Below are 72,089 nucleotides of genomic sequence, written 5' to 3'. Positions count from 1 at the left end.
AGGGCCTATTTGTTGGAAGTCTACTGTTCAATCTTTTGTGGCACTATCTACAACTAAAGCTGAATACATGGCAGCGGCTGAAGCTGTAAAAGAAGCTTTATGGCTTACTGGTTTAGTGAAGGAGTTGGGTGTTCAACAAGGTTTAGTTCAGTTGCTTTGTGATAATCAAAGTGTTATTCACTTGGCTAAGAATCAGGTGTATCGTTCTAGAACTAAACATATTGATGTAAGGTTCCACAATATCAGAGAGTTGGTTGCATCTGGAGAGGTTTTGTTTCAGAAGGTACATACTGATGAGAATGCCGCTGATATGTTCACGAAGCCAGTTACGGCAGACAAGTTCAAGCATTGTTTGGACTTGTTGAATGTTTCGAGTTGTTAAAGAAGTAAGGTAACCGAACCCACATTGATGTTTCCAAGGGGAAGGATATTCGCCAAGGTGGAGATTTGATAGGTATGGCTCATAAATATACCAGTAAAGTGGACAGGGGATGGAGCGGAGTGAGCGAAGGGAACATCAACTATCCTTACAAAGAAAGTCTCGTAGTGGGGGTTACGCTTATGTGGGTTAGAGATGCGGGGGCTACGCCCCGCGGTACGGTACAAGGTTAATTTTGTAATTATGTACTAGGGTTTTCTATTATAAATAGAGATGTAACTTAAACCTATGAGATATTGAATAAAATTTCTAGCTCCGCCTAGGCGCCGAGGACGTAAGCACATTGTCGAACCTTCAAGTGGTAGATTGTTAAAAATCAAATGTCAAATTTGGTGGCTGCAAAATTCTTTGGTCAAAAAATGGAAAATGGGGAATGGCAAATGGGCGGCTAATTCTAGTCCAAAATGGCTGTAAATTTTATTGATTTTTTGTATGGGCAAATCACAAACTTTAGTCATTAGACTCTAGGGTATTTACAAGATTAGTCCTTAAGTTTCAACTATAAATACCCTAGCTCATTTAGCTTCAAAACCATCCCAAAGCATTCTAGCTTTCTTCCAATACTATAGAGAATTTAGAGAGTTTCTTGAGAGTTGTTTTCTCCTTTTTATCAAGAGAGAATTATCATTGTTTTCTCCTAGGTAGATTGAGAGAGGTTGTAATTCCAATTTTTCTCATAGTGAAATTCTTCTACCGTTTCCCGTGGTTTTTACCCTATATTATTTAGGGGGTTTCCACGTAAATTTTGTGTCTTCTTTATCTTCATTTTTATTTTCTCAAATTATCAGTTGCGATTTTGCTCTATTCGATAGCCGTCTTCGAAAACAATTGGTATCCGAGCTAGATTAGAGTGTGTAATATCTGCTTATTGTCTTTGTGGCTGCCACCAAAAGGTGGATCCTCCAACATAAGAAAGTAAGAAGTTATTACCCATTCTTTGAAGGTTCCAGAGAACTATTCACGATAGTGAAATAGTGGGAGCTATCCGTAAACGAAGCAATGACAACGAAATTTGATATTGAAAAGTTCAATGGGAGAAATTTCTCATTGTGGAAATTGAAGATGAAGGCCATCCTGAGGAAAGACGGTTGTCTAGCAGCTATCAGCGAAAGGCCAGTAGATTTCACAGACGACAACAAATGGATCGAAATGGACGGAAATGCTATGGCAAACTTTCATCTAGCATTAGCAGATGAAGTATTGTCAAGTATCGAGGAGAAGACAGTTAAGGAGATATTGGATCATCTCACCAAATTGTACGAGGCCACATCGATGCACAATAAAATTTTCCTTAAGAGAAAATTGTACACTCTCCGTATGCCAGAATCTACTTCAGTGACGGAGCACTTAAATACACTGAACACTTTATTTTCTCAGCTTACATCATTAAGCTGTAAAATAGGAGAACAATAACGTGTTGAACTTCTACTTCAAAGTCTATCGGATTCGTATGATCAACTCATCATCAACTTGACAAACAATAATGTCACCAGTCTAGTCTTCGATGACGTTGCAGTTGTTGTTCTACAAGAAGAAAATCGGCGCAAGAACAAGGAAGACAGACAAGTAAATCTGCAACAAGAAGAAGCGCTGACAACAATGACAACGATGAGAGGGAGATCAACAGAACGTGACCAAAGCAACAGTCACAAACATGGTATATCGAAGTCGAGAAGCAAGAAGAATTTAAAGTGTTACAACTATGGAAAGAAGGGTCACTTGAAGAAGGATTGTTGAAGTCTAAATAAAAACTCCAATCCACAAGGCAATACCGCAAACACTTCAGATGATGGAGATGCTCTATGCTGTGAAGCGTCAACCACCGTGGAATGAAGAAAATGATTTGCAGATATATGACTCATTGATTCGGGAGCAACATATCACATGACCTCAAGAAGAGAATGGTTCTATAATTATGAACCTATCTCAGGAGGATCTGTGTATAGTTGCAATGATCATGCCTTAGAGATCATAGGCATGGGAACCATCAAATTAAAGATGTATGATGGAACAATTAAAGTTGTTCGAGATGTGCGACACGTGAAAGGCCTGGAGAAAAATTTATTATCCTACGGATTGTTGGATAATAATGCAAGCAATATTGAAACACGAAAAGGAATCATGAAGGTGTTCCGTGGAGCGCTTGTGGTGCTGAAAGGCGAAAAGATAGCTGCAAACTTGTACATGCTGAAGGGAGAGACTTTGCTAGAAGTAGAAGCCTCTGTTGCCTCATGTAGTTCAAATTCTGCAATGTTATGGCATCAGAAACTTGGACACATGTCAGAACAAGGAATGAAAGTCCTTGTGGAGCAAAACCTACTTCCAGGCTTAACAAAGGTATCACTTACCTTGTGTGAGCATTGCATAACAAGCAAGCAGAACCGGTTGAAATTCAACACATCAAATTCTAGAGGCAAAAGTGTTCTAGAATTGGTTCACTCTGATGTATGGCAAGCACCGGCTACATCCCTTGGCGGAGCAAAATATTTTGTCTCATTTATTGATGACTACTCTAGGAGATGTTGGGTGTACCCTATTTAGAAGAAGTCAGATGTTTTTTAACTTTCAAAAACTTCAAAGCGCGGGTGGAACTTGATTCTGGAAATAAGATCAAGCGTTTCAGAATAGATAATGGAGGAGAATACACAAGCGAAGAATTTGATGACTTTTGCAAGAAAGAAGGCATCAAAAGACAGTTCACAGTGTCGAATACTCCTCAACAAAATGGAGTGGCAGAGCGGATGAACAGAACCTTGTTAGAAAGAACAAGAGCAATGTTGAGGGACGCAGGCCTAGAAAAATCATTTTGGGCAGAAGCAGTCAATACCGCCTGTTATTTGGTGAATCGAGCTCCATCAACTGCAATAGAACTGAAGACACCAATGGAGATGTGGACTGGTAAACCAGCTGATTATTTAAACCTCCATGTATTTGGAAGTATTGTGTACGTGATGTATAACGCCCAAGAAATTTCAAAGCTGGATCCAAAATCCAGGAAATGCAAATTCTTGGGGTATGCTGATGGTGTAAAGGGGTATCGTTTGTGGGATCCCACTGCCCGCAAAGTGATCATCAGCAGGGATGTTATATTTGTAGAGGATAAACTACAAAGAAAAGAAGACGATGATAGCGCTGAAAAGTCAGAGACTACACATATACATGTGGAAAATGAGGTTGAACAAGGAGATTCTTCTTAAACAGAACCAGTACATGATGAACAAGAACCAGAGAGTTCTGAAGCTCCAACAACTCGTCAATCAGATCGTGTGAGAAGACGTCCCAATTGGCACTTAGATTATATTATAGAAGGAAATGTTGCATACTGCCTTTTAACAGAGGAAGGTGAGCCATCAACATACCAGGAGGCAATAAACAACTCAGATGCTTCACTGTGGATGATGGCGATGCAAGAAGAAATTGAAGCCCTTCATAAAAATAATACATGGGACCTTGTGCCACTACCACAAGGAAGGAAGCCAATTGGTAACAAATGGGTCTTCAAAATCAAGCGAAATGGTGATGATCAAGTTGAGAGGTATCATGCAAGACTGGTGGTTAAAGGATATGCTCAAAAGAAAGGTATTGATTTCAATGAAATATTTTCTCATGTGGTTTGACTAACAACAGTTCGAGTAGTTTTGGCAATGTGTGCTACATTGAACTTACATCTAGAGCAACTAGATGTTAAAACAGCTTTTCTCATGGAAATCTTGAAGAAGAGATTTATATGCTCCAACCTGAAGGTTTTGAAGAAGACGAAAAGAAGAAGTTGGTTTGCAGGTTGAACAAATCTATGTACGGTCTAAAGCAGGCGCCGAGGTGTTGGTATAAGAGATTTGATTCCTTCATTATGTGCATTGGATACAACAGACTTAATGCAGACCCTTGTGCTTATTTCAAGAGGTCTGGTGATAACGATTTTGTTATATTGCTATTGTATGTGGATGACATGTTGGTTGCAGGACCCAACAAATATCATATTGAAGAATTGAAGGAACAACTGGCTAGGTAATTTGAAATGAAGGACTTGGGATCAGCAAACAAGATTCTAGGGATGCAAATTCACCGAGACAGAAGTAATAGGAAGATTTGGCTTTCACAAAAGAATTACTTGAAGAAAATCTTGTCACGATTTAGCATGCAAGATTGTAAGCCAATTTCTACCCCTCTTCCTATTAACTTCAAATTATCCTCCAGTATGACTCCTAGCAGTGAAGAAGAGAGGATGGAGATGTCTCGAGTACCGTATGCATTAACAGTGGGAAGTTTAATGTTCGCTATGATATGCACAAGACCAGACATTGCACAAGCAGTGGGAGTGGTTAGTCGATACATGGCGAATCCAGGAAAAGAGCATTGGAATACAGTAAAGAGGATCCTGAGATACATCAAAGGGACCTCAAATGTTGCATTATGTTATGGAGGATCAAACTTACTAATCAATGGGTATGTAGATTCTGACTATGCAGGGGATTTGGATAAAAGCAAATCTACTACAGGATATGTGTTCAAAGTTGCTGGTGGAGCTGTAAGCTGGGTTTCAAAATTACAGTCAATTGTGGCTACATCCACAACAGAGGCAGAATATGTCAGCTACACAAGCCAGTAAAGAAGCAATTTAGTTGAAGATGCTATTGGAGGAGCTTGGGCACAATCAAGAGTATGTCTCTCTGTTTTGTGGCAGTCAAAGCGCCTTGCATCTAGCAAGGAATCCAACATTTCATTCAAGGACAAAACACATACGAGTTCAGTAACATTTCATTCGTGAAAATGTGGAAGAAGGGATAGTAGATATGCAGAAGATCCATACCAAAGACAACATAGCAGATTTCATGACGAAGGCGATCAACGCTGATAAATTTACCTGGTGTCGATCCTCTTGTGGCCTGTCAGAGACGTAAGCAACATGAAGGTACATGGTAGAAAGAATGGTGTGAAGATATGATTGTTCCAATCAAATCTTCAAGTGGTAGATTGTTAAAAATCAAATGTCAAATTTGGTGGCTGCAAAATTCTTTGGTCAAAAAATGGCAAATGGGGAATGGCAAATGGGCGGCTAATTCTAGTCCAAAATGGCTGCAAATTTTATTGATTTTTTGTATGGGCAAATCACAAACTTTAGTCATTAGACTCTAGGGTATTTACAAGATTAGTCCTTAAGTTTCAACTATAAATACCCTAGCTCATTTAGCTTCAAAATCATCCCAAAGCATTCTAGCTTTCTTCCAATACTATAGAGAATTTAGAGAGTTTCTTGAGAGTTGTTTTCTCCTTTTTATCAAGAGAGAATTATCATTGTTTTCTCCTTGATAGATCGAGAGAGGTTGTAATTCCTATTTTTCTCATAGTGAAATTCTTCTACCGTTGCTCGTGGTTTTTACCCTATATTATTTAGGGGGTTTTCACGTAAATTTTGTGTCTTCTTTATCTTCATTTTTATTTTCTCAAATTATCAGTTGCGATTTTGCTCTATTCGATAGCCGTCTTCCGCAACAATACAAACAGAAAAATTCAAATTCTGAGCTAACAAAGAAATCCAAATAAGCATATTAACCTGTTATAAACTTTTATTTATTATTCATTAACTCTTTTAATCTTTATTCTATTGTCTAGGATTATCACACCAAATCCAAGTCCAAGGTATAAATATCTTAGGTAATCACATTAGTTTATTCATTACTCTAGGTCAAGTATCACATTAGCTTATTCTTTTAGTCAAGATTAATATCAGTCACATTCTTAGTGTAACATTCTATACCCGATCATGATGGACGACCCGAGTAATCTGAATATCACATTAGATTTTAAAATAAATAGAACACATGTGAATCATAATCATGCACACTAACAAACAACATAGTTATCACGCAACGAAATATATCATAAATCATGCTTAATCAATTACAATCGAAACATGCTTCTGGATTAGCTTAACTAACAAAATAAACTCATAGGAGCAAAACAGCAATTTCAAGTGTCCTATAAGTCTAACATATTATATAACAACTTTAGAATTTGTCTAAGTGATCAAGACACTTAATTAATGCACATTACACATTTTTATTACTTTTGGCATAATTGAATATCATGCACAACATATAATTAAACTTCAACATACTTCAAATAATTATTCAAATCATAAACTAAAAATGGTTTTCACATGTCTCAAGCAGAATCATAGTTCACATACACTTGAAATATCTCTTGCTTTAATCACCACTAAATGTTTTGCCTATCAATCAACAATTAATTATCCTAAAAATACTAACAACTGTGAACTACAAAATTCAATGAATGACAATCATTCAACACAAAATATATATATTAAGGCTATGGAAAACATTATAAGTATCATAAACCTCACTGTTTTTACCTCACTTGTTCATCACTCAATGTCATACCATAATGTACATATAATGAGTATAAATGTATCAAAAATCACAACGATAATCCATGCTTTATTTCTTACCCTTATGACTAAAAATTATCATATGTACACTTACTGTTATCTTGCATTTACCAAAGCAGTCCACAATTATATTTCAATTCAAGATTTTATTGACACTTTATTTGGAATACGACATATTTATTGGATAAACAGGCTCTATATGTTGTTTGTTTTGTTTTTGCATTGGCATGAACACTTTTTTTACTCTATGTAGGTTAGAGAGGTTTTTTAACGAGATTCATGTATATGCTCCTTGTAAGCTTTAATCTTTTTTAATCATATTATTACTTTTTTTAAAATGAACAATTTTTCAATTAATCTACATTTATCATTAGTAATTGATGTTTGATGCATAACATATGTTGTATGGCTTTTCAATACATAATTTTCAAATACATTACATTTGATTGTCATGATCAACCTTAATTGGATAACAAGTATCGTCTTACTCATTTTTTGATAGCGAGTATCACCTGATTCGTCCCACATTATTAAATTCACATGGTTCATAATAGTTTTTCAAATTATTATGCATTAAACTGACAACATCAATGCACATGTCATGTTATTCATGCTTACAATGACGGCATGCTTTTAATACATTATAACTAGATTAAACGCAATGCCCTTTTATTTTATATTGTCGTTTAAATTTTCGAAGATTAGTCCCAATGTTATGGAATAAAAAAGATATCATGTTTAATGTCATCTTAGATAATGATAAATTGTAAATTTGTTATTTTCGAGTGAAAAATAACATATTCGATTATTTAAAATGATCGAGAAAAAAATCGTTTTTGTTTCAAGGCTTTTTTTCTCATCTTTTTAAATAGTTCAATATCCTTTATCCTTTGAAAGGATTTAGTAATCTTTTAATTAATTTTATTTGAATAAGTATAGTGTTTATACATTCATTGTAATTATTCCTTTTTAATTCTCATAATTTTCTTTTGTAATAATTATTAGTTTGTGTTGAAGAATCGGGTAAAGACAAACGAAAGAACACAAGAATTTTAACGAGGTTCAGCAATGTGCTTACGTCCTCGTGCCTAGGCGGCGCAAGAAGTTTTATTCAATATCTCATAGGTTTAGGTTACATCTCTATTTATAATAGATAAAACTGGTACATAATTACAAAATTAACCCTTGTACCGTACCACGGGGCTGCGCCCCTACACCCCCAACCCACATAATCATAACCCCCACAACGAGACTTTTTTCGTAAGGACAGTTGATGTTCGCTTCACTCACTATGCTCCATCTCTTGTCTTCTTTATCGGTATAATTATGAGTCATACCTAACAGTTTGAAAATTTCTAGAGAAGTTTTAATATTTTGATGTTCCAATTGGAGTGAGAGAATCGTTTTAATGCTCAAAACAAAAAATTCTTTTCTCCAAAAAAAAATGAGAAATAAAAAAATATTATTCCTTTCTCTTTTAAATATTGAAAATATGTTGAAATTTGTTTGGGCAATTAAAAAAGGATCTTTAATTAAATTTAATTTCAATCCGCAAATTCTCTTGCTAACACAATACAATCGATTAGGTATTGATTTTGGAATGTTGTTAGGTGTTAATCATTTTCCACACTTAATAGGTTCTCAAACTTATTTTTTACACATAGATCAAAAAGTTATTTTAATAATTTTTATAAGAATATAAATTTATTAAAATGAAGAAATTTTTTGAGCAACTCAGTCACATCTTAAACAAATATTAGCAACGACTCTTATTATTTTAAGAACAGAAGCCTCAAATTAATCGAGGACAAATCTTTAAATATCCAATTTGAGGGGACATTTGGACAGGTCTATTATGCAACACTCTTTGACTTATTTGGTTCCAACACAACTTTACCTAGAAAACTTGACACCATTTGCATGGTTGCAGCAGGCTTTGAATATATACCATGAAAGCAAATGACAAGTACTTTTCACGTAGAAATTCTTCATCTGGGATTAGACAAGAGCATCGAATTCAAAATCACAAGTAATCATCAACAGTGGCTCCTACGTGGAGCTTCACATGCTCGAGGGTCCATGCTACAAATGGTTGAGCTTGCTCGGGAAACTGGGTGTGTTTCCCAGAATTCAGTTCTATTTGATCGGATAAATAATCGGTATTCTGTTTGGAAGTGTCTTTATTTTGTCAAAAAACAGATTAAAGGTTATTATATTTTTAATGGGTCTTTTTATTAAAAAATAAATTTAACATAATTTTTTAATTAATTCTTTTGTCAGTTGAACATATTATGTTAATACGAAGAGTCCACGATATTAACGAGACAAAGAAAAGAGAGGATTCCAAGGGGAAATAATAGCTCTATACAATATGCAGAAGACGTATTCATAAGGTTAAAAAGACGGGAAGAGTAAGAAGGATGAGAAAAGGGATTGGCCTTGGGAAAGGAGCTTAATGGAAGAAATGGAGGAGCACTCTAGCTACAACCACCGCGTAGTCCTTCATCAGCTCCAACACCACGGCCAGCAGAGGCGATGGCGATGGTGAGTTGAGGTGGAAGGTGAAGATGCCTCCACATCAAACTTGTCAAAGTGTCGGATTATTATTTATATTTGTATTGGCTGCTTCCTCCTATCCTTATCCTTATCTCCCAAACATTTATTCTTTTTTATTAAATAATAACTTTCACGGAATAGAATTTTATTTCATTTAATAAAGTTATTTCAATGATTTTATTTCATTTAATATATATATCACAATTATATAATAATGAATTTCGGAATAAGTATATTTGATGATTCATTAAATTATTGTTATCCTTATTCTTTATATTTTCTTTGATTATGAATTTTAGACATATTAAAAATACTTTTATTTCTTCCTCTAAAATCCCTATTCTTTACTCTTCTAAATGAGAAAATAACCACAGTGACCAAAAATGCCTTATAATATACGAATTTAACCAACTTTTTTTGGATTTGACAAAATGACCAACAAATTCGCAACGCGAATTCCAATTTCGCAACCCAGTTTCCAATTTCGCAACGTGAATATGTAAATCACATTGCGATTTTCCAAATTCGTAACGCGAAAGTCAAATTCGCAACGCAAATTTGTAAATCGCAACGCGATAGTCAAATGTTTTTACGCGAAACACAATATTAATTTCGCAACATAAATGTAAACAGTATTATCGCAAATCATCTCTAACCTAAAACCCTAAAGCACAACTCAGTCCCATCTCCATCTCTCACTCTCTACGGCGACATCCGTCCCCATTTCCGACGGAATCCATCTATCTCCATCTCTCAGAGCAACCCTCACAACCATTCACGGTCAGAAATGGAAAATCAACCACCGAGGGTTAGTTTTTTAATTATTTTTATTTTGAAATTTTTGTATTATTATTAGATTAACCATTTCACTGAGATTGCTAAATTCATTCGGTTGCTGCCAATACTGCTAAACTGTTTAGTCTTTAACCCTGTGAAGTTAGTATTTGTCTTTGTTTTGTCTTTTTGTTTTGTCTTTTTGTTGAAGAAACTCTAAATCGCAACACCAAATTCGTAACGCGAAAATGAAAATCGCAACGCAAAACTAAAATTGCGTTCCGATTTTCATTTTCGCGTTGCGAATTTAAGTTTCAGAAACTTCTTTTATTCTACAAATTGAAACTTGAATGAATTATATTTCTTCAACCAAAAAACAAAGACAAATACTAACTTCACAGTGTTGCTAATTTAAGTTTCAAGAATAAACTACTACTCTTTATGTTGTCCTTGAACCTGCACTAAACCTATATGTTGTCCTTTTAAATGTTTATATAAGTGCTTACTTCTGGAATGTTATCTGATGCATTTTGTGAACTATGATGGAATAATGACTTGGGTGAAAACCGTGCTAGTTTGAAACATATTTGGTTTTGTTTTCACTGTTTAATATCATGTCTGTTTATAGTGTATAATTTGTAGATTTTGGTATATCTAACTTGGTATGTTTATTGTTTTTGTAGAAATTTTTTTCGGCTGCATTGACCTTAAGGAATAAATTAAGCCTAGCCACTAAAATTGCGTCGACGCTTACACCTCTACAAAGAAAATTGTTTGAGGATACTTGCTTCGGGCCATGGCTGAAAGTGCAACATACGGGTGGAGATGCTATGTTGACACATTTGTTTCTTCATACCATGACTAACGATCTACACGAGGGGGTACAACGTAGTGATGAGGAGATATGGTTTCATTTTCCTCCGGCACCGGCGTATACTTGTTTTGGGTGGGAGGAGTTTTGCTTAATCATCGGTCTACGCTTCGGACACGATGATGTAGGTCGGTACACTAGTCATATCTCCCGCCCATCATGGTTATATCGGGTTTTTCCTGAGCTGGCAAAGTCGAAGCCGAGTATACACGTCGATGACTTGAAGAGATTATTTGATAAAGATGGTTTTACTCGGATGGATGACCTTGATGTTGTCCGAGTATGCCATTTATTACTTTTGCATGCCGAATTTTTAGGCAAAGAGGGTAGACAACCAATCTCTGAGGACCTAATATTATTGGTAGAGGACCTAAATGCATGGAACTTGTTTCCGTGGGGTTCATATCTATGGAAAGCTACCTGGAAGAAGTTGTCGTCTGCCTTTGAGGACCGAAAAAGTTTGTGGGGCGATGGTTCTAAATACACTTTGACAGGCTTTACTTGGGCCTTTAAGGTAAGAATTTCTATATTATAATGTTTCCAAAATTATAATTAATTATTTAACAATTACTAATGTTTGTGTATTATATTGTTTGTAGATTTGGATATTTGAGGCTTTCCCCAGCATGCGAACATATGTGATAAAAAGATCAAATGATATTCCTAGGGCTATTACCTGGAAGAGGATCTGCATGTTGGATTGGGAAGAGTTACTCTCATATACGAAGATGAATGATGTAAGTTAACACACAAATAATACCATATATAAACAAGTTATTACTAGTACAAGCTTAAATTTGTTTGAGCTTTTATATTGTTAGGAGGCCAACTATCCATTACAGAGGCTGACACCCACAGAGGCTGAGCTTGCCACTGATTGGTGGCGCGCTAGTAATCGGTTTTTTGATGGGACGGATAATGAGCACCCCCTATTTCGAGAGCCATCACCTGATCGAGCCTCTTCTCCACCTCCACCATCACCTATTCCATCACATCATCGAGCCTCTTCTCCACCATCACCTCATGATAGACGACCGACAAAGAGGCCACGACGTTTATCTCCCTGTTCTCCACCTCCACGGGATGAGTTAGGGGAATTACGTGATGAGGTCGGTGCTTTGCGTCATGAGGTCAGTACTTTACGTGAAGATAATGGTGCATGGCGTGATGAGGTTCGATTTTTACGTGGTGAGGTGGATTTTTTACGCGATGACAATGGTGCGCTACGCAGTGAGGTATCTATTTTACGTGATGAGGTTGCCGCTCTACGCGAGATTGTTTCATTGTTGCAGAATGAGGTTCATACTCTACGCAATGAGGTAAATTTGTTTAATACTATACTAAAAATGCAAATAACCTTTTTTCGGCATTATTTATTTATTTATTTACTAATTTATGTATTAATTTATTTTCAGCGGCCCGATAAGGTAGATGCTTTACGTCGGGTTTTTCTTGCACGACGGGGTTCACGCATCAGACGTCGTGCACGTGCCATTATGTCTCTGTTCTCCCCACTAGTGCCAAGACTCCGTAAGAATAAGCCCGATGCACCTATCATCATTCAAGAGGCACATCTTATCGTTCAAGAGGCCCCTCTCATCATCGAAGAAGCCCCTCCCACCGTTCAAGAGGCCCCTGTCATCGTTCAAGAGGTCCTGCCCGCCGTTCAAGAGCCCGATTCATATGGCGTCATAAGTCGACATATTGATAAACCCCCTCCCGTGCCCGATATGATGGATGCGAGTTGGCTTTCGTATGTGCTACCAGCCAGTACCATTCCTCAGCAGGAGAGGGAAACACTGCCGGAAACAATTACGGATAATACCATTTGGGCTAAGACAGCAGTTGATTTTTATCTACATGAGCGGAGCAAGGGGTGTTATTCTGACCTATGCCAAATAGACGATGCTATTCATTTGTTTCTTGATCGGTCTTGGTGGGGTATTTTATTAGGGGTTGAAGATAATGGCTACCTCGAAAGGGTGGTAAGTATTATATTCTTCTTATATTGCATTTTGATTAATTTTTTTTTTAAATTATTAATAAATTCACTAATATATTTATTTTTTATAAAACAGCATATTGATGCATGGGTGTCACGTCTTCTAATAATAAGAAAATTGAAGAAAAGAGGTACTCGATGAACTATTATGCCGACGTCTTTTTATGCAGCTCACTTGAAGGATCAGAGAGATGCTTCATATAAGTTGGCTAATGGAAAAGCTAAACTTTATCCTGCGTGGTGGGAGGTCGATAAGGTTAGTATTTATTTTTTTGAATATTTTAAAGGCTTTCATAAATTTTATTTGATGTGCGCAATTATTTATGATTGCAGGTGTTTATCCCTATTTTAGATCGTCGTCATTGGCTTCTCGTCGAGCTTCAGCTCCCATCCCTAAAGACGATGGTATATTACAGCATGTTGAATTACATACCATTGTCTGATTTGAGAGATATTATTACAAAGGGATGGAGCGATCATTTGGCTAAATAGTTGAATGCGATTGATTATTGGACAAATTCTGGAAACAAGAAGCCAAAGAAGTTCAAAATTACAATGATCAGAGATGAGATTGCGCCACAACAAACGCAGGGAGCCAGAGGGGATTGTGGTCCTCTCGTATGCTTGTGCTTGGAACGTTTGACGACAGGAAGTATACAGTATCTACCTCCCACAGATAGAGATAGAGCTACAGTAGGCTTGTGGTTTCAGCATTATATGGCCAGATCGATATATGCGAGACGCTGCCTACCTGCATCCGCGTGCTAAAATTTGTACATAAACAATTGGTAAGTTTGAGCAAGTGTTGTTAACATATATACTCTTTAATTGGTTTGAAAATATTTGGTTAAGTACCTAGAGTAATTTGATGTTTGTTGGTTTTAGATGTGTAGAAAGTGTTGTTTGAGAAAATGTTTGGTTTCTGCTGGTTAATCCTGAAGTGAGTTGCGTGAAATGTATTTGTGCATAAACAACAGTCTGGGGTACACTTTTTTTCTTTGTTTAATTGAATTTTACATTGAAAGTTGATTTGTTTAATTGATGAGGAAATAAGATTTATTTTTTGATTAATTGATTTGTAAAAGTTGATTTGTTTAATTTGATTTGTAAATAAGAATTATTTTTTTGCTTGTTTAATTGATTTGTAAAAGTTAATTTGTTGTTTCTAAAAAATTCAATCTTCATTATGTTTGAAGGCAAAAAAGACATGTTGAAGGTACAAATTCGCAACTCGATTTTTGGTTTGCGAATTTGACTTTCGCGTTGCCAATTTGACTATCGTGTTGCCAATTTGACTATCGCAACGCTTATTTCGCGTTGCGAATTTGACTTTCGCATTGATCGCAACATACAACATCAAGGTATATACAACATCAAACACATTCCAAGCTATAAATACAAGCTAAGGACACTTGAAGAAGCAAGAGAACAACTATCCAAAAAATCAAACACAAGATAAAATTCCAACATGATAACAACTGAACAGATCATATCAATGTTCAAACTCAAGTTGTAGATTTTGATTTCCTTTTGCTTGGCACCATATGAGATTTGGATTTTGATTTCCTTTTGCTTGGCACCATATGAGCTTTAGATTTTGATGAGCATCGGAAGCATTTCGGACTTATGATTTGGGTGGTACTCAGAAGCATTTTAGACTTATTATTTTTGTTATTATTACAAGTTGTAGCCCTCAATTATTGGGATTTTTAGTTGCCATTTGTTGCATTTCTCGTATACCACCGAGATCATACGCCCAAGACGTTTCTGACGCTTTAAAGTTGACCAAAAAATACGATGGTCGGGATTTCCCTCGCGTTTAAAGTTGAAAAAAAAACAATGGAAATTAGGAATAATCAATGATAACATGCATATTGTCTTGGGCTAATATTTATAGTAGAGCCGAAATTTATATTGAAATTCAAACTCAAATTAAAATTTAAATTCAAACTCCAATTACATATGAAATGAATTTGAAATGCAGTGTTAAATTGAACATGGAAATTGCATAATTGATTCATACTGTTCAAGTAACATGCTTTATGAACCATCAAGCTAAGAGACAATATTGATTGAGTTCAAAGCTGAGTTGTGAGTTGATGGGGTTGTCACACTTGTCACATGGTTGGAATAAAGTACTCACATGGAAGAGATAGATTGTTTTATTATACACAGCTCATCTCATCTGAATGAAAATATACCTACAATATAATCAAACCAAAACATACATACACAACAAATTTATACATAACAATGTTCAAATAATGTACCCACAAAAACGAAATTAATCCGATAAAAAAGGGTTATTTCTAACGAAGTCTGGAACATTATTTTTCCAAATAATGTACCCATAACAATGTTCAAATAATGTCCCCACAACAATGTTTAATTGATTTGTTGTTTAATTTTCAATTTGCATTATGTTGAAGGTAAAAAAGACCTGTTGAAGGTAAATTCACAACGCGAAATAAGCGTTGCAATAGTCAAATTCGCAACGCGAAAGTCAAATTCGCAACGCGAAAGTCAAATTCAGTTTGCGATTTCGCGTTGCAAATTTGACTTTCGCGTTGTGAATTTGACTTTCGCGTTGATCGCAACATACAACATCAAGTTATATACAACATCAAACACATTCCAAGCTATAAATACAAGCTAAGGACACTTGAAGAAGCAAGAGAACAACTATCCAAGCAATCAAACACAAGAGAAAATCCCAACATGATAACAACTGAACAGATCATAGCAATGTTCAAACTCAAGTTACTAATGAATGTCTAACTGAAAATGTATGCATTCACACATAAAATACACATAATACAACGTTTGCATTTAAAAATCACCTAAGTTAATAAGTCCCAAAAGGTGAAGCTGGTTGTGATTGGGATTTTGATTCTGATTGCGATTTTGATTTCCTTTTGCTTGGCACCATATGAGCTTTGGATTTTGATGAGGATCCATTTTTTTAGAGGAAAAGATGATTGTGATGGCACTGGTGATCCACAGGTCAACCTTGTATGACCACTTTCCTTGCACCGACTACATGTTGATATCCTCTTCTCTTCACCCTTAGACGGTATACAATCGTGATTTTTTGGTCGGCCAAGTAGCCTGCTGTCCATGACTGGTGGAAAAACTGTTGGCAAGTCATCTGGTATGTCCCACTCAGAAGGATGTGGACATGGGTAGACAATCTCGGTATAAGTCTGTCGATATACTTCTGTAGTGTAGCAATCCATAGCGTATGCGCTTGAATCATCTTGGTTTAGATGAAGAGCAACTTTTATAACATGGCCACACGGATAACCAGATGTTTGCCATTTCTTACAACTACACGTCTTTGCATTTAGATTGACAAGCCCATTTAAGTTATTATCCAATACTTTAAACAAAGTGTTTGAACCTGGTTCAACTCTCCAAGACGTTGACTTCACAACACGTTTCGTTATCTTTTTTCAGTCCATGGTGTAACACAACGTTTCAATGTTCCTGTAAATTTAAATAAATAATACTTAGTAAAATATATGATAAGTTACGAATTTAAATAAATAATACCTGCATGGTTTCTTTTCTTGTAGTACCACTGTTGAATAGAGGCTCGAAAAAAACTCCATTAACATAGTAATGGGTAATTTCCGGGAATGACGACTTAGAGCGTTGATTGATTCTGCACTATTAGACGTCATGAAACCATATCTTACTCCAAGTTGATGTACTCTTGACCATCTTTCAAACTCGACATCTTCTAGTGTTTGAGCACATTGAGGCAAAACACATCTTAAACAATTTATATGCTTATTAAAATCCACTTCCCGATAAGCTTTTACAGCCTTCCAGTATGTCCATTTATGATTTTTTATACCAGCAGACCTTGATTTTAGATTTCTGTACAAATAAACACCACAAAGTCCATGAAAAGCATCTAGGAAACACCTTCTAACAACGTTGTCAATTGAGTTTGCCCTATCGGATATGATTGTCAGATTGCTAATATGACATATGCAATCCCTAAGATGCCCCATAAACCATGTCCATGAATCAGAGGTTTCAGATTTGCCAACCCCGTAATCTATTGGCAGTATCCCATTGTTAGCATCCATGACTACTGCTAATAAGTTTACTCCAAGGTATCGACCTTTCAAATGTGCTCCATCAACTATAATAACTGGGCGCATGCAAGTATAAATGAACGAATCTACAAAATCATATACACAAGAAATATAATCATTTAAATGTGAAATGCATGCAACTAACAAAAATGAGTCAACAAAATTATAATTATTTACTAACCGCAGCACCAATGGTGATAAACAACAACTCAAAACGTCCATCTCTATCTGTTTTGATATGAGTTACCGACCCAGGATTTTTCAGCTTTAAATTGTGACAATAAGCCGGCAGTTGGGCAAACGATGCTTCTGGCGACCCCCTCAACAATTCCAAGGCATAACATTTGGCTCTCCAAGCTTGAGAATATGAGATACTAATCTTGAACCGAGCATTCATGTCAGTCATAATTTCATTTCCCCGATATACCATTCCATTCAAAAACATTAACTCAGCCAGAAAACCACCCAACACCTTTCTGTTTGCCTGTCTATGGTGAGGAAAAACTTGGGTTCTTGAACATGTATGTTTATCAATAAAAGTCCTAACTTGAAACATTTCGCAATTTTTTATCCTCTTTGCAATCATAAGCCACGTACAGTTTTTGTCAATCATACACATTGTTTCGAAATGATCTTTGCTTGATTTGTTAACTCTTAGTTGATAGCCATCTTCCACACATTTCGTATACAAAGCTATCTTCAAGTCTTCCTTTGTATCAAAACAATCATCTTTCTTGATACGAATAACTTTTGTGTAACAATCAACTGATATCTTTACCAACTCTTATTCCGGTATCTGAAGTAATTCTGGCATATTCTAGTTATACTCCCGTGACATTTTCTTCTTTTTCTTTTCTTCGGGGACTTCTTCTTCTTCTTTTTCTTCTTCTTTTTCTTCTTCAGGGTTATATGAATTAAAAAATGGATGTTCAACATGTTCATTCACAGTCGTAACTTCCTCCTCATTATCATCAACAACATCTTCCTCGGCAGCGGCTGTTTCATCATCAAAATTTAGGTATTGACCAATATCAAAATCATTACATGCAGGGTCTGTTTCTTCTTCCATCACATCATCAAAATCCGAGTATTGACCAAGATCAAAGTCTGGGTATTGACCAAGATCAAATTTCGAATACTGACTAGTACTCACAATTTTTTCTGTTGGCTCATAATCGTCTAACTGTTCAATACGAAAACCGGAATTTGGTGCTGAAAGTTGATTGGGATTTGGATTAGGAAAAGGATGTGGGTTTTGAGATTGTGTTTGATATTGTGTTTGGTATTGAAAATGTGGTGAAACAAAATTTGCTTGGTGATGAAATTGTGGTGGAACCATTAAATTTTGGGTTGAAGAACTTAGTTGATTACTACCCGCTACTGAACTAACTTCACTACTTCTAGGTTTAACAACATACAGTGTAACATCATCTTCTTGCGAAACACTAATGTAAGCAATGAATCGTTCAACATCTTCATTGTCGGTTAACAAATAAACTTTACATTTTCTCAGATATGATAGCCTAAATCCACTTAGAGGCTCTAAATTCAATTTCTTTGTAACACGTAACATTAGAGTTTCATAAGTTAACTTTTTTAATGACAGTTTTAGTTGAAGATTCATGGGTAAAGGCATATATTGTAAAACACCATGAACATTCTCCCATGACCCTCCAAAACACAAATCTATCCAAACATGATCAACATTAGATGATTTCATTCTAAAAATTGTAAATTAATTTACTAAACAAACGAGCTATAAACTAGATATCATCACTAACTTAGAGAAAAACATACCTTTATTAAGTTGATAGTTGATAATTTGGGTGAGAAATCATTGAAAAATTATATAGAAATAAAATTATGTAAAAAAAAATAGAGATGGGGAAGGATGTCGTTGGATATAGGAACGGATGTCGCCGGAGAGAGTGATAGATGGAGATTGAATGACTTGCGATTTAGGGATTTAGGTTATGAGTTGTTGTTGCTGCGTTGTTATATACCCAAAATATTTGTGTTGCAAAACTAAAACCTGTTGCGAAATTAAATTCGCGTTACGAATTTGACTTTCGCGCTGCGAATTTGGAAAATCGCAATGCGATTTACATATTCGTGTTGCGAAATTGGAAACTGGGTTGCGAATTTGAGATCACGTTGCGAATTTGTTGGTCATTTTGGTAAATCCAAAAAAAGTTGGTTAAATTCGTATATTATAAGACATTTTTGGTCACTGAGGTTATTTTCTCCTTCTAAATAGGATTAAAATTAAAATTAAAATTTATCAAAAATAATGTTTCAATCATACTATTATTATATACTAATTATTATTTTAATAATGAATCACTATTTAAATCATTAATTTTGCCTATCATTTCTTTATTCAATGGCAGAACATAATGAGAATTATGGAATAGTTATAATCTCAAAAGGTTTTAGAAAAATATAATTTATATTTTTTTGAATTTTTATAATAATTATTAGTTTTTCATTTTTTTTTAAAATATCATTAACATTTTAAAAAAAATTAAATGATCACTAAGTCGTTTTAAATATTTGAAAATTTTTAGGTAACTTTCAAATATTTGAAAATTTTAACTATTTTAAAAAATTAATTAATATATATCTATATATTAATAAATATTATAATTACATTTAGGGTAAAGTATATAAATGGTCTCCCAATTATAGAGTGATACTTTCTTGAGTCTCTCAACTATTAAAAGTTACAAAATGATCTTTCAGTTATATGATAATATTTCATTGAGTCTCTCGACTATTAAAAGTTACAAAATGATCACTCGATTATTCATATGTTCCAAACTCGTCATTTTCTATTAAAAAACTGACGGTCATCTGAACTGAACATTACCCCTATTAACTGTGATATAATAAAATTATATTTTAATGATGTCTTCTAACACTATCATTGCTTTCAAGCACTAAGTCGGCAACATAATGTTTCAAGCAATAGCTCGACAACATAATATAAACGGAGAATAAATCCACAAAATACAACTCAAACAATTCTATGATTAGATTTTATAATATAACAATCAATAAATTAACGTCTAGACCGTTATTTTTTTAACGAAAAAAAGATAAGTTAGGAACATATAAATAATCAAATGATCATTTTATAACTTTTAATAATCAAACAATTCAACAAACGTTTAATAGTGATGAGCCTCAATAATCGCCCTATTTTGTTGTCCTGCTAAATACAGGTTGACATTATCGTTACATGACTAAATTTGCTAACTAGTGTGTATAACATATGGAATTATTATTTCTCGATTATACATACATAGATAACATATTAGACGTAGGATACAATTTACAAAACCTGATCAATTTTCACACCACCGCACAGTGGGAAATGCAGTTAACCTACCTACATGCCTGTTTTCAACCACATCAAGAACCAAATATCCTAGTCATCTCCATGTTCCCGTGACAAGAACCATCAACATCGTAATAATGAAAATGACGATAACAAGAACCGACAGGGAGCTCGAGTGATGATGATGCTGCGTAGCAGCTGCGTTTGATTGCACTGATGGACTCGTTTCGCTGCTACCTTGTTCACCATCCTGCTTCACCCTCTGTCTCAGCTTTGTAGAAGATTCTTCAGCAATATCCTCTACCCCATCGACATTGAATGGTTGGTTCTCTTCCTCTAACTCATCATCAGAGCTACAAGTCTGTCCTGTAGCAGCTTCTGCTTCTGTGACCTGCATTGCAAGCATTTAATGGTTTCCTTCAATGAACCATCATTACAGTCGACCTTAGCCAAAAAATGAAAAGAAAGGCATGATAAATTCACTTCAATATGTCAAGTCTCAAAAGTAGCTTTTCATGGTTACACTACCTCACTTAGAGCAGACTGAACTTCTTCACCAGGGCTGGCACTTCTACTTTTGCTATCATCAACACAACCTGCAGAAACTTTCGTCAGCCCATAAGAGAGTTTCTTTTGTAGGCGTATTCTTCTTGGTGCTGTGCCCTGATTTACAGCGCTATCTAAATTTGTTCGTTGCTGAGGTCCACGGGACTTAATCCTGATTCCGGTCCCAAGGTTTTCAAAATTTGACTGTTGCTGAGGCTGGAAGGCTCTATTCTTTATTCCAGTTGTTCCACCAAGATCACCAGCATCATTGTTATAACTCTTCAGATTGGCTAATTGTTGCAAATAATTAATATTACCCATAGCAGAATCAGTGGAATAAGTTGCTTGGCCAACTGAATAATTTCCGAGATCACCAATGTCTCCCCTTCTACTTTGGTCATGAAGTTCTGTTTGAGCACAGCTAGGTTGGAAGGAAGTTTGCATTTGCAGCATTTTAGCGTCTTCATCACTGTATATGCCATTTTCTTTTAGATAAGAGGTTTCGGGTGAGATGAATAAACCATCAGACAAGGGCATCCCAGTTCCAGGAAACGAACTCTCCTGACCATTCAATTCAGTACAGAGGTCATCATGGTTATTGAGGACTGCATCCAACAATGAGAAAGATAAATCTTGTTCACTGGACCCATCCTGGAACTTATATCTGTTTTGATCGTGGCCGAAATCATTTTCATATGGAGAATCCATGCAGAGTGGCAGATCATCAAAAAAATACAAGTTCATTGGCGAGAAGACTTTGTTGTCAATTTCACCGAAAGTAGGCTCACACAAATTCGAATTGTCTCCCTGAAGTGGAAATTTCTGTGTTAAAAAAAAACAAGACAATGGTCCCTTATCAATAATCACAAATTCACAATATAGTCCACAAATCAATGACGAATGCAACAACGACAAAATATAAAGATAAAACATCCACTTCACACCTCTACCATAGTTTCTTCAACAGCATTATCTTCTGCATCAGAAGTCATATGACTATTGCAGCTGCTGTCACATGTTACTTGACTATTATGCATTAGGTTATTCGGCTTTTGAGCTTGTGTATCCGATGACACTGTATCTTGGAGAAGATCCGATGAAGTATCATCAGGAGAAGACTTTGTCATGGCAGGCGAATACCAAGGTTGTTCTACTTCATCATCCTTCCCAATATCATTCCTCTCTTCAGGCTTATGAAACAATTTATATAGGACAAAAGCACTCTGCAAGGAAGAAAATCCCAAAGTTACAGAGGACAAAGCCATAGCAAAACTTATCAAGGCAGTGATAGTATTTGCAGCAACTTCATCTAAAAACAACTGAACACTAAATAGAAAACCTGGCCAGGGCTGGTGCCATCAAGGTCCTTGGTCATGGGGCGATACTCGTGCATGATCCAGTTAGTTCGTTCACCCTTGGGAGCACGGCCCTTGTAAAAAACCAAGGTCTTCTTCATGCCGATGAGCAATTTTTTCGACTTGATGGTTCGATCCTTGCCGGTCGCTTTCCAGTAACCTTTATCAGTTGCTCTGTTGAAGCGGTGGACATTCGGATACTTCCTGTCACGGGGACAGAAGAAGAACCACTCCGGATCATCCGATTTTATCACAGACAGTCCTGAATTCAATACAAACCATCCCAGATATAAAAAATCTAAAAACAATTGATAAATTTGGAATATTAAACATTCTCGGCACACTGAAGAGGAATTTCCCCCACAAAAGGAATAAAATTAGGTTTTACCGGAAAATTCCAGCAGCAAAAAAAAAGCAGGAATCAAAATTTATGAACTAAACTATTGGGAATAAAAGAATTGAAGCTGACGCTTAGGCTAAGACTAAGGCTAAGGTATCAAAGATTCAGTCCAATCGTTCAGCAAATAATTTCTTTCTTTCAGAACTAAATTAAACGCAAAACAAAGAACGGTTTTTAAATTAAAAAAAAATACCAGGTAAATCCCAGGGCTCCCATTTGCAGACATCAATTTCGGGAATGACCTCGACCTCGGAATGACGACCGTTGATCTTCAATCTAAGGTAATTATTGATGAGCTCTTCGTCGGTCGGCCTGAATCTAAATCCTAAAGGCAAAGTTTTCATAGTCAAAATTCCCATCTTTTTTCACACTTTTGCAAAACCCTAATTTCAATTTCTATACTTAATCAGAAGACTGCTTTCTTTCTCTTTCGGCTACTTCGTTTTCCTACTATATCTTTCCTCAGCTATATTTGTGGATGGATTCCGTCTCGTTGCTTGTCATGTGACTCTCACGTACCTTTATGCGTCCGCGTTGCTTTCCCATTCGCCCGCAGATTGATCTCAAAACTTAACATTATTCTAATTAAACCCTTAAAATATAAGTATTATATCAATAAAGTCCTCCTAATTACTAAAAATTTGAGTTATTTGAATTTTATTTGATAACCCGATTTAAATTTAATTGTTTTTACTCGAGCTTATAAAATCATAAATTAAACTAATTTTTATTTAATTTTTAAATCAAATCGAGTCAAAAAAAATGAACAACGGCAGGAAGACTATGGTGGGAAGCTTGGATTTGGTAAAGGTGCAGAAACATATTAAAAAAATTTGAAATTTTGTTTACAAGAAGACTTATAATTAGTATTTTATCTTAAGAGTTAAAATAAAAACTATATTGTTCTATAAAAGTGTTTCAGTGATTAAAATTTAACAAAATGATAACGTAAGTGATCAAAACTTTTCTTTTTAATTTGATGAGAAAAATATGCAAATATTACTTTTGTTAATGTAAAATTAGTTTTAGATTTAACCTTTCTTCTCTTCTTTTTAGAACAATTTCTATCTAAGAAAGGTGAATAGGAATTTTGCTCCTAATATGTAATGAATTTATAATCCACGGACGAAGCTATATAGGGGTTAGGATGGGTTATTTCCTCTCCTAATATTTTTGGTATAATAAAACTTTAGATCTTTTTTAGTTTAAATATTAATCAAATAAGATCTTTCCCCCTCATAACTTTTAAATATAAATATTTAATAGATTCAATCTTTTGATATAAAACAATTTTGTCTCCACAACATTTGATCCTAGTTTCGTCCCTATCACAACCTAAGAAAAAAGAAAAATGTCAACTGAAAACTTTTAACCATATACTCCGGGAAGATTGTTCACATATTTGATTTCTTAAAAACTGATATTGTAGACGTCCGTTTTTGTCTGTGTCTACATTATTATTATTATATTATTATTATTATTATATTATTATTATTATTATTATTATTATTATTATTATTATTATTATTATTATTATTATTATTATTTATTTATTTACATGTGTTACACTATTTTATAGGCCAATCCAGGCCCAACAAATGAAACCCAATTCAATTACAACAAATACCCAAGCCTACCCAAATCCAGCAAGCTGGAGCCCAGACCCGACAAACTTCAAAACCGACCCGAAAGGGATCCTAACCGGCCCAACAACTGACCCAACACTACTAGGGTTTTACCCTATCTCCTCAGTCGCCTCCAGCCGTCAGATCTGGAGGATGATCAACGACCCAGATCGTTCAATCGATTATTAGGGTTTTTTACCCTAAACACCATCAGTTACTGCTAATAAGGAGATCTGGACCGTCTGATCTCGTGCATGTAATGCATGCCCCGGCCCTGGACTTCCTTCACCGGGTGAGTTGCCGACGATAAGTCCCGAAGCTGTCGTTTCATCAAGTTTGCCAGACAGAGACCTATTTTACTCCCACCAGTCAAAATATCATATCAACAGAAAAAAAAAGAATAGAGAAGAAAATCCAAGAAATCTCGAGGGAGATCTGGATCTGTCATAGGTCAAAATAGGGTAATGAAATCCTATTTTTTATCGGGCAGCAGAAAAGGGATCAAAGAGAATATAAAAAGACAGAAGTAAGAGAGTGATTGGGGGAGGAGTAGAACCAAATAGAACAAAAAGAGGAACTAGTTCGAAAAAAAGAAGAAATCTAAGAGAAAAAAATATTAGATTCGAACCACAACCAAATGAAAAAAAGAAAGAGAAAATAAGAAGAGAGAAAATGAGAATCTTACCGAGGGTTCGGAGCATTGAGCAACCCAAAAGTTGTCTTTTTTCAAATCGTTCGAGAGGTAATATCTAGATCTAGGACGAGGGGTTTCGATTTAGAGGAGTAGGCTTGGTTTAGGGTTGAAGGTAAGGAGGGGCTTCTTTTGGGGGTAGTTGCGTCACTCCAGCCGCCGTGCGCCACCGTGTCGGTGTGGGGCGGCACTTTCTTCCCCTACGAGAGGAGTTGAGAGAGTTCACAAAACTCTATTTCCTCTGGTTTTTTGAGATGCGAAGCAAATGACGTATTTGAGAAAGAAAACCTTGTTTAGGCTTAAATACACAGCATGAAACGACACCGTTTCGTATCCCCTTTTATGTGTTTTCTGGTTATGGTCTAATATCTATTTTAGTCCTTTCATGTTGTAATCTTATCAGTATTTATCATCGGGTTTAGGGGTAAATACCACTTTGGATCCTCACACCTTTGTAATTTCATTCTTCAATAAGTTAATGAAATTTTATTTTGAGCACTTATGTTTCGGTACTTATGTTTTAGTCATTTTATTGTTTTTTGTGTATTTTTGTTAATATTTGAATTTGGCCATGGTATTTGTAAATATATCATTTTAGTCACTGTTTTACATTTGGTTTATTTATGATTTGGCCTTCATGTTTTTGTTTATTACAGTTTAGTCCTTTATATTTTCTATGAGTTATTTTCATTTTCATTACATGTGTTATTTAATATTTGCAATATGGTTCTAGTTTATTTGTAAATATTGTTCAGTCCTTCAATTTTTTGTTTTTATTATTTTAGCCCTTTAAGTTTTTGTTTTTGTTGTTTTAGTCCTTTAAATTTTTGTTTGTGCTATTTTTAAGTTTATGTTTTTGCTATTTTAGTCTTTTAAGTTTCTATTTTTACTATTTTTAGTCCTTTAAGTTTTTGTTTTTTCTATTTTGGTCCTCAAGTTTCTATTAATCCTATTTTGGTCATTTAAATTTTTTTATTGTTCTATTTTAATCCCTTATAAATGTATATATTTAACATGTATATTTTTAGGTATAACATTAAATAAATGTTATTATTTTATGTTGTAAATAATTTATTTTACATTTCTCATCGCATTTGTTTCTATTATATTTCCTTAAATATTAATATTATTTGAATATTGCAAGAACACGTAAGTGTAGAATGAGCGTGGAAAATATCACTGGGTCAAAGTGATGCGATTCAATATGGCATTTTAACGACATGAGAAATTAAAATAAAATATCATTTATTTTTACTAATTAATATGTTTCTATTCAAATGGTGCAATGTATGTTTCAAAACATCAATTTGTTTATTTTATGCAAATGACGATTTTCAATTTATATTCGAATTGTAAATTTTTTAAAATCAATGAGGATGAAATATTATTTAACAATGAAAAATAGTTGAAATAACTTTTCTGACAGAGGATTGCAAATTTCACGATTTTTTTATCGAGTTAAAGGATTTTTCTTTAAATAGTTAATTTGAAGCAAATTAATTATATTTCAATAATTGAATTATATTTTAACTATATATTTGATTCATGATTTCCACCATTTACGACAATGTATAAGCGACACGGTAACAATTTTGCGCACTGTGGGGTGCTAATCATTCCCCACGCGTAACCGACTCTCGAACCCGTTTTAATCGAATCTTTGTAAACGCATACCATCTTTTTGTCTTAAAAATGATTTTTCTTAAAATTGTTTTTAAAAGACTTTTTTAGGTATTCGACCTACCTAACCCAAAGGTCGATGGCGACTCTATCTAATTTATTCCAAATCAATTAAAAATCCGACAATTTTTTAAATTAAAGTAGTAATTTTTTTTTAAATAATATTTTAATTATTTTTTATCAAAAAAATGGTTATGACATATATAATTGTTCAAAATTCAAATTCGATAAATTACTTTTACCATGGTGCAATTTGAAGAAAATTCATATGAAATCCATGTATAACCGAATGAAAACAACCCTATACATATATACAAAGGAGTTTGGCAATGGGCCCAACTCCATGACCCAATGTAGCCGAAAGGGGGCCGAGGATGAAGATGAAAAGAACCCCAGGTCTATTTTCAATACGACTGTCCGAAAAAACAAAATTTACAAAATAGGGTCATGAGACTTTTAATTTGAGATATACGGTATTTTTTTATAGTGTATGGAATTTATCATCTTGAAGACTGACATATTTTACATCGGATGTGATAAAAATTAATTAAAAAATTATATTTTATTAGAATTTGTCATTTTAACGTGATGAATTTCTTAAACACTATAATAAATGTCGTAGACTTCAAATTAAAAGTTTGACGATCCTATTTCACAAATTTTATTTTCAGGCTGTCATATTAGGGGGAAACCAAGAACCCCAACCCATTTGAATCTGTTTGATTTATTTGCTCCGAATTGATCGTTTTGATTTGACTCGTATCGTACGCGTAAATTGTTAATCATCAACTATTCATCATTGATTATGACTGTAATAATAATATATTTTGTGAAGTAACCATGACATGGGAGATAATTTAAGTACGAAGATAACATAGAGCCGGGAGAATGGCTGCTTATAGGAGATGGTACTCGAATAAGGCTAGTGATATTACTTGAAAATGAAAGCAGAGACTCCCTCCAATGTGTTTTCAAGTAAATCATAATTACAATGCTAAATCTGTAAAAAAAAAAAATTAAAGTTCCTGTATTAAAATTATAATTTAACATAAACCTTAAAAAAATCATTTTTTGGGACTATTGGAAGAATATAAATACTGATCGAGTGAAATAAAATAGTTTAGAACCTGAAATGATTGTACTCAAATCAAACATAAACCTAATCCGAATGATCTGATTGTCATCTCTTAGGGTTATAATCGATTAATTGAATGGTTTGTAAATTTATTTTATAATAAGATTTAATTATGTAATAAAAAGAAAATTAATATTTAGAATTTAAAATAAAAAATGAAAGCTTAAAAAAGAAAGTAGCGGATCAAGGTAGTACTAGTGAGTGATGTTCGTAGTATGGTTTTTAGAATCGGACTGGTTAACGAATCGGTCATGTTATCGGTTCACTGGTTCAATCGGTCGAATCGGTTCGACCGGTCGAAAGAACCGGATGACGTCATAATTATTTTAAAAAAAATAAATAAATATACCAAAAATATTTAATAAAAAATAATTTTTTATATCACAAGTCATAATCAAAGCAAGTCATAACATATATAAGTTAAAAACATAAAATCAAGTGAAACAAAATAATTCAAATTAACTACAACATAATATTTAATGTAAAACATATTAGATGATAAATATAATTATATAACTATAATTAAAAAATAAATTTGGGGCTAAAAAATCACAACAAAATGATATTGTTTGGTTTAATTTTTTTTAAAAAATAATCACACATGACTAAAAAACACAAAAGAGCATCCCAAAAGTCTAAAGAGAAAATATGAAACAAAACAATCCCACATGGCTAAGAAACATAGAAGAGCATCACAACTAAATTCTATAAATAATAGAGGTAATTTGAGTTCAAGTTTCAATATTATATTTCGAGTTTGAGTTGAACTTGATAATTTTTAGCTCGTGAGTTTGAGTCGAGTTGAACTTACTTTTAAAGTTTTCAAGTTTGAGTCGAGCTTAACAATACTCGAGTTCGATTTGGCTCGTTTAACAAATGACGTTGTTTGGTTTAATTTAAAAAAAAAAACAAAATTGGCTGTTTTTTCCGATTTTCAGCCGGTCCACTTCGAACGGTTCAGCGGTTCAGACTAGTTCACTAGTAGCGGTTCAATCGATGTAAATTGAACCGAACTAGACAACGTTCCTGATTGAACCGGCCGGTCCGATCTGATTTTCAAAACACTGGTTCGTAGCAGTGTAGCATTTTCATAGGTAGCCATGTAAGCCCTGTAGACCCCACGTTTCTAAACATGACAATATCATCCGCGTGTTAAAACATTATTGGATAGCCTACTTAATGCTTCACCTTATTCTAGGAATTGTGGACACAAAACTAACTTCAACGAGTAAATGTTAGGAATCTTGACACAAAACAAAACCATCATCGAGGAAAAGTTTTACTAAAAGAAAAGACAACTAAAAATTAGGCAAAAATAATCAAAGATCCTTATCCTTTTTAAAATAATCAATGTAGCCCTCATATTATTTTTTCTCTCAACATGACCCTCCAACTTAAAAATATAGCCATTTGATCAACGTTTTTCATCATTAACCGTTACAGTGCTGATGTGACAGTTTACTATATCGACGTAGTAATCCATGATGATTGATAAAATGACGGATGACATAAATTTATAACTCAAACATAGCAGATGGACTGACACATCAGCACTGTGGACTGTCATGTCAGCACCGTGTATTGACATGACTGCGTCGTAACGGTCAACGAAAGAAAAACATTAATCAAAAAACACATTGAGAGAAAAAATAAAACAAAAGCCACATTAATTTTTTTCCCAAAAGTACATGAACATCTGATGTCTTTTTACCTAAAAAAATGTTTAAATTGCGGAATGTTGGATTTTTTTCATATAATTGTAATTTATTAATCGATTAATTTGAGTTGGCTATTATAATGAATTTATTATAAGAGATATTCTTCTAATTTAGTTTTTCATTCATAATATAAATATTATGAATCTATCGAGTAGTTTTAGTGATTTAAAAGAATGTTGTTATCTTTAGAGGTTTTAGGTTAATTAGTTGTGTCTGTTGTTATTGATGATTAAAAAATGATTATAAACAGATATCATATTGTAATAATCCTAAACTATTAAAAATAATATAAATATTAAAATTTATACTTTTATTTAATAAATTTAATATCTTATTTACGAAATGAATTAATAATTTATTATAACAATATACTTTTTATGATATTTTTTGAAACTTTTTTATGGTTGTTGGGGGGAAAATAATTTGAATATTAGAGAGATCAATTTTTTAAATTTAAAAAAGGATTCAATTCCAAATACTAGAATATTAGAGGAACTTAGAAAAGAATATAACCACATAAGTCCACACAAGGATGGAACGCGGGGCGGGTAGAAGTATCGCCATTGAAATTGGAAAGGAAAATTATGATGAATTTCTAAGCTCTTTCCTTGTTGTTTCCTCCACAGTATCCTATGGGCCATCTCCTTTTTAGAACTCTTACCCTAATTCCTTCCAAATTCTAATTTTCCCCATTTGAATCTTCTCTTCTCCCACTTCAACAAAAAAGATTTCATAGGGTTTTCCGAAAATCTTCGGGAAAAAATCCTTCTTTTTTTTGTTTTAAGTTTTTAGCTGCGTTTTTAGCATGGGTGTTCTCTTACTGAATTCACTGCCAATCGGATTCCGATTCCGACCAACGGACGAGGAGTTAATAGATTTTTACTTACGGTCCAAGATAAACGGGGAGAAAAACGACGAGATTGAAGTCATTCGTGAAATCGATGTCTGCAAATACGAGCCATGGGATTTGCCTCACTTATCCGCTATAAAGACTCGAGACCCAGAGTGGCTTTTCTTTTGCCCGATTGATCGGAAGTACCCAACCGGAAATAGGCTCAACAGGGCGACCGAGGCCGGCTACTGGAAAGCAACGGGTAAGGATCGGAAGATCAAGTCCGGGGCCAGCTTGATCGGCATGAAGAAAACTCTGGTGTTCTATAATGGCAGGGCTCCTAGAGGAAAACGAACCAATTGGGTTATGCACGAGTACCGTACTACCCTCGATGAGCTTGACAGCACCAAGCCTGGACAGGTTACTTCTTTCTTCCTACATCTGCTTTAGCTTTTATTTCGATGGAAAATATGATCGGTTTTATAGTATTGATCGGCGAAATTAGTTGCATGGTACTAAATTGCTGTTGCGGTATCGCTGTTGTGGATGTTGCATACGTTAAGATGCGACTGTTACACTTCTTGCTGATGCAATTTAATGCTATGATTAATTCACATAATGAATTGGTGGTTCAGTTGTGCTAATATGTTGTTGTTCTTGATTGAATTGTATTGTTCTTTAGATTATTGTGTTTTGTTTTTCTCATATTGTTGTCTTTGGTTCTCCTGCAGAATGCGTTTGTGATTTGCCGTCTATTCCATAAACAAGACGAGACCATTGAAGATATCAATGGTGATAAAGTTGATCCTGCTGTGTTGTCTCCGACTGAAGATATGTTATCGGTGTTAGAATTGCCTCAAGATTCTCCCTCTGTAGAAGGCGAAGTCAAGAAAGTGTTCGAAACCGGTGAAATTCATCCTTCAGGCCTGCCCGGTGAAGTGATTTCTAGAGCTGTTGAACCTAAACTCGAGTGCGACTGGGATGGCTATAAAGCTTACGAACTGGATCAAGTGGCGGATATAACCCCTGAAGAGGTGAGAAAGGGGAGAAACCTTGAATTTCGATTTATATTTTTCTATAATATCGGCGGGACTGACATTGTTCAATTTTTCAGGTCGATCTACTTGAAGAAGCTTTGAATCATTTTTACGATCCCATGGGGGAGCCTCTGTTTTCTCCATTACACGATCAGATTGAAGCGAAGCAGGCGCCTTGGATGTTTGATCATGTTGGGAAAGGTTTCAGTGGGGTGGAGTCGCAGCATGACACAAGTGAGAGTGATGCATATATTTCCAACTTCTTGGATTCCATCATGAATAATTTGGACGACTGCTACAGTGATGACACCGTTGGCCGGAAGAATTCGGAATATGAGACCCCCAAGGCCATGACCTTGGATAAGGATGGCGGATCATGCAGTGAATCAGGTGGTGAAGTGGCAGAAGTGCTGGTGAGTAGAAGCTAACTAGTTACATATTGTTTATCATATCATGTACTCTTGCTTGTAGTGCAGCAGGATTGATTCAAATGCTATATCTTCTCGTACACTGATGAATTATGGTAATTCATAACAAGAATTTTCCTTTGGAGCAGCTAGGGACAGACACCATCAACAGGGGAGCTCCTAGTGCAATTCCAATTTGCATGCCAGATGTCAACTTTTCCAGCGCAGTTCCGTTTTATAACGTGCTAAATAGTAATGGAGAATTCAGCAACCATACAGATACATCTTGTAACGGTGATAGTGCTGTCACCGGAATCAGGATTAGGTCTCGTCCTCCTCGAAGTCTACTGGACACTGGGAACTCCATGATACTGGGTAATGCTGCAAGAAGAATACGTCTGCAGTGTAGCCTTCAGGTCGGCTCACTTCACTGTGACGGTGCAATAAACAACTGGAGTTTTGGAGAGAAAGAAGATGATTCAAAATCAGCTGTTACAAAGGTGAGAAGTTTGTGACTGATGCTTGTATAAAAACCAGTGTGATATCCAGATATGCATCGGACCTTAATGAAGTTGTCTTTGCAGGAGGTAGAAGTAGCAGAAAAGGGTATCGTTGGCTGTGATGCTGATCGTGGCATCATGGAAGAACCCCAGGAAATTCCTCCTAATTCGAGTAACACTAATTCCTTGTTGTCCAAGTCAATTGTTTCAGTTCATGAAGAGACTTCATCTCGGTGGTCGAAGTTTTCAGCTCGTCGTCACTCACGAAAGCCATTCACCATTGTTTTCCGGGTGGCCATCCTGTTAATCTTGTTTATAGGTTTGATTAGCACATCAAAGATCTTGTAATTCGTTGCGTACATAGTTCATTCATTTCATTTTGAGTCTCACTTTTAGTTAGGAACTGCGGCAGTGATTTCGAGTACTAAAATTTATGTATATATCTATTTAGTTAATATACAAGCTTGGTTTTAAATGGCACGAGGTGCAGCCAGGCATTGAAGATGACACCCGCCTAGGATGAGGCGAGTCGAGATACAAGAGGCGCGTGCCTCTGAGTTTTAGACGCCGGGCGTAGCGCCTTTGCGTCTTTCGGATTTTTTTTAAATATATTAATAGGAAGTAGAATAGATTAAAGAAGAAAGAATTAGATAAATAAAGAATTGCAATAGTAAGGAAGAAGACTAGAAAACTTTCTTTTTCACATTTTTCTCATTTCTTAACTTTAATATTTGACCTATTAACAAACTAACCCTATAGTCCAAATTTATAGTTCAACTCTAATATTTATTTATTTATAACAGACCATTATAACTTTTTCCACCAATTGTCGGCTTTTAACCTAAAATGTATGTTTTTTAAAAATTTAGTTATTAAATAATACATAATTAATTTTAATTTTTTTTAAAATAAAATATTAAAAAAAATATTAATTACTTAATAAATTTTATTAAATATAAAAATTAATTTTTTTTATAATAATTACAAATTTTAAATTGATAATAAAATAAATTTGTATCATTTAAAAAATGAAATAATAGTTTTAAATATTAAAAACATTAAGTATAAATCAATACATTGTAGACAAGTAATTTAGGTAATCGGGGTAATGAGTATAAATATATTCATACAATTAATTTATATACATTTTAGCACAGATATGTTTATAATATTATTTTAAGTATAAAATATGTTTCATAACTAATTCATAGGGTTTTTTTAGTATAAAAGTGTGTCTCGCCTACTAAAGGCGCATGCACCAGCTCCTTGCACCTTACGCATAGGTTCCAGGGACCTTTCACGCCTAAGTGCGTCTTTTAAAACCAAGTATACAAGAGCACCGTTTTTTTAAACGAAAAAAAATGAGTTTAGAACATATGAATAATCAAATGATCATTTTGTAATTTTTAATAATCAATAGTCTTAACAAAACATCTTATTTTATAACATTTAATAGTGACGAGACTCAATAATCTCTCTATTTTGTTGTCATGTTAAATACAGGTTGCCATTATCGTTACATGACTCAATTTGCAAACTAGTGTGTAACATATGGAATTATTATTTCTCGATTATACATACATAGATAGATAACATATTAGACGTAGGATACAATTTACAAAACCTGATCAATTTTCACACCACGGCACAGTGGGAAATGCAGTTAACCTACCTACATGCCTGTTTTCAACCACATCAAGAACCAAATCCAAGTCATCTCCATGTTCCCGTGACAAGAACCATCAACATAGTAATAATGAAAATGACGATAACAAGAACCGACAGGGAGCTCGAGTGATGACGACGCTGCGTGGCAGCCGCGTTTGATTGCACTGATGGACTCGTTTTGCTGCTACCTTGTTCACCATCTTGCTTCACCCTCTGTCTCAGCTTTGTAGAAGATTCTTCAGCATATCCTCTACCCCATCGAGATTGAATGGTTGGTTCTCTTCCTCTAATTCATCATCAGAGCTACAAATCTGTCCTGTAGCAGCTTCTGCTTCTGTGACCTGCATTGCAAGCATTTAATGGTTTCCTTCAATGAACCATCATTACAGTCGACCTTAGCCAAAAAATGAAAAGAAAGGCATGGTAAATTCACTTCAATATGTCAAGTCTCAAAAGTAGATTTTCATGGTTACACTACCTCACTTAGAGCACACTGAACTTCTTCACCAGGGCTGGCACTTCTACTTTTGCTATCATCAACACAGCCTGCAGAAACTTTCGTCGACCCACAAGAGAGTTTCTTTCGCAGGCGTATTCTTCTTGGAGCGGTACCCTGATTTACAGCGCTATCTAAATTTGTTCGTTGCTGAGGTCCACGGGACCTAATCCTGATTCCGTTCCCAAGGTTTTCAAAATTTTGACTGTTGCTGAGGCTGGAAGGTTCTAATCTTAATTCCAGTTGTTCCACCAAGATCACCAGCATCATTGCTATAACTCTTCAGACTGGCTAATTGTTGCAAATAATTAATATTACCCATAGCAGCATCAGTGGAATAAGTTGCTTGGCCAACTGAATAATTCCGAGATCACCAATGTCTCCCCTTCTACTTTGGTCATGAAGTTCTGTTTGAGCACAGCTGGGTTGGAAGGAAGTTTGCATTTGCAGCATTTTAGCGTCTTCATCACTGTATATGCCATTTTCTTTGAGATAAGAGGTTTTGATACATGCACCTGGCCCTATCACACGAGGCCGGATCAAACTTCTTAAAGACAAGCTTCAAATCGCAGTTCAAGCATTCATCCGGAAGGGTCTAATAGCAGCAGATTTGCAACAACCTTTTGAAGGGGATCCAGTTGTTATCCGATCGACATGTCTTCTGGAGATACCCGTCTGTCTCTTATCTTTCCAACGGTTTCTTGAATCGCATCAATCCGATATCGGTAACTCAAGATATTGTCATTTTACTGAAGACGGTGCATGCAGGAAATCCTATACGGGATTAATACGTTATTTTGTAATATACGAATTTTCAATATTTTGATTATTTGTAATAATTTAATATAGGATGATTAATTATCTTTTAGGATCAGATTTATTATTTTTAGGAATTAAGGTTGGGTTAAAACAATATTTTAGTTATTATTATTTTATTAGGAATTAGAGTTAAAACATGTTTAGTTTATTAATATTTTATTCTTTAGTTATTTAGGACCTTTAGAATTCAGCCCCTATATAAAGGAGGTTTCATTCAACTTTGTAAATCAGATTTCTTTGATCAATAATACAACGAGAGTTTGTTTTTGCAAGTGCTGATTGCCTTGTGCCTTCGAAGCTTCTTCTCCTGGAGTTCTTTCAAGTTCTTGTGAGGGAGATTAATCTTTACACTCCAATTTGCCTTTTCATCACGACTAAGGGGTTGGTTAGAGCCATTTATCGTGTTTGCCTTTTCATTGCGACTAGGAGGGCTCGATAGGACACTTATCCATCTATTATCCACAAATCCATTCGCACCATCAATCATCTTTACCGTTCACCTTCATAAGGGATCTTCTGATTTCTTTATTATCTTATTTCATCTTCCGTTATTTATCTTTTGTTTATTTTATTCTAATCTTATTGCCTTGATTCCAGCACATAAAAGAAACCCTAAAGAATCCTAGCTGCTGCCGCCACCTTTCCCTATTCATCCCCTTTGTTCTTCATCGAGTCTAGAGCTTTCTAGGTTTGATTCTTCAACAAGAGCAACGTTCATCAATCCACCACCGCTTCCCTATCAATTGGTATCAGATTTGGGCCGATTCTTGGAGAGAAACAAGCAATCTTGCTTGTTCTTGCACACAACCGTCAAGGTACCCCCCAACGGAGCTAGTTCACAAACGATTCAGCGTTTTAGGTTCTTTTAATTTAATTTTAATTTAGATTTAAATTCTTCTTGTTAGTTTGCTATTTTTTTTTTCAAAAAAACAAAAAAAAAACAAAAAAAGCCAAAAAAAAAAACAAAAAAAGCCAAAATTTCAAAAAATTGTAAACGAAGGTATTTAGGGCTGATTTTATCCATATATTATATTCATTCTAAGAGTAATCCCCAGTCAAAATTTCACCCAAATCATTCAAGTTTCATCGGCAGATTCGGTTTAGAATCTTGTCGAATTTCTTGAAAATTGTACAGGAGGAATTTCGTGGTGAAAATTTTCAGATTGAAACTTCATATATTGGAGATCATTCACACAAAATATCAGAATTTTTGGAGATCAAGAACAACTTCGAAGAAAGTGATCAAGAAAAACAGATTATTTGAGGACTCACCGTTCAACATAGTCTACTGGATACTACTGAAGGTATTTGGTTCTGAAATTTTACAGGTGGTTTCTTGACACGAAAGACACATTCAAGAAATTTTCAGAATTTTTGGACACCGGTAACCCCCTCAAAAACGTTGCTCAAGTTGATCCAACGTTTTCCTAGGTTTTCTGGTTTGGTTCCTTTTTCTTTGACTCTTAGTGCTTTAGTTCTTTTGTTTTTCCTTGTTATTGTTCTTTTGCATTATCTAACACATTATCTTCTTGTGTTAGTAGGACTAAAGAGTTTGCATACTTCTTCCTTCTTTGCATTCTCGTTCTCTTGGAGTCTAACCTTTGTTTGGCCTCTTAGAGCTTTTAGGTTTTTCTTATCGCCTTTGCTAGTAATCAAACTCCGATACGAACTGTGAAAGACTACTTGGTAAAGTGAGTTTTAAAGAGTACAAGATCGGCTTACTTGCCTTTCGTTGTGTTACTTTCTTGGAGTGACTTGTGAGGTTTCTTGCTTTGTTGAATTTATTTTATTTTATTTTTATTCTACTTTAAAATCTTCTTTTGAGTGTTATAATTGCAGGATGGGCGACAATAACAATGAGACACTTACGGCTATCTTAGCCGCACTTGAAAGACTCACAACTCAATTTGATCAACTTAACAATTCCTTGAGAGAACGGCAAGAACTACAACTGGATCAACCAAACCAGAATCCAAGGCCAAACAATGCTGAACTTTTGGCCCCCAGGCGAGAACAACCACGTTTTCAAACACCCAAACTCTTTGCAAAACCAAAGTTCACGATCCCTTTTAAAGGAGACTACGACCCAGACACATCGATTGGAAGGAAAAGTTGATCTCTTGTTCGCATACCATGACTGCCCCCAAGCTGAACAAGTTCCCCTCATCACCTTGGAATTCGAAGGATATGCTCACACTTGGTGGATGCAAACAAGGAAAAAGATTAACAACTACCAAATTCAACCAATCACGTCTTGGACCGAACTCAAACATGCCATGAGGAACCGATTTCTACCGACACATTATACATGAGAAGTTAAACAACAACTACACCGACTTCGACAAGGTAGAAGTTCAGTTGAAGATTACTACAAGGAGATGCAGTCCTTACTCAATAGTGCTAACATAACTGAAGAAGAAGAGGACACCATGTCAAGATTCGTCGTTGGCTTAAACTCAAACATCACTGATCTTCTTGATCTCCATGGGTACGAAAACCTCGAAGATACACTAAAGAAAGCAATGACAATTGAAGCACAAATAAAAAGGAGATTCCGATTCAGAGAACATTACCAAGGTACTTCATTCTCTTACCAAGGTAATCCTTCAAATCCTTCCTCATCTTCTACTCCATCTTCTCAAAAAAAGTCGAGAGATGACAAACTCGACAAAGAAAAACAACGACCAGCGAAGAATGAGACACTTCCAGCCCCTAAAGATGACACCCAAGCAAGAGACATCAAGTGTTTTAAATGCTTAGGAAGAGGCCATATCAGCCGCAATTGTCCAAACACGAGGACCTTAACCATACTAGGTGATGGATCTTACAATTCTGACTCTGATGACGACATTGCCGACATTCCAGCACATGCCGAAGCCAAAGAAGACAGTGATGACTATGGAAGCGATGAGTACAATGGCACAATCTTGGTGATCCGTCATACATTGAACATCCAAGCATCCGACGAGTCTGACATACAACGTTCCAACATCTTCCACACACGCTGCCTAATCAAGGAACAACCATTCTCCATCATCATTGATAATGGTAGTTGTGTCAACGTCATTAGCTCCAATGTTGTTGAATCACTCAAACTTCCTTGCCAACGACATCTGAAACCTTATTGCTTACAATGGCTTAATGAGAGTGCCGAGATGAAGGTGGTTAAACAATGTCTCATTAATATCAAGATGGGAAAGTATTGTGACGACGTATGGTGTGATGTAATTCCAATGCAAGCATCCCACATTCTCTTAGGACGACCTTGGCAATACGACAATGACGTCACATATTATGGTCGAAAGAACATTTACACAATTCCAATAAAAGGTAAACCATTCCGACTTAACCCCCTACCCCCCAAATAGATTCTCATAGATCAACAACGAATTCTCAAGGAAACAGGGAATTTGAAACAAAAGGCAAAAGAGGTCACCGATAAAAGCCAAACAAATGACCCCACGGGTGGTGAGTGAATCTCAATGTGAAAATAAAAGAGTGTCTCAAAACATTTATGCGAGTGCAAAAGACATGAGAGATACCCTTTTTCAAAATAGACCGTGCATTCTAGTCCGTTTCAAGGACTCCATTTTATCAACTATCACTAACATCAGATTTGCCTAGTGTGTTTTTCTTCTCTATTACAGGAGTTTCAAGATGCCTTAAGTAACCCACCGGATGGTTTACCACCTACAAGAGGAATCGAACATCAAATCAAATTCATCCCTGGATCAACCATACCAAACCGCCCCGCTTACCGATGCAATCCTGAGGAAACGAAGGAATTGGAACGACAAATAGATTCATTATTACAAAAAGGACACATCCGTGAGAGTCTTAGTCCTTGTGCAGTTCCGTCATTCTAGTTCCAAAGAAAGATGGCACATTCCGAATGTGTAGATTGTCGACCTATCAATCGGATAACAATCAAGTATAGGCATCCTATTCCACGCCTAGATGATATGTTGGATGAACTACATGGTGCAAGTATCTTCACCAAAATTGACTTGAAGAGTGGTTACCATCAAATTCGAATGAAAGAAGGTGACGAATGATAAACAGCATTCAAGACAAAGTTCGGCTTGTATGAATGGCTTGTTATGCCCTTTGGACTCACAAACGCTCCAAGCACCTTCATGAGATTAATGAATCACGTTCTTAAGGAGTTTATAGGTAAATTTGTTGTCGTTTACTTTTATGACATTCTTATATACTCATCTTCTTTTGATTCTCATGTCATTCACGTTCGAATGGTTCTCGAAGTTCTTCGACGAGAACATTTATATGCTAACATGGATAAGTGTGTTTTGCAGTGATAAGCTTATGTTTTTAGGCTTTATAGTTAGTGTACAGGGTATTCATGTAGATAAAGAGAAGGTCAAGGCAATTCAAGAATGGCCCACGCCTACTTCCATCACCAAGGTAAGATCTTTTCATGGTTTGGCAAGTTTCTACCTTCGCTTTGTCAAAGATTTCTCAACCATTGCTGCACCATTAACCGAGATCATCAAAAAGTCAGTTGAATTCAAATGGGGACCACTACAACAAAAAGCTTTTGAACTTCTTAAAGATAAGTTATGTTCTGCCCCTATTCTTCGTCTTCCCAATTTTTCTAACACCTTTGAGCTAGAATGTGATGCTTCAGGAATAGGCATTGGTGCCGTCCTCATGCAAGAAAGACAACCTATCGCTTACTTTAGTGAGAAGTTAAAAGGTGCACAATTGAACTACTCTACCTACGACAAGGAACTTCTTGCACTCGTCCGAGCACTCGAAGTGTGGCAACACTATCTTCTCCATAAAGAGTTTGTCATTCACACGGACCATGAATCACTCAAATGGTTAAATGGACAAGGTAAGTTAAACAAACGACATGCTCGATGGGTTGAGTTCATTGAATCTTTTCCTTACATCATCAAATACAAACAAGGGAAAGATAACATCGTAGCTGATGCATTATCCCGACGATACACACTTATCACTCGAATGCATGCTACTGTTCTGGGTTTTGCACATATCAAAGAACTTTATCCTAACGATCCAGATTTTTCTGAGATTTATAAACAATGTGTAAAAGGTGCTTTTAACAAGTTTTATCTTGTAGATGGCTTTCTTTTTCGCATGAACAGGTTGTGTATACCACAAAGCTCTTTGCGAGAATTCTTGGTTCACGAGTCACATGCCGGAGGACTTATGGGACACTTCGGTATTCACAAAACACTTGATATGGTCATGGAACACTTCTTTTGGCCGCACATGCGTAAAACAGTGGAAAAGATTTGTGCATCATGCATCACGTGCAAACAAGCAAAGTCAAAGGTAAATCCTAATGGTTTGTATACGCCTTTACCAATTTCTTCTTCTCCTTGGATCGATTTATCGATGGATTTTATACTTGGCTTACCCCGCACTAAGAAAGGACGAGATAGTATTTTGTGGTTGTGGACAGATTCTCAAAGATGGCACACTTCATTCCTTGCCATAAAACGGACGATGCCACACATATTGCTAATTTATTCTTTCGAGAAATAGTCCGCCTTCATGGCATTCCTCGCACCATTGTGTCCGATCGTGACACTAAGTTCATAAGCCACTTTTGGAAGGTATTATGGGGTAAGATTGGCACAAAACTTCTCTATTCCACTTCTTGTCATCCTCAAACCGATGGATAAACCGAAGTAATAAATCGGATTCTAGGATCTTTGCTAAGAACTGTGGTAGGTAAGAATACCCGTAATTGGGAAGAATGTTTACCTTTTGTTGAGTTTGCTTATAATCGATCCATTCACTCCACAACAGGTTATTCTCCATTCGAAATAGTTTATGGTTTTAACCCACTAACTACTTTGGATCTTATTCCCTTACCTTTAGATCAGGTTGTCAGTTTAGATGGTGAAAAGAAGGCTGCCCTTGTTAAAGACATTCACGCCAAAGCCAAACTCAAGATGGAGAAAACCTACGAGGCAATCGCAAACCTAGTTAACAAGGGCCGACGACATGTCACCTTTGAACCAGGAGATTGGGTATGGGTTCACATGAGAAAAGAAAGGTTCCCGACACAAAGGAAATCCAAGCTAGACCCACTAGGCGATGGCCCATTCCAAGTTCTTGAACGAATCAATGACAACGCCTACCGCATTGATCTTCCCGGTGAGTATAACGTGAGTGCATCCTTTAATGTTTTCTGACTTATCACCTTTTGATATTTCAGATTCGAGGATGAATCCTTTTAAGGAAGGGGGAGATGATACATGCACCACATGCCCTAAAGCTAAGGATGATGAATTTACTATACCACTTGGCCCTATCACACGAGGCCGGACCAAACTTCTTAAAGACAAGCTTCAAATCGCAGTTCAAGCATTCATCCGGAAGGGTCTAATAGCAGCATATTTGCAACAACCTTTTGAAGGGGATCCAGTTGTTATCCGGTCGACATGTCTTCTGGAGATACAACCGTCTATCTCTTATCTTTCCAACGGTTCTTGAATCGCATCAATCCGATATCGGGAACTCAAGATATTGTCATTTTACTGAAGACGGTGCATGCAGGAAATCCTATACGGGATTAATACGTTATTTTGTAATATTACGAATTTTCAATATTTATATTGATTATTTGTAATATAATTTAATATAGGATGATTAATTATCTTTTAGGATCAGATTTATTATTTTATTAGGAATTAAGGTTGGGTTAAAACAATATTTTTAGTTATTATTATTTTATTAGGAATTAGAGTTAAAACATGTTTAGTTTATTAATATTTTATTCTTTAGTTATTTAGGACCTTTAGAATTCAGCCCCTATATAAAGGAGGTTTCATTCAACTTTGTAAATCAGATTTCTTTGATCAATAATACAACGAGAGTTTGTTTTTGCAAGTACTGATTGCCTTGTGCCTTCGAAGCTTCTTCTCCTGGAGTTCTTTCAAGTTCTTGTGAGGGAGATTAATCTTCACACTCCAATTTGCCTTTTCATCACGACTAAGAGGGTTGGTTAGAGCCATTTATCGTGTTTTCCTTTTCATTGCGACTAGGAGGGCTCGATAGGACACTTATCCATCTATTATCCACAAATCCATTCGCACCATCAATCATCTTTACCGTTCACCTTCATAAGGGAGATCTTCTGATTTCTTTATTATCTTATTTCATCTTCCGTTTATTTATCTTTTGTTTATTTTATTCTAATCTTATTGCCTTGATTCCAGCACATAAAAGAAACCCTAAAGAATCCTAGCTGCTGCCGCCACCTTTCCCTATTCATCCCCTTTGTTCTTCATCGAGTCTAGAGCTTTCTAGGTTTGATTCTTCAACAAGAGCAACGTTCATCAATCCGCCACCGCTTCCCTATCAGGTTTCGGGTGAGATGAATAAACCATCAGACAAGGGCATCCCAGTTCCAGGAAACGAGCTCTCCTGACCATTCAATTCAGTACAGAGGTCATCATGGTTATTGAGGACTGCATCCAACAATGAGAAAGATAAATCTTGTTCACATCCTGGAACTGATATCCGTTTTGATCGTGACCGAAATCATTTGCATATGGAGAATCCATGCAGAGTGGGGGATCATTAAAAATATACGAGTTCATTGGCGAGAAGACTTTGTTGTCGATTTCACCGAAAGTAGGCTCGCACATATTCGAATTGTCTCCCTGAAGTGGAAATTTCTGTGTTTAAAAACAAAAGACAATGATCTCTTATCAATAATCACAAATTCACAATATAGTCCACAATACAATGATGAATGCAACAACGCCAAAATATAAAGATAAATCAATTTGAGGCTCACTTTTATTAGAAACTGCGGCAGTGATTTTGAGTAATAAAATTTATTTACGTATCTATTTAGTTAATATACAAGAGCACATATATAACTGCTTCTATCTCCGATTTGTGCATATTGACCCATTAAAGCTTGTTTTGCATTAAAATCAACTGCTTTTATCTCTTGATATAGACCTATTAAAACCATTGATTTATTTCAAGAGAACGAAAGGCATTGCTATTTTGCATATGAATGCTGTCAAAATTTTCTTCAATCGTTGATAATTACCAGAACTAGTCGAAATTCATTGACCGAAAGCAATAGCGGAAGATAAGAAAAACATGGAGTTCAACCAAGTGGTGAGCTCCATGATAGCGCTAAGAATGTCCCCGTCCTGTGTCTTGAGAGCCTTGACGGCCTTGCTTCTCGACACCCCGGCCTGTGTCATGACCAACTCAATGCCCCTATGCTCAACCCCAGTCTCATCAATTTCTTCCTCTTCCTCTTCCTCATCGGCGGGTGCACCAGCAGTTGAAGCAGAGGTGTCGGGTTTTGCCATCACAGATGACATGTCAGGCATCTTGAATTTCTGAGCAGCTCGTGTCTGTATCTGCGAGCCCAAATCGTCTATCTTAGCCTCACCAAAGATAACGTAAGTCTCCGAGTTAGGACTCTTGAAAACATCGGGTTTCGAGATGAAAAACAGGATCTAAATCCAAGAGAAACTAGGTTAATTCTTCACCATTCATCAGGTAGTTCAACAAGATTGAAAAGAGAACTAGAGAATTCATACATTTTTTGCTCTCTTTATAGTTACCCTGCTTACACCAGTAACAGGCTTCATTCCCAAATTTAACATCGCTTTCCTATTCTTCTCACTCCTGCTTTGCTTGGAACTTCCATCGGCACCTGCTAACAATGATTCGATAGCCAAAGATATCTATGTTACTCGGACTTGGGTGGAAGTGTCGAATACGATTATGTGTGCATATATGTTATACACGGATACGTTCAATCTTTTTCCATGTTTTTTCATGTAATTTCGACAGTTCTTAGATATATTCCCATAAACCATAAACAGATATGGATTGAATACGATACAACTCCAGAAAACAAAGAAATGCTCCCATCAATGTAACTAGGAAATCAAATCTATACGAAATAGTACATTGCAACCAATTGTTGGTCGAGACGAACATGACTTTATATTAGGAGCAAACTTTATAAAATTTTAGAAGGAGAATTTATAAAACTTTGGGGAAACATATTATTAATAGAAAATATAAAGAAAAATCTGAGTTTGAAATTTTCATGGGTTCAATAGTATGTCCGCTCGCTCAGTCCATCCCTGATTTGTAGATTAGGAGAGACTAAACAAGATGCATCAACCAGAAGTTTTTCTTCTAATTCAAAGGATTCTGAGCAACAAACTTTCAGAAAACCCAACAATGGATTTCAAATCTAGAGGACACTGTAAATACCCATCCGCCCAAAGTCTATCCCTACCTCCCTCTCTATCATTTCCACCATACTAAATCCTCTTAAAATCTATCAAATTCTCTCAAACCATATCAAAAACCAAACTCCCTTATAGCTAAAATCAGGTCAAATTTTATTTAGAAGGTAATATATTATACTATATTCTAATAAATTAATATTTTAGTATTTTATTAAATTATTTTATATTTTATTTTGCAGTTATAAAATGAAAGACGTTCTGCTTCGTTTGGATGAAAATCATGTCTCGAGGCATTTTGATGATACAATAACATTTTTAAATTCTATTTTAATTTTAATTATTAGTAATAAATTTTTTATTTTTTTATTAATAGTTTATATATTAATTTCTGTAATATTTATTAAATTAGGAGAGACCGTATATTAGATCCTTCTATCCACAATCTTAAGTTAGAGATATCAACATGTGTCTGGCTGTATTTAGTCGAAGCTAGATTTAGTTACGTAGTTAGATATGAAAGCCACTGTAACGTAGAATCCAATCTGATTTATGCATTAGTCGAGCGGTGGAGACCTGAGACACACACATTTCATCTTCCGTGCGGAGAGTGCACGATTACACTGGAGGATGTTTCCATGCACTTGGGCCTTTCGGTAGATGGAGACGTGCTTTTAGGGGTGGCACATGGTAACTGGAATTCATTGTGCCAGGAATATCTAGGAGGTGTCCTGCCAAATTTTAACGGTGGTCGGATTCCGTTAAATTAGTTGGATGTAAATTTCAAGCATTTGAGTGACGACGCCTAAGAGGAGCAGGTAAAAATGTATGCACGGGCATGCATACTACATCTGATAGGAGGGCTCCTAATGCCAAAAAAAATCGCGCAACCAAGTTTACTGTATGTGATTGTGGCATCTCGCCAATTTTTATCTGGCTGGAACACTGAGTTGGGGCTCGGTAGATTTAGAATTCCCGTATAGGGAAATGTGTCGAGCTACAGACTATAGGAAAAATGTTATCGACGGATGTCTCATTATGTTGCAGTATTTGGCGTGGTATCACATGCCCTTTTTATGTCAGGTTGTGAATAACTCGTTCGTATTCCCACTATTATTGAGGTAATTACAATAATGATTTCGTATATTAATCATTTTATCTAGTAAATAATAAAAATTATTTCCTTGAATAGGTGGTCTACTGCAAGGAAAGATCATTGGGATATACCTGATGAATTAGAATCAATTAGGCTACTAATTGATCAGAAGGCTGACACAGAGGTATGTATTTAAATGTTTGAAAATCTATTTTTGTATTATCGTTATATAATTAGATTATTATTTTGATAAGAATTATATATATTTGTTTTAGTTTGAATGGGCTCCTTATTGTACTGATGATATGAGGATTTACATCCCACACGACTTAAGGGGCCCATTAGATGTTTGGATGACGGTGATCCCTCTAATCTATTATGCGATTATCGTATGGCACCCCACTGATCGCGTGTTCCGGCAATTTGGTTTTGTATAATCAATTCCGGAAGTACCTTAAAATCTCTACGAGTTACATAACACTGATCGACACGGTAAAAAAGATGTGGACTGGCTGCTGAAGAATTATGTAGCACCCATATCCCATATACTTTTCCGTACATGAGATACAGAGGTTACATCACTTTTAAAACAGTTTGTCTTTTGAAAACCCTTAAAAGTTTGTTTCAAAATTTAAATTAAAACATTTTAGCACAATGATAAAACAATCATCGAAATATACTACCAAAATGTCTACTTTATATACATTACAAATCATTTTTCCTTTAAAATTTGATTACATGCCAACAATTGTTCAAAATAAACATGATTGTCATACCGTTACTAATGAGAGTCAACCTTAACATATGATATCTACTGCTACTACTGCACTCCTTATTTAATTTGTCTCCACTTTTAGCTACGTGTGAAAATAACACACGTTAAGTATTTACTTAGTGAGACATAATACTATAAAGATAGCACAATTTATACATAAGTATTTTATGACTATTGAATGATGAATTAAATTTCATACTCCATAAGGACTGTAGACATCTGTTTTTGTCCGGGTCAAAAAAATATTATTAATTAATATTAATATTATTATTATTATTATTAATTTAATATTATTACAAATTTTGCTTGTAGGCCTATCAGTCAAATACCAAAGCCCAATACCAGTGACCCAATTACAAGGCCAAAAATAAAAATCCTGGAGCCCAAATTTACAAGACCCAGATCAGCAACCCATCACCAGATTCGACCCGGAAGAGGACCCGATCCAAACCCGACCTGAATGAGACCCGAACCGATCCAAGAGATGACCCATTCAACTAGGGTTTTAACCCTAAATGGTTTCCAACACCGCCAAACACCTCAGCACCGCCGAACACCTTAGCACTGCCGAACGCTTCTTCACCGCCGAGCCTTCATGCCTCCAAGCCTCCGATCGTCATTGCCTACGTCAACTTCAATCAAATCATCAAAAATCAGCACCAAATCATCCACTAAAATAAAATAATGAAACAAATACCGAAAAATCTGAATTTGATTTCACTCCACCTAATCGTCCACTAAAAAATCAACCATAAAATAAGAGAGGAAGCATTCGAACAAGGGGGCTCCAATTCTAAAAAAATGTAAGAGAGGCCTTCGATTCAAACTAAAAACAGATTGTAGGGAATTTTCTCCCCATTGTTTCTCAAGAAATCAATACAAGAAAAATATCATATTTCTAAGGTATTTTTTTATGTTTTCTAGCATATTCGAACAAAAAAAAAATTAGAGAATAAGAGAATCAAAGATTTGTTTACCTGAGAGATGTGTAGGTGGTCGGTTTTGGGAAGGTTTGGCCCTCGGTTGAGGATAGAAGCTCGAAAGGGGTGTTGCCTTTAGTATCTGAGTCGTTTAAGTTTTGGGGTAGAGAAAAAATCGAAGCTTTTCATTTTATCTAGGGACAGTGGAGCCTCCTCGGTGGTGGCTAGTAGCGTTTGGAGTGGTAAATGGCCACCAACACGTGGTGGCCAGTGTTGTTTGTGAGAGCTTCACTTTCTCTGCCGCAAGTAGAAAGCAAGGAGAGAATGAGATTCGATGGGGGGAGGGGGTTTAGTTTAATTTTTAGGTTATATATTAGGTTTAGGGTTAATTACTTATTAACCCCCTTTAATTTTGCCACTTATTTCTATTCTAGTCACCGGTTTTAGGATCAAATAGCCATGTAGGCCCTTGGTCCTTTGTAGTCTCAAGATTCGGGCATTAGAATGAAGTTTACATTATTTCGTTTTTAGCCTCTATCTTTCCACATTCATATCTTAGTCACCAGTTTACTTATTATACCATTTTTGTTTATATTTGACTTTGGTCACCATATGTGTAATTATTTTATTTTAGTCACTCCCTTGTGTTGGGTTTAATTAGTATTTGCTCATTTATGTTTATGGTTATTTTATTTTAGTCCTGTATATAAGTTTTGGGTTATTTTCATATCTAGTGCCTATAATATTTATTATTTTGGTGTTAGCTCTACTTTTTTATATATTTGTGATTTAGCCCTTTAATTTTATGTTATTGCTATTTTAGTCATTTAATTTTATGTTTTTGCTATTTTAAGTCTTTTGAATTCATGTTTTTGTTATTTTAATTCTTTACGTTCACGTTTTCAATATTTCTTATCATGTTAAAGGATTTTATTTAATTAATTCATTTGAAGCAAATTAATTAATATTCAATAAATGGATCATCTTTTTAACTTGATATTTGATTCAGGATTTCCACCATTACGACAACGTATAAGTGACACAGTGCCAATTTTGGGCGCTATGGGGTACTAACCCTTCCCCACGCGTAAACGACTCTCGAACCCGTTTCAATCGAATTTTTGGTAAACACAGACCAAATTTTGTCTTAAAAAATAAATTTTCTTAAAGTTGTTTTAAAAGACATTTTTAGGTATTCAACCTACCTAACCCAAAGGTCGATGGGGACTCATTTTCAATTTAATTCCAATTAATCCAAAATCACTGAATTTTCCAAATTAAAAGTTGTAATCGTTTTTAAAACAATAAATAATTATTCCACCTAAAAAATGGTTATGACAACTTGGCGACTCCGCTGGGGAATGTTTTTTAGAGTCAGGCTGTAAGTCGCTTATATATTGTCGTTTGGTGCAAATTATGAGTTTGAGTCTTTAGTTAACTTATGATCCTTTTATTGAAGTTTTTAATTGCTTCATTTTATTATTGTCTTACTAACATTTTTATATTTGCTTTCAGCTCAGTTCAAGTTTTTGCTGAGTTGTTTTGTTTTCCTCTTGAGTCAAAGGTTTGAATATTCCTCTTCACACACATCACATGCATTTGCATGACATGAGCTCTAGACCCGAGCTTTGATCCAAATTATTCGGGGTGAATGCTTTAATATCGTAAGAATTTATTCTTCGTATGAGTTTTAGCAAATAATCCACGTGATACATACTTTATACCTTCATAGGGATTTATTCCTCATATGGGTATAAGGTAGTGAATCCCCTCGAATTGAACTCGTTCCATTCGAAACCTGTAATGGGTGAGGATCGAGGGTTTGGCAGCCCAAGGGGGCACTAATATCAAGGACAATTCAAGTACTATTTTTCTCAATAGAGCCAAAACCATGCATATAGTGAACCGTAGAACGGTCACCCTAGGTATAGCTATATCAAACCTCTGTCCGTTATTAGGTACCCAAATTAAGTGTACAAAAAGGAGGAACGTTTATAAACTCTTTTCTTTTTCTTTAAATTCGTAGAATATATTTTTCTTTTCGAATAAAAGTATGCGAACTAGATACCATGTGGTTAGGATTATTTTCTTGCAATTAATTATCTGGGTAGGATTACTATTTAATTAAAGCATGTTCGGGTAGATATCATGACGGGGTAGGTGTTTTATTCATCTTTGAATAACATTTTTATCTGTATCGATTATCTAACATGTACTAATTAATTTTTTTTCTTTTGTTTGTGTACACTAACTTATTTCTTTTGTTTGTGTCATTTTTCATCATTCTTTGCATTACATTGAATCAACATAACATAATGCAAAAGTGTTGATTCACAAGGGGATACTCAAGTGGAAATTTTGCACAAGAAGAGATAAAAAAATTTCAATCAAGTAGTCGCGTACACATACATACGCCGAGGGTAAGAGAAGTCCATAGTACCAGAATGAGACTTGTTCGAAGATTGTGCAACATTTAAGATTGGAAAGCTGATCATTTGATCCAAGAAGTAATCCAACAGTAGATTCTTATATACAATTATCTCATAACTAGCCTTCAAGGAGCGACGTACTGACTTCAGCACCGTGGAGGTATAAACGGAGTTAGTTTACAGAACATTGATGGGCATTAGTTCCAAATACAAAGATCCAATACAAAGTAGTGTGCTTGAAGATCGTGTAGTATTTGAGGCTGAAATGACGATCCACTGATCCAAGGAGTAATCCAGTAATAGATTTTTATCTATGATCATTTCATCGTTAACCATCAAGGAGTAATGCACTTCAACACCGTTAGGGAATTAACATAATTAGGTTACAAAGCATTTGAAGGGCATCATTTTCAAGGATGAAGATCCAAGATGAAGTGGCGATCCATTTCAGACTCAAAATCTAAGCGAAGGCATGTCTGTAAAGTGGACTGTGTTATAATGTGAAAGCTTTTATTTCTGGTGAAAATTATTCTACAATGTCCATCGTGGGGATCAACATTTTTTGCATCTGAATTTGCATTTTTGCATTTTGCATCTGCATTTGTATCTTAACATTCTGCATGATGCATTGCATTTCAGAGGATAATCAATTTTGCATATGCATTTGCATCTTTGCATCTTTGCATTCTGCGTGATGCATTGTATTTCATAGGATCATCAATTTTGCATCTGCATTTGCATCTTCGCATTCTGCATGATCATCATAAATAAAACAAAAGTGTTGACTAACCAAGTAATCATCATATTAGAAGAGTGATCATTGAAATGAAAAAGAATTTTCATAACAAGGAAGAACTTAATCCAACGATCTGAGCTTGGTTTGAAGAAACATAAAGGATGAAAGGAGACAGTTTGCATAGGGATTATGTATCACAGATGTCCGTCGAGGTTAATGTTAGTTTCAAGTAGATTGATTTACAAGAGCTGATAGAGATTTGGATAATAGCTACCAAATAAATTTCACAAGAAATATGGTGACATGGTTTATCTCCTCTGCGTAAAGATAGATGAACCGTTGATTAAAGCTCTGGTCCAATGACAGAATTCTGCATACAACTACTTCACTTTGAAAAGACAAGATTTGACACCAATAATAGAAGAGTACTGCTCTATTTAACTTTGAAAGCCTCCAGGTGGATAGAATTTATTCCAGACTTCCGGAAGTCGAATCCTTCAAAAGCAAGCTTGTGAAGATTACAAGTAGAGTTGAAGATTGGATAGAAGAGCACATCCAACAAAAACGTGTGTCTTTCCTTGACATTGTCTCAAGAAGGTTTCTTTGAAAAGTTGAAGAGAGGTATAAATCTTACATCGGCCATCTTAACAGAGACCTTTTGATCCTTAAACAATTGTCGCAAATTAGAGGGAAGTCGATTCAGAGGTTACGCTCAACTACTCACCGTCTGGATTCAGAGTCATTTCTGGAAAGAGGATAAGTTGTTGGGATCATAGATGAGATCATGGAACTAAATAAAAGGATCAAACCACATTCATAGTTTGGTCTTTCTTGTAAAGATGAAAGTTCTTTTGGATAAATGGAACTCTTTCTAAGAATGATTACTTTTGAAAATCGATACCTTTTGCATTTGCATTCTACATAGGATTCATTCAAGCATTTTGCATACATCATTTATAAAAACATGTAATTAATATGTGGAGGATTCAATGAAGTGGTCCTAACCACATGGAAGCAAGAAGGTAAAATCAGTACAGTTGGAGCTTGTTCAGCTGGCTATAAGACTGAGCCTTCCATAATGATATGTGAAAAGAGTCCCCATATCCCGAGGGCTACGATGTTGATCTCGTGTACAGTTACCACATAGGAAGCTCCAGACATTCCTCTAAGAACTGTAAGGCACTGAAACGCAAGATCCAGAACCTGATGGATTCAGGGGCATGGACAATCGAAAAAGGATGGGGGGCATTGCATCTACCATTAGCATTGAGAGTATTGTTTTGTTTGAAACTATTTTTGTTCTGTCTTTTATATTTGTTTAATCTTTTAAACGACTGAACTTATGCTACCTTCCAAGGTTGAATAATTGAGAAAATTTTAATCTTTAGTTCTTCGAATATCGAATGAATTAAGGATTCTTTTAATTCTTCAAGAATTATAGGTTTTTGACATATGGCAAGATCAAACCTTTCTTATCATGTCTAAAAAATCCCTCAATTTCTTTACCTAGAATAATTCATGGAGATACAAAGAGTCATACTGATACCTTTGTGTTAATAAAGTCACACCATCGTCCTTTTTAGACGTAAAACCAACATTTTTTCTACCAATAAAACCTGAAGGCATTGAGTAAAAGATGTTCACTTGAGCATGAACCTTCCTACCATAAGAAACAATGTGGGACATCTCGCGTCAACTTCCTGAAGATGAACCTGAACAATTGAGACATGCTGGGAGCAAGAAGCAGAAAGTAGAATTAATTCGAAATAATTCTATCATGCATTAATTACATTTGTTCATGTGAATAAAAATTATTCCTGAAAATATATTCCCCTATGGATACTTCTTCTGCAAGGACTTCTGTGTATTAGATGATGAACATCTTTGTTTCATTTATCCATATACGTATGTATATATATCCCTTGTTGTCCTCTTTTGAGCCTATAGTATTTTTCTTCTGATTCAACCCTAACCAAGGATCACCCTCCACACTGAGGGGCAAGGTGGAAGAAATCTGCTTAGATGAGTGAAGACATCAATCCAGAGTAGATACCGAAAAGTGAAACAAATACCAAGTTCGGATGTGTGTAGACTACCAGGATCTCAACCGAGCAAGTCCCAAAGATAATTTTCCACTTCCACATATTGACGCTTTGGTTGAAAATACAACTGGTCATGCTCTTTTCTCATTCATGAATGGTTTTTCAGGGTACAATCAAATCAAAATAAACCCTGAAGATAGGGAAAAGATAACATTTATGACAATATGGGGCACCTTTTGTTACAAGGTGATGCCATTTGGACTAAAAAATGCCGGGGCAACATATCAAAGAGCCATGGTTACTTTGTTCCACGACTTGATGCATAAAGAAATAGAAGCATACATGGATGACATGATTTCCAAATGAGAAACTGAAGAAGAACATGTAAAGGTCCTAAGGAAGTTATTTTTAAGATTGAGGAAATATCAGCTCAAACTTAATCCAACTAAGTGCACTTTCGAAGTTATTTCAGGGAAATTATTGGGATTTATAGTCAGTGAAAATGGGATAGAGATTGATCTTGATAAAGTCAAAGCAATCTTGGAATTACCAACCCCTAAAACGTAAAAGAAAGTACGAGGATTTATGGGGAGGTTAAATTATATTGCCAGATTCATCTCTTAGTTAATTGAGAAGTATGATCCAGTCTTCCGATTATTGAGAAAGCAAAACCCAGGAGAATGAGATGATAGTTTCCAAGAATGTTTTGATAAAATTAAGAGTTACTTGACTAATGCTCCGGTTTTAATGCCACCAATCCCAAACAAACCATTAATCTTATACTTGACTGTCTTTGAGAAGTCAATGGGATGTGTACTGGCACAACATGGCGAAACTGGAAGAAGAGAACGAGCAATTTACTATCTCAGTAAGAAATTCACCGACTGCGAGAGTCGATATTCCTCAATTGAAAAGTTTTGTTGTGTTTTGGTATGGACTACTAAGAGACTGAGACAATATTTGTTGTATCACACAACCTGGTTAATATCAAGATTGGATCCATCAAAATATCTGATGGAATCAATTGCTTTAACCGAAAGAATGGCAAGATGGCAAATGTTGTTGTCCGAATTTGATATAGTCTATATAAATTAGAAAGAAGTAAAATGAGGAGCTATTGCTGAATTCCTGGAAAACAGATCATTAGAAGACTATGAGCTAGTAAAATTTGATTTTCCAAATGAGGACTTAATGAATATATTTGCGGTGGAAGAAGATACTCCAATGAAGCTTGAAGAATGAAATTTGATGATGCCTCGAATGCTGTAGGACATGGAATTGGGGCAATACTAGTTTCACCAGAAGGAGATCATTATCCTTTTACTAGTAGACTCGTATTTGAATGCACAAACAATATGGAAGAATATGAAGCATGTATCATGGGTATTCAAGCTGCAATTGAATGCAAAATTAAAAGTTTGGAAGTATTTGGTGATTCTGCTCTGTTTATTTATCAACTTCGAGGGGAATAAATGACTCGAGACTCCAAACTGATAGAATACAAGGACTTGGTGATGAATTTGATCAAGGAGTTTGAAGAAATTTCTTTCACTTATCTTCATGTGAAGAAAATCAAATGGCGATTGCTCTGGCTACGTTAGCAGCCATGTTTAAGGCTGATGATCTGTCTCGAATGATTCCTATTCGAATGAGTATAAGAGAAATGCCAACTCATTTTTGTAAGATTGAGGAAGAGGGTATCCCTTGGTATTACGATATTCTTCAGTATGTGAAGTATCGAGCTTATCCAGCTGAAGCAATTAAGAATGACAAACGAACTTTGAGAAGATTGGCAATGAAGTATGTTCTCGATGAATACAATTTGTACAAAAAGAAAAGATCAGGTTCTTTTGAGATGTGTGGATATAATTGAGGCCAAGAAAATACTTGAAGAAGTCCATGAAGGGGTTTGTGGAACACATGCAAATGGATTCACAATGGTTAGATAGATCATGAGGTTTGGATATTACTGGTCTACTATGAGATTGATCTAGCACAATTATTCCATAATCACTTCACTTGAAAATCATAGAGCATCAAGAGAGAGACACATACGAGCAAATTCAAATTGAGCAAGATAGGATTAAAGGCATCAGAATGAATTTATCCTTGGTTCAATACCCTGAAACACTTGTTTGGGCCTATTTATCATTTTCTTTCATAACCATGAACCATAGACTACATTACGTGCCTTAAAAGTCCCTTCTAATCATACATGGATTTCTAAACAGAAGAGATTATCTTCAGATTATATCCCGTGCATCAGGATTAATTTAATTGCATTTGAACCAAAAATTAATTAGAAATAAGTAAAGCCTTAATCATTAGGCTAAACCTAATATTTAGGAATCAATTAAAGTATTTTTTATATATTATATATTATAGCTAATGATAGAAATAAAAATAGATACTTAAATCTAGGCCAATTGAGAATATGATAACACTTAAATTGCTAAAGAAATCTAATATGTTATTTATAATTAATTTAAGATTTCAATATTTTTAAATTAAATTTATTTATTTTATATATTATTTATTAATTATTATATATATATGAAATTATATTTAAAAATTATTTAATATATCCAAACTCATGAGCACAATTTAAAATCAAAAGATAAATTTATAATTTGAATCTTCAATATTTTTTCTTACGATTATAATTTGAATATTAAATTATTTTTAATGATTTCATATATATAATTAAAAAATAAATATGAAATTATTTTTTCTGTGTAAACTTGAACAAATTATATAACATATATATTATTTCAATAAGAAGCGTAAGAATTAGCTTAGTGGTTAAGCATGCGTAAGCTACCTTTGGGACCCTAGTTGGATTCCCTTGGGTGTTAAATTTTATCTTTATTTTTTTTCAATTCAATTCAAAAGGTGAAACGGGTGACCACTAAACTATTGCCCTTTTTATTTTGACCACTAACGTTTCGATCAATCAGATCACCCAACTATTTGAATGTTTCAATCAAGCCACTAACCATTAATGTTTAAAGAAGGTGGCGACGTGGCAGTTAATAAAATTTACGTAATTATATATTTAGTCCTTAATATTTACATATTCTATCAATTTAATCATTTTCTTAATTAAAATTAATTAAATTAACCCTTCAATCATATAGTGACACGTAACACCACCTATGTAAAGGGAAAACATTTTAGAATAGAGAAGTGAGCTTTAGGGGCTTCAAACCAAGATGGTTCATTGGGCAAGCCTTTGTGATTAGGCCAAGCCGTTTATTTGGTTTTATATTGCACAATCTTTTATATATTGTGTTTGAGATTATTTCACACATATATATAAATAAATTATATTTCATACATACATATATATATATATATATATATATATATTAAATTATAGTTAATGTAAGACTTAAAAATGAAAATGAGTTTAATATTTTTATTTTTTAATTAGTTTATTTTATTTTGTTAAATGGAATCTTTAAATAATTTTAATATAATTTATATATTATTATTGAAAAACTAATTATAAAAACTAATTTAAATAAAATATTAAACTCTTTTTTTATTTTAAGTCTTACATTAATAATAGTTTAATATATATATATATGAAATAGGAAAATTCTACAATGCTCGACGAGTATCGATGAGTACAATTAATTTAGTTTATAAAACTTTAAAATTATAAAGTACTCTATGTGTAATTATAAATTAGTTAAAAATATAAATGTAAATTATTTAAAATAAAATATTAATTACATTATTTTTATAAGGTAAACTACTCATTTAGTACCTAAAGTTTCACTTTTGTAAGTTTTAATACTTGAACGTTTAATTTTTTAAAAATCATACCTAATGTTTAGTTTTTGTTTCATTTTGATACCCGTCGTTAAAAACTTAACAGCATGGCTGACATGGCATAACATGTTTTTTTATTATTTTCTAAATTGCCACATCAACAATCAAAAAATATATATATTTTTATTATTTTTATTATAAAATAAAGTTAAAATAATTTAATTAATTTTAATTTGTTTCATAAATTTAATTTTTAAAATAGTTTAATATTGATTTTTTAAAACATATATTTAATTATTTTTATTCTAAAATAAATTTAAAATAATTTAATTTTTAATTAAGTAATTTGGTTTATAATGAAAAATGTTTTATATTTTTAAATAATTTAATAATTTAGTATTTAATTAAAACTTCTTGTTTTGTGGTGGTAATGGAGGATAATTAAATATAGATTGTGGTGATTTAACAATTATTAACTTGTTTAGCCTAGTGGCTAACCCTTTGTTGCCTTACTTAGAGGGTATGGGTTCAATTCCTTAGCTGTGAACAAATTTTATTGGTTTTATTTCATAGGGTGGTGAAACATGTCAGCACCCTATTGGCCGAATAAAAATATATATTATTTGATTACTGACGTGGTAATTTAAAAATAATAAAAATTATCGCGTTATGCCATGTCAGTCATGACGTTAAGTTTTTAACGACGGGTATCAAAATGAAACAAAAAATAAACATTAGGTATGATTTTGTAAAAATTGAAAGTTTAGTTATCAAAACTTGCCAAAAGTGAAACTTTAGTTACTAAATGTGTAATTTACCCTAAATAATTTAGGTTTAGAATTTTAACTAATTTATAATTATACGTTGAGTATTTTATAATTTTAAAGTTTTATAAATTAAATTAATGGTGCTCATCGATGCTTGTTGAGCGTGGAAGAATCATCCTATGAAATATAATTTTTTTCATTATATTTGCTTAAATAATTATATATATGTGTGTGCGTGTGTGTGCGTGTGCGTGTGTGTGAAATAATCTCATACACAATATATAAAAGATTGTGCAATTTAAAAAAAATGGATTGATCTTATGGTAAAGGCTTGCCTAAAAAGCTAAGAGATTCTTCGTTCAAATCCCCACAAGCTCACTTTTCTATTATAATATGTTTTCCCTTTACATAGGTGGTGTCAAGTGTCACTATATGATTGGAGGGTTAATTTAATTAATTTTATTTAATTGAATTAAAATAGTTACTAAATTGATAGAATGTGTAAATATTAAGGATCAAATATATAATTATGTCAATTTTATTAATTGTCATGTCACCACCTCTGTTAAAATTTAACGACAAGTGGCTTGATTGAAGTATTTAAATAGTTTGATGGTCTAATTGGTCGAATCAAAACACCAATGGTAAAAATGAAAAGAGGCAATAGTTTAGTGGTCACTCGTGTAGTTTACCCATAAAAATTAAGAATTAAACTTAATCTTGGTGATCAAATTGATTAATTCTAAAATATAGGGGATTTAATCTATAAATTTAATACATGACTAGAATAAAGAATTTTAAAGTTAATGCTCAAATTAAGACATTAGACAATGTAGAACTATGTTTCGATATAACAAATTAAGGCAAAATGTTGTTGGACTTGAATTGAATTTATTCAAATTTTTAAAAGATTTCAAAAATAATTCAAAGTCCATTTAAAAGATTAATTGAGCAAAAATTAAAAGTAGTATCGATATTGTTCTTTGCAGTATCGATACCACATGAATGAGTATCGATACCCTACATGTAGTATCGATACCTTAGGCAAAGGTAGTATCGATACCATGAAGGTAGTATTGATACTACCATGAAGGCTCAAAACATCGAATGCAAAATGGGTACCGATACCATGCAAGGGTATCAATACCATAGTGCAAAGTAGTACTGATATGTCTTAGGCAATATCAATACTACAAGGCTCCAACGGCTAGTTAAATATGAAATTAACAAATGTAGTACCGATACCCTATGAAGGAGTATCGATACCCTATGAAGGAGTACCGATACTTCCTATTCTGGACAACCTTATTTTGCAAAAAAATAACTCAAATGGCTCCAAAAATATCCCCAACAGCTAGATACGACTTCAAACTCATTCCAAGATATAAAAAAAAGCTGAGGACACTTGAAGAAGTAATAGAACAACTATCCAAGCAATCAAACACAAGAGAAGAGTTTTTTCAATCTTATTTAATCTTTCTCTTGTAAATATTTTGTTCTTGTGAGCTTAATTCTTGTAAACACCTACCTTAGAGAGGTTTTCTTGTTTACATTTCTTTTCATTATAAAGGGGTTTTGGTTCTAGTTGAGTCTTCTAAAAGCTAAGGATAAGGTTCTAGTTTAGCCTGTGAAAAACTAGGGAGTTTGTAAAGGTTATTCTTTTGTCCAGTTAAAAGAAAGAACAAATTAGTGAATTTATTGGAAAATCCTTGGTGAGGAGCTAAGGTAGTGGATGTAGACTTGGTTGAGAAGTTGAACCACTATAAATCACTGTGCAATTTTATATCTTTCAATCTCCTTACTCTCTAAACACAAAAACTGACCCGACCCCTCTTGGCGAACCCTTTCGGTTGTCGATTCGTGCTTCCATAAAATCCCAACAATTAGTATAAGAGCTTGACTCATTAGAAGGTTTAATCACCTTGAGACGATCCTAGAAGACACTCTACCAATTCCTGACAAAACTGAGAAGATGACTTCCACATCTGGCTCGTTCCACATGGAAGACTCCCTACCGATCGACAAGCCTCCATACCTAAATGGAGCCAACTATCGTCATTGGAAGAAATTAATAAAGGTATTCATCTAATCCAATGATCTTGATGCATGGGAGATAATCGAGAACGGCTACTCTTCTCCGAAGAAGAAGTAGAGTAACAAAGAACGGAAGAAAGATCAACTTAGTGCCAAGGCCATGCACATGTTGTTTTGTGCATTTGGTTTAGATATATATGAAGGAGTTTCTTCTTGTTCAAATTCCAAGGAGCTTTGGAATAAGCTCGAAAAGCTTCATGGAAACAAGAAAGAAGAACCAACAAAGGTGGTGTCTCTAATGGCTCATGAAGAGCCCGAAGTATCTTTTAACTCAAATGAATTAAATTCTTATTTTTTTTAATGAGTTACAAGATGCATTCAATGAATTATTTTTGGAGTTTGAGACCATGAACTCCAAATACAAGAAAATGATTTTAAGTTTTAAAATTGAAAATGATTTTCTTTTGAAAGCTAAAATAGAATTTAAAAATCAAAATGAAATGTTGAAAAGAGATTTAGAACTTTCAAAAATGAAAATTGAAAGTTTTGAAAAAGAAAATTTTGATTTAAAAGTTAAGCTTGAATGCTTAACAAAAGAAAAAGAAATCATTTTAAATAATTCATCTAGTTCAATAATGACAATATGCTCACATTGTCATTATCATGGTCATAAGGAACATACTTTTCCTATAAAGAAAAGAAAGTCTTTTAAAATTAGACAAGTATTGGTTCCTAAGGGAACAAGGGGCATTGAAACTAACGTCCAGGGATCCAAAGCAATTTGGATACCAAAATCGAAATAAATGTCTCTTGTAGGTGTGTGAGAGCAATGGTGATGAAAGTGATTATGCTTAAAAGTTCTAGCCACACGTTGAAAAGGAATAAGTAACCTCTAAGCTTAAAAACTTTTTAATTTTGTATATTTGGTTGCTCATTTTGGTTTAAGCATGCATGAGTTTTTATTTTAAATAATTATGTTTTTTTAATCTCATGTATGTTAAGAGAAAATTGTGATGGACATTTTAAGATTTTAATGATTTTTCATAATTTTTAGTTCATCATAATGAATTTTGGACAAAATTGATTTTAAATGCAAATGATATATCTCTTACAATTGATATCAATTTTTTAAATACTTTGATTATAAAAATTTTAAATTTTTGACCTAAATTTAAATGATTATGCATGTGTTTTAAATGAAAAAAGATATATCTCTAACAACTGATATCAAATTTTTTCAAATGCATAACATTTTTGGAAAGCTTTATGCATATGTACTTAATTTCAACAATTGGTATTATATAAAGTATTTTAGACTTGGATACATTGAATTTCGTGTGCTACTAATATGTTTGTTATTCTTTGTTGAAATTCAATCTTGTTTAAGTGTCAAGATTTTAAAGCTAATTTTTTGGAATGCACTTATTGAGGGGGAGCTTTGATTTTTAAATGATTTTTTAATGTTAAATTTATTACTTACTCTCCAAAGTTATTTTGAACTTTTAAAGATGAATTATTTTTATATATAACAAAAAGGGGAAAAAGTATGGTTTGAAAAATTTAATTTCTTAATGAAAAATGGGGAGCTTAACATTTTCATATATTTTCCAACAATTGGTAATAATTGGTATCTTTTTCATTAAATATTTTATTAAGGGGGAGTTTTGCCAAAAACAAATTTTCAAATGTTTTGTTACATCAAAAAGGGGGATATTGTATAACTATGTTTCGATATAAAAAATTAAGGCAAAATGTTTTTGGACTTGAATTGAATTTATTCAAAGTTTTAAAAGATTTCAAAAATAATTCAAAGTCCATTTAAAAGATGAATTGAGCAAAAATTACTAGTACCGATATTGTTCTTTGCAGTATCGATGCCACATGAATGGGTATCAATACCTTAGGCAAGGGTAGTACCGATACCATCAAGGTAGTACCAATACCATCAAGGTAGTACCGATACTACTATGAAGGCTCAAAACATCGAATGCAAAATGAGTACCGATACCATGCAAGGGTATTGATGCCATAGTGCAAAGTAGTACCGATACCCTAAGGCAGTATCGATACTACAACGCTCCAACAGCTAGCAACGACTAGTTAAATATGAAATTAACAAAGGTAGTACCAATACCCTATTAAGAAGTATCGATACTTCATATTCTGGACAGTCTTATTTTATAAAAAAATTAATCCCCAACGGCTAAATACAAATTCAAACTCATTTCAAGCTATAAAAATAAGCTGAGGACACTTGAAGAAGTAATAGAACAACTATCCAAGCAATCAAACACAAGAGAAGAGTTTTTTAATCTTATTTCATCATTCTCTTGTAAATATTTTGTTCTTGTGAGCTTAATTCTTGTAAACACCTACCTTAGAGAGGTTTTATTGTTTACATTTCTTTTCATTATAAAGGGGTTTTGGTTCTAGCTGAGCCTTCTAAAAGTTAGGGATAAGGTTCTAGTTTAGCTCGTTCCACATGGAAGACTCCTTACCGATCGACCACCCTCCATACTTAAATGGAGCTAAATATCGTCATTGAAAGAAATTAATGAAGGTATTCATCTAATCCAATGATCTTGATGCATGAGAGATAATCGAGAACGGCTACTCTTCTCCGAAGAAGAAGGAGAAGAAGTGGAGTGACAAAGAACGGAAGAAAGCTCAACTTAATGCCAATGTCATGCACATGTTGTTTTGTGCATTTGGTTCAGATATATATGAAGGAGTTTCTTCTTGTTCAAATGCCAAGGAGCTTTGGAATAAGCTCAAAAAGCTTCATGAAAACAAGAAAGAAGAACTAACAAAGGTGGTGTCTCTAATGGCTCATTAAGAACCCGAGGTATTTTCTAACTCAAATGAATTATATTCTTATTCTTTTAATGAGTTACAAGATGCATTCAATGAGTTATTTTAGGAGTTTGATACCATGAACTCCAAATACAAGAAAATGATTTCAAGTTTTAAAATTGAAAATGATTTTCTTTTGAAAGCTAAAATAGATTTTGAAAATCAAAATGAAATGTTGAAAAAGGATTTAGAGCTTTCAAAAATGAAAATTGAAAGTTTTGAAAAAGAAAAATTTGATTTAAAAGTTAAGCTTGAATGCTTAACAAAAGAAAAAGAAATCATTTTAAATAATTCATCTAGTTCAATAATGACAATATGCTCACATTGTCATTATCATGGACATAAGGAACATATTTGTCCTATAAAGAAAAAGAAAATCTTTTAAAATTAGACAAGTATGGGTTCCTAAGGGAACAAGGGGCATTGAAACTAACGTCCAATGATCCAAAGCAATTTGGATACCAAAATCGAAGTAAATGTCTCTTGTAGGTGCGTGGGAGCAATGGTGATGAAAGTGATGATGCTTAAAAGCTCTAGCCACACGTTGAAAAGGAATGGGTAACCTCTAAGCTTAAAAGCTTTTTAATTTTGTATATTTGGTTGCTCATTTTGGTTTAAACATGCATGAGTTTTGATTTTAAATAATTATGTTTTGTTTTTAATCTCATGTATGTTAAGATAAAATTATCATGAACATTTTAAGATTTTAATGATTTTTCATAATTTTTAGTTTATCATAATTAATTTTGGTCAAAATTGATTTTAAATGCAAATGATATCTCTCTAACAATTGATATCAATGTTTTAATTACTTTGATTTTAAAAATTTTAAATTTTTGACCTAATTTAAATGATTATGCATGTGTTTTAAATGAAAAAGATATATCTCTAACAATTGATATCAAATTTTTTCAAATGCATAACATTTTTGGCAAGCATTATGCATATGTACTTAATTTCAACAATTGGTATTGCATAAAGTATTTTAGACTTGGATACATTGAATTTCGTGTTCTACTAATATGTTTGTTATTCTTTGTTGAAATTCAATCTTGTTTAAGTGTCATGATTTTAAAGCTAATTTTTTGGAATGCACTTATTGAGGGGGAGCTTTGATTTTTAAATGATTTTTTGAATGTTAAATTTATTACTTACTCTCCAAAGTTATTTTAAACTTTTAAAGATGAATTATTTTTATTATAACAAAAAGGGGAGAAGTATGGTTTGAAAAATTCAATTTCTTAATGAAAAAGGTGGAGCTTAACATTTTCATATATTATCTAACAATTGGTATCTTTTTCATTAAATATTTTTATTAAAGGGGAGTTTTGCCAAAAAGATTTTTTTAAATGTTTTGATATATCGAAAAGGGGGAAATTGTAGAACTATGATTCGATATAACAAATTAAGGCAAAATGTTTTTGGACTTGAATTGAATTTATTCGAAGTTTTAAAAGATTTCAAAAATAATTAAATGTCAATTTAAGATGAATTGAGCAAAAATTACAAGTAGTACTGATACTGTTCTTTTCAGTATCGATACCACATGAATGGGTATCGATACCCTACATGTAGTATCGATACCTTAGGCAAGCGTAGTACTGATACCATCAAGGTAGTACCGATACTACCATGAAGGCTCAAAACATCGAATGCAAAATGGGTACTGATACCATACAAGGGTATCGATATCATAGTGCAAAGTAGTACCGATAACCCTTAGGCAGTATCGATACTACAAGGCTCCAACGACTATCAACGGATAGTTAAATTTGAAATTAACAAAGGTAGTACCGATACCCTATGAAGGAGTACCGATACTTCATATTCTGGACATCCTTATTTTGTAGAAAATTAATCCCCAACGGCTCCAAAACATTCCCAACGGCTAGATACGAATTCAAACTTATTTCAAGCTATAAAAACAAGTTGAGGACACTTGAAGAAGTAATAGAACAACTATCCAAGCAATCAAACACAAGAGAAGAGTTTTTCAATCTTATTTCATCTTTCTCTTGTAAATATTTTGTTCTTGTGAGCTTAATTCTTGTAAACACCTACCTTAGAGAGGTTTTCTTGTTTACATTTCTTTTCATTATAAAGGGGTTTTGGTTCTAGATGAGCCTTCTAAAAGTTGGGGATAAGTTTCTAGTTTAGCCCGTGAAAAACTAGAGAATTTGTAAAGGTTATCCCTTTGTCCTGTAAAAAGAAAGAACAAATTAGTGAATTTGTTGGAAAATCCTTGGTGTGGAGCTAAGGTAGTGGATGTAGACTTGGTTGAGAAGTCGAACCACTATAAATCATTGTGCAATTTTATATCTTTCAATCTCCTTACTCTCTAAACACCCCTTTCGGTTGTCGATTCGTGCTTCCGCAAAATCCCAACAATTGGTATAAGAGCTTGACTCATTAGAAGGTTTAATCACCTTGAGAAGATCCTGGAATACGCTATACCAATTCCCGACACAACTGAGAAGATGACTTCCACATCAGGCTCGATCCACATGGAAGACTCCTTACCGATCGACCACCCTCCATACTTAAATGGAGCCAACTATCGTCATTGGAAGAAATTAATGAAGGTATTCATCTAATCCAATGATCTTGATGCATGGGAGATAATCAAGAACGGCTACTCTTTTCCGAAGAAGAAGGAGAAGAAGTGGAGTGACAAAGAACAGAAGAAAGCTAAACTTAATGCCAAGGTCATGCACATGTTGTTTTGTGCATTTGGTTAAGATATATATGAAGGAGTTTCTTATTGTTCAAATGCCAAGGAGCTTTGGAATAAGCTCGAAAAGCTTCCTGGAAACAAGAAAGAAGAACCAACAAAGGTGGTGTCTCTAATGGCTCATTAAGAGCCTGAGGTATTTTCTAACTCAAATGAATTAAATTCTTATTCTTTTAATGAGTTACAAGATGCATTCAATGAATTATTTTTGGAGTTTGAGACCATTAACTCCAAATACAAGAAAATGATTTCAAGTTTTAAAATTGAAAATGATTTTCTTTTGAAAGCTAAAATAGATTTTGAAAATCAAAATGAAATGTTGAAAAAGGATTTAGAGCTTTCAAAAATGAAAATTGAAAGTGTTGAAAAAGAAAATTTTGATTTAAAAGTTAAGGTTTAATGCTTAACAAAAGAAAAAGAAATCATTTTAAATAATTCATCTAGTTCAATAATGACAATATGCTCACAGTGTCATTATCATGGTCATAAGGAACATACTTGTCCTATAAAGAAAATAAAATCTTTTAAAATTAGACAAGTATGGGTTAATAAGGGAACGAGGGTCATTGAAACTAACGTCCAAGGATCCAAAGCAATTTGGATACCAAAATCGAAATAAATGTCTCTTGTAGGTGTGTGGGAGCAATGGTGATGAAAGTGATGATGCTTAAAAGCTCTAGCCACACGTTTAAAAGGAATGGGTAACCTCTAAGCTTAAAAGCTTTTTAATTTTGTATATTTGGTTGCTCATTTTGGTTTAAGCATGAATGAGTTTTGATTTTAAATAATTATATTTTGTTTTTAATATCATGTATGTTAAGAGAAAATTGTGATGGACATTTTAAGATTTTAATGATTTTTCATAATTTTAGTTCATCATAATGAATTTTGGTCAAAATTCATTTTAAATGCAAATGATATCTCTCTAACAATTGATATCAATTTTAAATACTTTGATTTTAAAAAATTTAATTTTTTGACCTAATTTAAATTATTATGCACGTGTTTCAAATGAAAAATATATCTCTCTAACAATTGATATCAAATTTTTTCAAATGCAGAACATTTTTGGAAAGCTTTATGCATATGTACTTGATTTCAACAATTGGTATTGCATAAAGTATGTTAGACTTGGATACATTGAATTTCATGTGCTACTAATATGTTTGTTATTCTTTGTTGAAATTCAATCTTGTTTAATTGTCAATATTTTAAAGCTAATTTTTTGGAATGCACTTATTGAGGGGGAGCTTTGATTTTTCAAATGATTTTTTAATGTTAAATTTATTACTTACTCTCCAAAGTTATTTTGAACTTTTAAAGATGAATTATTTTTTATATAACAAAAAGGGGGAGAAGTATGGTTTGAAAAATTCAATTTCTTAATGAAAAAAGGGGGAGCTTACCATTTTCATATATTTTCCAATAATTGGTAACAATTGGTATCTTTTTCATTAAATATTTTATTAAGGGTGTTTTTCAAAAACCAATTTTTCAAATGTTTTGTTATATCAAAAAGGGGGAGATTGTAGAACTATGTTTCGATATAACAAATTAAGGCAAAATGTTTTTGGACTTGAATTGAATTTATTCAAAGTTTTAAAAGATTTCAAAAATAATTCAAAGTCCATTTAAAAGATGAATTGAGCAAAATTTACAAGTAGTATCGATATTGTTCTTTTCAGTATTGATACCACATGAATGGGTATCGATACCCTACATGTAGTATAGATACCTTAGGCAAGCGTAGTACCGATCCATCAAGGTAGTACTGATACTACCATTAAGTCTCAAAACATCGAATGCAAAATGAGTACCGATACCATGCAAGGGTATCGATACCATAGTGCAAAGTAGTACTGATATCCCTTAGGCAGTATCGATACTACAAGCCTCAAATGGCTAGCAATGACTAGTTAAATATGAAATTAACAAAGGTAGTATCAATACCCTATGAAGGAGTACTGATACTTCCTATTTTGGACAACCTTATTTTGCAGAAAATTAATTCCGAACGGCTCCAAAACATCCCCAACGACTAGATACGATTTCAAACTCATTTCAAGATATAAAAACAAGTTGAGGAAACTTAAAGAAGTAATAGAACAACTATCCAAGCAATTAAACACAAGAGAAGAGTTTTTCAATCTTATTTCATATTTCTCTTGTAAATATTTTGTTCTTGTGAGCTTAATTCTTGTAAAAACCTACCTTAGAGAGGTTTTCTTGTTTTCATTTCCTTTAATTGTAAAGGGGTTTTGGTTCTAGCTAAGCCTACAAAAAGCTAGGGATAAGGTTCTAGTTTAGTCTGTGAAAAAATAGGGAGTTTGTAAAGGTTATCTCTTTGTCCTGTAAAAAGAAAGAACAAATTAGTGAATTTGTTGGAAAATCCTTGGTGACAAGCTAAGGTAGTGGATGTAGACTTGAGAAGTCGAACTACTATAAATCGTTGTGCGATTTTATATCTTTCAATCTCCTTACTCCATAAACACAAAAACTGACCCGACCCCTCTTGGAGAACCCTTTCGGTTGTCGATTCGTGCTTCCGCAAAATCCTAACAGACAAATTAAAAACAGAATCATGATCAAATTACATTAAATAAAAATCCAATGAAACAAATCATATACAAGTAGTGACCAAATGGGCGAAATTAAAATTGGGTTCTAGCGCCGCAAATACGTAATGTTACAAGGACTCACGCCCTAATTATATTAATTTTATTAACTGCTACATAAATACTTCCGTTAAATGTTAACAGCAGGTGATTATACTAAAACCAAAGTAGGGTTTCAGCACCGCAAACACGTAACTTTACAATGACCCATGCCTTAATTATACCAATTTTTCAACTGTCACGTAAGCACTTCTGTTAAATGTTAACAGCATGTGACTATATTGAAATCATTTAAATAGTTCAGTGGTCGAATTGACACATATTTTAAAATAATGGTTATTTCGAGAGCAAGCCAATAATTGGGTGGTCATTTAAGTTTACCCAAGAAAGAATGAGTGAAAATTTAAAAAATAAAAGCAATACACAAATGATTAATAAGTACAATTAAAAAAATCCGTATTTTGAAAGATTGATTGTATGTAATTATACACAATCTTCAAGTAAATATCAAGTAAAATGAACAATTTATATATCTTGATTGTCGACGGCAGTCGAGAGTTTTCAGCGCGCGTCACCGCCAACTTCCCGCTGCGATGCACAATGAATTCAAGTAAAAACATTAATGACCCACCAAGGTTTCGAAACAGTTCAATCCGTCGAACTGTGGAGCCACTTTCGGAGGCGGCGGCGGTTTCTTCTCCACCATTTGGTCTCGTTTCGCCGGCATACTCCAGGTCGACGATCGCACCCTATACCCTTCAAAATCCTGAACACCTTAAACCAATAATTAAGCTGCTGATGGTAAAATTTACAAGGGTAAACTAAATATTTACTCACCTAATTATTCATGCAGTTTTATTTTGGTCACCAAATTATTTGTTTTTCAAAATCATAACTAACAGTACATTTTTCTTCTATTTTAGTCACCAACTGTTAAAAGATAAACAAAACTATTGACATGACAATTTTTTTTTTAATTTTTTAATGATGATGTGGTATTACCTTATAGTGACACATCAACGTCACGGTTAATTTTTTAATGACGGGTGGCTAAAACATAACATTAGGTGTACTTTTAGAAAAAATAAATAAGTGACCAAAATGAACTGTGAAAATAATTGGGTTATATTTAAAGGCTATTTACAGAATACATAAACCACTTGTTTCTGTTTTTTTATTTTTAAAATTTTCTTATTTAGATATGAGTGAACTTCTATTGGATAAAACCGTCCAAATATCGACATTTCATCTGTTGATGTCCCATTTTTTCTACCCAAATTTAAGTTAATGAAAATTTTAGAGTGAATTCAATGTTAGTTTTAATTAAAATCCAAGGTTTTCATAAATAAATAAATAATAATGACTTTCTTATTATATTACTCTATTGTATACGATTTTTTTTATTAATTTTGATTTAAATATTACATTAATCAGTATAAAACTCTATTGATGAATGTAAGTTTTCCGATAGGTTTGGGTAAAGAATTTGATTTCCATAATTAATATTACATCTTAAAATTTTCGGAGTCAAAATTTATTAAATTTTGATGCTAAAATGTCTTACATTTTGTAGTTCCGGTATGTCTTGCACTAACACGTGTGTGCTCGTTTCTAAACATGAATCCTTTCTGTTTTCCAGGCATACTTTATCGGAATGCTACTCCAGCGCCTGAGCTTGGCCGTCCATCCAATCTGAAAGCAGTCGTTGAAGGAGAGAAATTTCTTTCAGCATCGTTGTCGACGATAAAGTCTTTTTGACTCGAAGGTAATGGATATTTTTTCTCCGTATGAACCAACCATACAAGTACAGAACATATTTTTAATAGAGAATACATGAAAAAATATAAAATATATAAAAAAAATTAAATTTTCAGGAGACGCATGCATCCTTAATCTATCTTTGCAACCTTTTATAGCTGATCTTAGCTTCGTTTGTGACATTATGCAACTTGAGGTATGTTTTACATGAAGATTCAGTTGTGTCCCATATATTTGTATGTGTTTTTTTTAGATATAATGTTAAAAATTAATCCCAATAATTATCAAAATGTCATTTTCGCCTTTATGTTTTTAAACATTTTAACCTTCTTTCATTTTAGGGGAAAAAATCTCTAACCTTTAATTGAATAATCACTTTGGCCCTTAGTATTTTGACCCTTAACGTTTCATTTTAGGGTAAAAACTCTATTTGGAACGTTATCCGTTTAATTAACTAACAATTTCTATACATAGAGAAATCTTTTTGTCCCAAAATAAAACTTTAAGAGTCAAAATACTTAAAAAGGAATAAAAGATAAAATGACTATTTTGGTAAAGGGCTAATTTTGATATGAGCCCTTTCTTTTAAGATAGATTGGTAATGAACTTCTTATTTGTGTGGATAAGAGCTCTTGGATGAGGCGTAATTTGGGAGGTTATTGGGTCCTTACAAGAAAGTTCAGTAGTGGATCGATGTTGAAGTATGTTGAAGCTGCTGCCTGGTGTATGTGTGTATGGCTGGTGTATGACTGGATGATTGGCTTATGCCCACGTGCATGGATCGTTCTAGATGCAAGTTCAACTAAGTTCTGTTAGGTTGTTAGTTAGTTTGTATTCTTGTTAGAGTAGGCAGTTAGACTTCTTGATGAAGTTCTTGTAATCTTGGCAGCTATATAAGCCGTGTAAGGGTGATGTTTTAGCAATGAGAAAGAAAGCATTTCTATGTTCAACTGTGTTTGCTTAAACACGAGCTACTAGCTCTTTCAACATGGTATCATTTGCTACTACATCCTAGGGTGTGCTTTCACTGTCTTTTCTGTTATGGATCAAAGTGTTTTATCTACAGCCACATCAATGGAGTTCTCTTTAAGAAACACCAAAGTGTTTACCAACAAGAGGGTGAACGTGGTTCTCGATGAAACGAATTTCCTGCTTTGGAAACAACAATGCTACTCACTGTAAGGAGCCACTGTCTCAAGTGAATGCTGAATGGCACAATGTTTCCACCTCCAGAAATGATTGTTGGTGAAGAAGGAGTTGCAGTTGTGAATGAAGAACATGAAGAATTCCTGGCCCAAGACAATGTGTTGGCTTCTTGGCTGCTGTCAACAGTCAGTCCCCATTTGCTTCCTCAATTTGTTGGTGTTGAAATGTCTTCCCAGGTATGGAACAAAGTCTTGCAATTCTTTGCTAATCGTTCTGCCACTGCCATTATGAGTTTACACTACAAGATCCAATCTCTCAAGAAGGGAGGAGATGCATGAGAACTTACCTCATAAAAGTAAAGGAGGTTACTAATGCCTTACACTCCTGTGGAAGTCCAGTGTTAGTATCTGAGCATGTTGCGAGCATTCTCAAATGCCTTACAAGGGAATACCAGCCTTTCATAGCAATCATATATGCTATGCGTGACACATTGTCACTTGACAGCATTTGCACAATGCTTGTTGATACTGAAACTCAACTTGAAGGATTCGATTATCAACCTGATTCTCTTCCTATTAGTGCCAATCTTGCACAAGGGAAGGTTGAGCCTAAGTCTTACAAGAACCATGAAAAACAACAGTTTTGATCTAACCATTCATCCTACACGCGTGGAAGATCTCGTGGCAGAGAAAGAACACGACCTCGAGTCCAATGACACCTATGTGGAAAGAATGGACATCTTGTTAGTCAATGTTGATACATATTCGATGAGGACTTCTCGGGCATAACAATTGATGATCAAAACTCTGGCTCGAGTCTTCAAAAGTTTACTATGTTGCAAATGGGAGCAATGAAAGTGCATGCACTTACTGTAATCACAGTGGCACGTATCATGATGACATCAATAGTGCTGGGAAAGGTCAATCACATACAGTGTCTGCTGGCCAAGATCAATGGGTAATTGACTCTGGTGCAACGCACCATGTTACCTCTAATGCAGCCTCGATCACGCATCACTCGAACTGCAGTTACCCTAGTAAGTTGATGGTAGGAAATGGTGACTCTCTACCCGTTCATTTGGTTGGCAAGGCTGAGCTTCCCGCCCTATCACAAACCTTGTCCTTAAGCAACATTCTTCACGTTCCTTCAATAACAAAAAATCTACTTTCTGTTTCCAAGCTTGCTAGGGATAACCAAGTGTACCTTGAGTTCCATGCCAAAACATGTTATGTTCGAGATGAAGCCACCAAGGTTATTCTACTGCAAGGTGAAGAATGTAATGGGTTGTATACCTTCAAAGCTAGTAGAACTCAACACAAAAATGGTATGGCTGAAGTACAGGCTTCCTCAACAATGTCAGAAATCTGGCATAGAAGACTTGTTCACCCCGCTTATGATACATTTGTCAAAATTTGTAAACAGATAGATGTAAAAATGTTTTAGGATGTTAATAAGAATTGTGTTGTCGTCATTTGGGTAAAAGCCACAAGTTGTTATTTCCTTTGTCAGATAGTGTATACAATGAACCTTTCGAGCTTGGTTACTCTTATCTATGGGGATCCCCACATATTTCATCAAATGGATTTAGATTTTATGTATCCTTTATTGATGCAGCTACTCGATTTACATGGCTATACTTGCTAAGAAAAAAAGTTGAGGCTGTAACTGCGTTTCATTTATTCCAGAAACTAGTTGCTACACAGTTCGGGGGAACGATCAAAGCTCTACAAACCGACTGGGGATGAGAGTTTCGACCTCTGACTGATGAGCTAAG

General features: G+C 34.3%; 3 protein-coding genes across 5 annotated transcripts; 1 reads left to right on the top strand and 2 right to left on the bottom strand.

Annotated features, from left to right (window-relative positions):
- Positions 1-20,355: 20,355 nt before the first annotated feature.
- On the bottom strand, positions 20,356-23,290 carry LOC120208047 (protein NTM1-like 9). 2 transcript variants are annotated; one of them, XM_039207416.1, is made up of 5 exons: positions 22,992-23,288; positions 22,383-22,660; positions 21,988-22,266; positions 21,026-21,865; positions 20,356-20,888 (listed from the first exon to the last, which is right to left on the bottom strand). In XM_039207416.1, exons 1-5 carry the CDS (start codon positions 23,155-23,157, stop codon positions 20,592-20,594), a joined length of 1,860 nt encoding a protein of 619 aa, XP_039063347.1. In that variant the 5' UTR covers positions 23,158-23,288; the 3' UTR covers positions 20,356-20,591. The 2 variants fall into 2 exon arrangements, with proteins under 2 accessions (XP_039063347.1, XP_039063348.1); XM_039207417.1 differs by having other exon boundaries at positions 20,812-20,888; positions 21,014-21,865; positions 22,992-23,290.
- A 7,061-nt stretch (positions 23,291-30,351) lies between these two features.
- Positions 30,352-52,649, top strand: LOC120208048 (NAC domain-containing protein 91-like). Of its 2 annotated transcripts, XR_005524265.1 has the most exons (7): positions 30,353-30,899; positions 31,211-31,513; positions 31,594-31,929; positions 32,073-32,423; positions 32,508-32,818; positions 37,753-37,758; positions 52,637-52,649. XR_005524265.1 is itself a non-coding variant. In XM_039207418.1 (6 exons), the coding sequence occupies exons 1-5, from the start codon at positions 30,453-30,455 to the stop codon at positions 32,769-32,771; spliced, it is 1,701 nt and encodes a 566-aa protein (XP_039063349.1). In that variant the 5' UTR covers positions 30,352-30,452; the 3' UTR covers positions 32,772-32,793; positions 43,194-43,229. The 2 variants fall into 2 exon arrangements, 1 of the variants encoding a protein (XP_039063349.1); XM_039207418.1 differs by lacking the exons at positions 37,753-37,758; positions 52,637-52,649 and adding an exon at positions 43,194-43,229 and having other exon boundaries at positions 30,352-30,899; positions 32,508-32,793.
- On the bottom strand, positions 43,479-44,710 carry LOC120208050 (nascent polypeptide-associated complex subunit alpha-like protein 2). The gene is made up of 3 exons (XM_039207419.1): positions 44,687-44,710; positions 43,974-44,120; positions 43,479-43,889 (listed from the first exon to the last, which is right to left on the bottom strand). Exons 1-3 carry the CDS (start codon positions 44,708-44,710, stop codon positions 43,485-43,487), a joined length of 576 nt encoding a protein of 191 aa, XP_039063350.1. The 3' UTR covers positions 43,479-43,484.
- Positions 52,650-72,089: the final 19,440 nt, after the last annotated feature.

This window comes from Hibiscus syriacus, unplaced genomic scaffold, assembly GCF_006381635.1.
Source record: "Hibiscus syriacus cultivar Baekdansim isolate YM2019G1 unplaced genomic scaffold, ASM638163v2 tig00015905_pilon, whole genome shotgun sequence".
Lineage (NCBI taxonomy): Eukaryota > Viridiplantae > Streptophyta > Magnoliopsida > Malvales > Malvaceae > Hibiscus > Hibiscus syriacus.
The sequence above is the reverse complement of the archived record's forward strand: the minus strand, read 5'-3'. Positions and strand labels throughout refer to the sequence as shown.

What these genes read in the sequence shown, in the direction of transcription:
- LOC120208047 (XM_039207416.1), bottom strand. Translation starts at nt 23,157, where the DNA reads ATGGGAATTTTGACTATGAAAACTTTGCCTTTAGGATTTAGATTCAGG. An exon ending in ATGGCACCAGCCCTGGCCAG is followed by an intron (nt 22,267 to 22,382) that starts GTTTTCTATTTA and finishes TCTTCCTTGCAG; the next exon opens with AGTGCTTTTGTCCTATATAA. An exon ending in TTCAGTCTGCTCTAAGTGAG is followed by an intron (nt 20,889 to 21,025) that starts GTAGTGTAACCA and finishes CTTGCAATGCAG; the next exon opens with GTCACAGAAGCAGAAGCTGC.
- LOC120208048 (XM_039207418.1), top strand. Translation starts at nt 30,453, where the DNA reads ATGGGTGTTCTCTTACTGAATTCACTGCCAATCGGATTCCGATTCCGA. An exon ending in GTGAAGTGGCAGAAGTGCTG is followed by an intron (nt 31,930 to 32,072) that starts GTGAGTAGAAGC and finishes CCTTTGGAGCAG; the next exon opens with CTAGGGACAGACACCATCAA. An exon ending in CAAAATCAGCTGTTACAAAG is followed by an intron (nt 32,424 to 32,507) that starts GTGAGAAGTTTG and finishes TTGTCTTTGCAG; the next exon opens with GAGGTAGAAGTAGCAGAAAA.
- LOC120208050 (XM_039207419.1), bottom strand. Translation starts at nt 44,710, where the DNA reads ATGGTGGAAATGATAGAGAGGGAG. An exon ending in TGGAAATGATAGAGAGGGAG is followed by an intron (nt 44,121 to 44,686) that starts GTAGGGATAGAC and finishes CGAGTAACATAG; the next exon opens with ATATCTTTGGCTATCGAATC. An exon ending in CTATAAAGAGAGCAAAAAAT is followed by an intron (nt 43,890 to 43,973) that starts GTATGAATTCTC and finishes TCTTGGATTTAG; the next exon opens with ATCCTGTTTTTCATCTCGAA.